This window comes from Amblyomma americanum, chromosome 10 (genome assembly GCF_052857255.1).
Source record: "Amblyomma americanum isolate KBUSLIRL-KWMA chromosome 10, ASM5285725v1, whole genome shotgun sequence".
Classification (NCBI taxonomy): Eukaryota; Metazoa; Arthropoda; class Arachnida; order Ixodida; family Ixodidae; genus Amblyomma; species Amblyomma americanum.
The window spans coordinates 115,328,518-115,400,606 of record NC_135506.1 but is presented as its reverse complement, the minus strand read 5'-3'; the positions used below and the strand labels follow the sequence as shown (position 1 = coordinate 115,400,606).

Sequence of the window (72,089 nt, the reverse complement as noted above, 5' to 3'; positions counted from 1 at the left end):
CCGCTATCGGCGCACGACGTGTTGATGCGCAGATTCCTGATGCCATGGACGGACGCACACGCACTTGCCGCTTGGTCGGCTTGCTTTTTTCCAGGAGCGTGGGGCTACGATGCACTGGACGATTCTGCAGAGATACAGAAGAATGGTCATGATGATGCTAGCCCAGCGTCGCCACTGCCAAGTGACAGCTCCCCGTTGGTGGCGGTTCTTTTATAGCCACTATCGGCCCACGATGTGTTGATGCGCAGATCCCAGGCGCAGAAGACGGACGCACACGCACTTTCCGCTTGGCCGGCTTGCTCCTTCCCAGGAGCGTGGGGATACGATACACTGTTGTCGCTTGGTTGGCTTGCTTCTTCCCAGGAGCGTGGGGCTACGATGCACTGGACGATTCTGCAGAGATACAGAAGAATGGTCATGATGATGCTAGCCCAGCGTCGCCACTGCCTAGTGACAGCTCCCGTTGGTGCCGGTTCTTTTATAGCCACTATCGGCCCACGACGTGTTGATGCGAAGATCCCAGGCGCAGGGGACGGACGCACACGCACTTGCTACTTGGTCGCCTTGCTTCTTCCCAGGAGCGTGGGGATACGATGCACGGTTGTCGCGTAGTTGGCTTGCTTCTTCCCAGGAGCGTGGGAATACGATGCACTGGACGATTGTGCAGAGATACAGAAGAATGTTCAGTGATGATGCTAGCCCAGCGTCGCCACTGCCAAGTGACAGCTCCCCGTTGGTGCCGGTTCTTTTACAGCCGCTATCGGCCCACGACGTGTTGATGCGCAGATCTCAGGCGCAGGAGACGGACGCACACGCACTTGCCGCTTGGTCGGATTGCTTCTCCCCAGGAGCGTGGGGATACGATACACGGTTGTCGCTTGGTTGGCTTGCTTCTTCCCAGGAGCGTGGGGCTACGATGCACTGAACGATTCTGCAGAGATACAGAAGAATGTTCAGTGATGATGCTAGCCCAGCGTCGCCACTGCCAAGTGACAGCTCCCCGTTGGCGCCGGTTCTTTTATAGCCGCTATCAGGCCCACGACGTGTTGATGCGCAGATTCCAGGCGCAGGGGACCGACGCACACGCACTTGCCGCTTGGTCGGCTTGCTTCATTCCATTAGCGTGGGGCTACGATGCACTGGACGATTCTGCAGAGATACAGAAGAATAGTCAGTGATGATGCTAGCCCAGCGTCGTCACTGCCAAGTGACAGCTCCCCGTTGGTGGCGTTTCTTTCATAGCCGCTATCGGCCCACGACGTGTTGATCCGCAGATCACAGGCGCAGGGGACGGACGCACACGCACTTGCCGCTTGGTCGGCTTGCTTCTTCCCAGGAGCGTGGGGCTACGATGCACTGGACGATTCTGCATAGATAGAGAAGAATGTTCAGTGATGATGCTAGCCCAGCGTCGCCACTGCCAAGTGACAGCTCCCCGTTGGTGGCGGTGCTTTTATAGCCGCTATAGGCCCACGGCGTGTTGATGCGCAGATCCCAGGAGCAGGGGACGGACGCACTTGCCGCTTGGTCGGCTTTCTTCTTCGCAGGAGCGTGGGGATACGATGCACGGTTGTCGCTTGGTTGGCTTGCTTCTTCCCAGGAGCGTGGGAATACGATGTACTGGACGATTGTGCAGAGATACAGAAGAATGCTCATTGATGATGCTAGCCCAGCGTCGCCACTGCCAAGTGACAGCTTCCTGTTGGTGCCGGTTCTTTTACAGCCGCTATCGGCCCACAACGTGTTGATGCGCAGATAACAGGCGCAGGGGACGGACGCGCACGCACTTGCCGCTTGGTCGGCTTGCTTTTTTCCAGGAGCGTGGGGCTACGATGCACTGAACGATTCTGCAGAGATACTGAAGAATGTTCAGTGATGATGCTAGCCCAGCGTCGCCACTGCCAAGTGACAGCTCCCCGTTGGTGCCGGTTCTTTTATAGCCGCCATCGGCCACGACGTGTTGATGCACAGATCCCAGGCGCAGAACACGGACGCACACACACTTGGCGCTTGGTCGACTTGCTTCTTCCCAGGAGCGTGGGGATACGATGCACTGTTGTCGCTTGGTTGGCTTGCTTCTTCCAAGGAGCGCGGGGATACGATGCACTGGACGATTCTGCAGAGATACAGAAGAATGTTCAGTGATGATGCTAGCCCAGCGTCGCCACTGCCAAGTGACAGCTCCCCGTTGGTGCCGGTTCTTTTATAGCCGCTATCGGCCCACGACGCGTTGATGCGCAGATCCCAGGCGCTGGGGACGGACGCACACGCACTTGCCGCATGGTCGGCTTGCTTCTTCCCAGGAGCGTGGGGATACGATGCACTAGACATTGCTGCAGAGATACAGAAGAATGGTCAGTGATGATGCTAGCCCAGCGTCGCCACTGCCAAGTGACTGCTCCCCATTGGTGGCGGTTCTTTTGTAGCCGCTATCGGCCCACGACGTGTTGATGCGCAGATCCCAGGCGCCGGGGACGGACGCATACGCACTTGCTGCTTGGTCGGCTTGCTTCTTTCCAGGAGCGTGGGGCTACGATGCACTGGACGATTCTGCAGAGATACAGAAGAATGGTCAGTGATGATGCTAGCCCAGCGTCGCCACTGCCAAGTGACAGCTCCCCGTTGGTGGCGGTGCTTTTATAGCCGCTATCGGCCCACGGCGTGTTGATGCGCAGATCCCAGGAGCAGGGGATGGACGCACTTGCCGCTTGGTCGGCTTTCTTCTTCCCAGGAGCGTGGGGATACGATGCACGGTTGTCGCTTGGTTGGCTTGCTTCTTCCCAGGAGCGTGGGAATACGATGTACTGGACGATTGTGCAGAGATACAGAAGAATGCTCATTGATGATGCTAGCCCAGCGTCGCCACTGCCAAGTGACAGCTTCCTGTTGGTGCCGGTTCTTTTACAGCCGCTATCGGCCCACAACTTGTTGATGCGCAGATAACAGGCGCAGGGAACGGACGCGCACGCACTTGCCGCTTGGTCGGCTTGCTTTTTTCCAGGAGCGTGGGGCTACGATGCACTGAACGATTCTGCAGAGATACTGAAGAATGTTCAGTGATGATGCTAGCCCAGCGTCGCCACTGCCAAGTGACAGCTCCCCGTTGGTGCCGGTTCTTTTATAGCCGCTATCGGCCACGACGTGTTGATGCGCAGATCCCAGGCGCAGAACACGGACGCACACACACTTGGCGCTTGGTCGGCTTGCTTCTTCCCAGGAGCGTGGGGATACGATGCACTGTTGTCGCTTGGTTGGCTTGCTTCTTCCAAGGAGCGTGGGGATACGATGCACTGGACGATTCTGCAGAGATACAGAAGAATGTTCAGTGATGATGCTAGCCCAGCGTCGCCACTGCCAAGTGACAGCTCCCCGTTGTGCCGGTTCTTTTATAGCCGCTATCGGCCCACGACGTGTTGATGCGCAGATCCCAGGCGCTGGGGACGGACGCACACGCACTTGCCGCATGGTCGGCTTGCTTCTTCCCAGGAGCGTGGGGATACGATGCACTAGACATTGCTGCAGAGATACAGAAGAATGGTCAGTGATGATGCTAGCCCAGCGTCGCCACTGCCAAGTGACAGCTCCCCGTTGGTGGCGTTTCTTTCAAAGCCGCTATCGGCCCACGACGTGTTGATGCGCAGATGCCAGGCGCAGGGGACATACGCACACGCACTTGCCCCTTGGTCGGCTTGCTTCTTTCCAGGAGCGTGGGTCTACGATGCACTGTTGTCGCTTGGATGGCTTGCTTCTTCCCAGGAGCGTGGGGATGCGATGCACTGGACGATTCTGCAGAGATACAGAAGAATGTTCAGTGATGATGCTAGCCCAGCGTCGCCACTGCCAAGTGACAGCTCACCGTTGATGGCGGTTCTTTTATAGCCGCTATCGGCCCACGACGTGTTGATGCGCAGATCCCAGGCGCAGGGGACGGACGCACACGCACTTGCCGCTTGGTCGGCTTGCTTCTTCCCAGGAGCGTGGGGATGCGATGCACTAGACATTGCTGCAGAGATACAGAAGATTGGTCAGTGATGATGCTAGCCAATCGTCGCCACTGCCAAGTGAAAGCTCCCAGTTGGTGGCCTTTCTTTCATAGCCGCTATCGGCCCACGACGTGTTGAAGCGCAGATCCAGGCGCAGGGGACGGACGCAGACGCACTTGCCGTTTGGTCGGCTTGCTTCTTCCCAGGAGCGTGGGGCTACGATGCACTGGACGATTCTGCAGAGATACAGAAGATTGTTCTGTGATGATGCTAGCCCAGCGTCGCCACTGCCAAGTGACAGCTCCCCGTTGGTGCCGGTTCTTTTACAGCCGCTATCGGCCCACGACGTGTTCATGCGCAGATCCCTGGCGCAGGGGACGGACGCACACTCACTTGCCGCTTGGTCGGCTTTCTTCTTCCCAGGAGCGTGGGATACGATGCACTGGACGATTCTGCAGAGATACAGAAGAATGTTCAGTGATGATGCTAGCCCAGCGTCGCCACTGCCAAGTGACAGCTCACCGTTGGTGGCGGTTCTTTTATAGCTGCTATCGGCCCACGACGTGTTGATGCGCAGATCCCAGGCGCAGGGGACGGACGCACACGCACTAGCCGCTTGGTCGGCTTGCTTCTTCCCAGGAGCGTGGGGCTACGATGCGCTGTACGATTCTGCAGAGATACAGAAGAATGTTCAGTGACGATGCTAGCCCAGCGTCGCCACTGCCAAGTGACAGCTCCCCGTTGGTGCCGGTTCTTTTACAGACGCTATCGACCCACGACGTGTTGATGCGCAGATCCCAGGCGCAGGGGACGGACGCACACTCACTTGCCGCTTGGTCGGCTTGCTTCTTCCCAGGAGCGTGGGGCTATGATGCACTGTTGTCGCTTGGTTGGCTTGCTTCTTCCCAGGAGCGTGGGATACGATGCACTGGACGATTCTGCAGAGATACAGAAGAATGTTCAGTGATGATGCTAGCCCAGCGTCGCCACTGCCAAGTGACAGCTCACCGTTGGTGGCGGTTCTTTTATAGCCGCTATCGGCCCACGACGTGTCGATGCGCAGATCCCAGGCGCAGGGGACGGACGCACACGCACTTGCCGCTTGGTCGGCTTGCTTCTTCCCAGGAGCGTGGGGCTACGATGCGCTGTACGATTCTGCAGAGATACAGAAGAATGTTCAGTGACGATGCTAGCCCAGCGTCGCCACTGCCAAGTGACAGCTCCCCGTTGGTGCCGGTTCTTTTATAGCCGCTATCGGCCCACGACGTGTTGATGCGCAGATCCCAGGCGCAGGGGACGGACGCACACGCACTTGCCGCTTGGTCGGCTTGCTTCTTCCCAGGAGCGTGGGATACGATGCACTGGGCGATTCTGCAGAGATACAGAAGAATGTTCAGTGATGATGCTAGCCCAGCGTTGCCACTGCCAAGTGACAGCTCACCGTTGGTGGCGGTTCTTTTATAGCCGCTATCGGCCCACGACATGTTGATGCGCAGATCCCAGGCGCAGGGGACGGACGCACACGCACTTGCCGCTTGGTCGGCTTGCTTCTTCCCAGGAGCGTGGGGCTACGATGCGCTGTACGATTCTGAAGAGATACAGAAGAATTTTCAGTGACGATGCTAGCCCAGCGTCGCCACTGCCAAGTGACAGCTCCCCGTTGGTGCCGGTTCTTTTACAGACGCTATCGGCCCACGAAGTGTTGATGCGCAGATCCCAGGCGCAGGGGACGGACGCACACTCACTTGCCGCTTGGTCGGCTTGCTTCTTCCCAGGAGCGTGGGGCTACGATGCACTGGACGATTCTGCAGAGATCCAGAAGAATGTTCAGTGTGTATGCTAGCCCAGCGTCGCCACTGCCAAGTGACAGCTCCCCGTTGGTGCCGGTTCTTTTATAGCCGCTATCGGCGCACGACGTGTTGATGCGCAGATTCCAGGTGCCGGGGACGGACGCACACGCACTTGCCGCTTGGTCGGCCTGCTTTTTTCCAGGAGCGTGGGGCTACGATGCACTGGACGATTCTGCAGAGATACAGAAGAATGGTCATGATGATGCTAGCCCAGCGTCGCCACTGCCAAGTGACAGCTCCCCGTTGGTGGCGGTTCTTTTATAGCCGCTATCGGCCCACGATGCGCAGATCCCAGGCGCAGAAGACGGACGCACACGCACTTGCCGCTTGGCCGGCTTGCTTCTTCCCAGGAGCGTGGGGATACGATGCACTGTTGTCGCTTGGTTGGCTTGCTTCTTCCCAGCAGCGTGGGGATACGATGCACTGGACAATTCTGCAGAGATACAGAATAATGTTCAGTGATGATGCTAGCCCAGCGTCGCCACTGCCTAGTGACAGCTCCCGTTGGTGCCGGTTCTTTTATAGCCGCTATCGGCCCACGACGTGTTGATGCGCAGATCCCAGGCGCAGGGGACGGACGCACACGCACTTGCCACTTGGTCGCCTTGCTTCTTCCCAGGAGCGTGGGGATACGATGCACGGTTGTCGCGTGGTTGGCTTGCTTCTTCCCAGGAGCGTGGGAATACGATGCACTGGGCGATTGTGCAGAGATACAGAAGAATGTTCAGTGATGATGCTAGCCCAGCGTCGCCACTGCCAAGTGACAGCTCCCCGTTGGTGCCGGTTCTTTTACAGCCGCTATCGGCCCACGACGTGTTGATGCGCAGATCTAAGGCGCAGGGGACGGACGCACACGCACTTGCCGCTTGGTCGGCTTGCTTCTCCCCAGGAGCGTGGGGATACGATGCACGGTTGTCGCTTGGTTGGCTTGCTTCTTCCCAGGAGCTTGGGGCTACGATGCACTGAACGATTCTGCAGAGATACAGAAGAATGTTCAGTGATGATGCTAGCCCAGCGTCGCCACTGCAAAGTGACAGCTCCCCGTTGGCGCCGGTTCTTTTATAGCCGCTATCGGCCCACGACGTGTTGATGCGCAGATTCCAGGCGCAGGGTACCGACGCACACGCACTTGCCGCTTGGTCGGCTTGCTTCTTTCCATTAGCGTGGGGCTACGATGGACTGGACGATTCTGCACAGATACAGAAGAATGGTCAGTGATGATGCTAGCCCAGCGTCGTCACTGCCAAGTGACAGCTCCCCGTTGGTGGCGATTCTTTCATAGCCGCTATCGGCCCACGACGTGTTGATCCGCAGATCACAGGCGCAGGGGACGAACGCACACGCACTTGCCGCTTGGTCGGCTTGCTTCTTCCCAGGAGCGTGGGGCTACGATGCACTGGACGATTCTGCAGAGATAGAGAAGAATGTTCAGTGATGATGCTAGCCCAGCGTCGCCACTGCCAAGTGACAGCTCCCCGTTGGTGGCGGTTCTTTTATAGCCGCTATCGGCCCACGGCGTGTTGATGCGCAGATCCCAGGAGCAGGGGACAGACGCACACGCACTTGCCGCTTGGTCGGCTTTCTTCTTCCCAGGAGCGTGGGGATACGATGCACGGTTGTCGCTTGCTTGGCTTGCTTCTTCCCAGGAGCGTGGGAATACGATGTACTGGACGATTGTGCAGAGATACAGAAGAATGCTCATTGATGATGCTAGCCCAGCGTCGCCACTGATAAGTGACAGCTCCCTGTTGGTGCCGGTTCTTTTACAGCCGCTATCGGCCCACAACGTGTTGATGCGCAGACCCCAGGCGCAGGGGACGGACGCACACGCACTTGCCGCTTGGTCAGCTTGCTTTTTTTCAGGAGCGTGGGGCTACGATGCACTGAACGATTCTGCAGAGATACTGAAGAATGTTCAGTGATGATGCTAGCCCAGCGTCGCCACTGCCAAGTGACAGCTCCCCGTTGGTGCCGGTTCTTTTATAGCCGCTATCGGCCACGACGTGTTGATGCGCAGATCCCAGGCGCAGAACACGGACGCACACACACTTGGCGCTTGGTCGGCTTGCTTCTTCCCAGGAGCGTGGGGATACGATGCACTGTTGTCGCTTGGTTGGCTTGCTTCTTCCAAGGAGCGTGGGGATACGATGCACTGGACGATTCTGCAGAGATACAGAAGAATGTTCAGTGATGATGCTAGCCCAGCGTCGCCATTGCCAAGTGACAGCTCCCCGTTGGTGCCGGTTCTTGTATAGCCGCTATTGGCCCACGACGTGTTGATGCGCAGATCCCAGGCGCTGGGGACGGACGCACACGCACTTTCCGCATGGTCGGCTTGCTTCTTCCCAGGAGCGTGGGGATATGATGCACTAGACATTGCTGCAGAGATACAGAAGAATGGTCAGTGATGATGCTAGTCGAGCGTCGCCACTGCCAAGTGACCGCTCGCCGTTGGTGGCCTTTCTTTCATAGCCGCTATTGGCCCACGACGTGTTGATGCGCAGATCCCAGGCGCAGGGGATGGACGCACACGCACTTGCCGCTTGGTCGGCTTGCTTCTTTCCAGGAGTGTGGGGCTACGATGCACTGGAAGTTTCTGTTGAGATACAAAAGAATGGTCAGTGATGATGCTAGCCCAGCGTCGCCACTGCCAAGTGACAGCTCACCGTTGATGGCGGTTCTTTTATAGCCGCTATCGGCCCACGACGTGTTGATGCGCAGATCCCAGGCGCAGGGGACGGACGCACACGCACTTGCCGCTTGGTCGGCTTGTTTCTTCCCAGGAGCTTGGGGATGCGATGCACTAGACATTGCTGCAGAGATACAGAAGATTGGTCAGTGATGATGCTAGCCAATCGTCGCCACTGCCAAGTGAAAGCTCCCAGTTGGTGGCCTTTCTTTCATAGCCGCTATCGGCCCACGACGTGTTGAAGCGCAGATCCAGGCGCAGGGGACGGACGCACACGCACTTGCCGCTTGGTCGGCTTGCTTCTTCCCAGGAGCGTGGGGCTACGATGCACTGACGATTCTGCAGAGATACAGAAGATTGTTCTGTGATGATGCTAGCCCAGCGTCGCCACTGCCAAGTGACAGCTCCCCGTTGGTGCCGGTTCTTTTACAGCCGCTATCGGCCCACGACGTGTTGATGCGCAGATCCCTGGCGCAGGGGACGGACGCACACTCACTTGCCGCTTGGCCGGCTTTCTTCCCAGGAGCGTGGGGCTACGAGGCACTGGACGATTCTGCAGAGATACAGAAGAATGTTCAGTGTGTATGCTAGCCCAGCGTCGCCACTGCCAAGTGACAGCTCCCCGTTGGTGCCGGTTCTTTTATAACCGCTATCGGCGCACGACGTGTTGATGCGCAGATTCCAGGCGCAGGGGACGGATGCATACGCACTTGCCGCTTGGTCGGCTTGCTTCTTTCCAGGAGCGTGGGGCTACGATGCACTGAACGATTCTGCAGAGATACAGAAGAATGTTCAGTGATGATGCTAGCCCAGCGTCGCCACTGCCAAGTGACAGCTCCCCGTTGGTGCCGGTTCTTGTATAGCCGCTATCGGCCCACGACGTGTTGATGCGCAGATTCCAGGCGCAGCGGACGGACGCACAGGCACTTGCCGCTTGGTCGGCTTGCTTTTTTCCAGGAGCGTGGGGCTACGATGCACTGGATGATTCTGCAGAGATACAGAAGAATGGTCATGATGATGCTAGCCCAGCGTCGCCACTGCCAAGTGACAGCTCCCCGTTGGTGCCGGTTTTTTTTACAGCCGCTATCGGCCCACGACGTGTTGATGCGCAGATCTCAGGCGCAGGGGACGGACGCACACGCACTTGCCGCTTGGTCGGCTTGCTTCTTCTCAGGAACGTGGGGATACGATGCACGGTTGTCGCTTGGTTGGCTTGCTTCTTCCCAGGAGCGTGGGAATACGATGCACTGGACGATTGTGCAGAGATACAGAAGAATGTTCAGTGATGATGCTAGCCCAGCGTCGCCACTGCCAAGTGACAGCTCCCCGTTGGCGCCGGTTTTTTTACAGCCGCTATCGGCCCACAACGTGTTGATGCGCAGATCTCAGGCGCAGGGGACGGACGCACACGCACTTGCCGCTTGGTCGGCTTGCTTCTTTCCATTAGCGTGGGGCTACGATGCACTGGACGATTCTGCAGAGGTACAGAAGAATGGTCAGTGATGATGCTAGCCCAGCGTCGCCACTGCCAAGTGACAGCTCCCCGTTGGTGGCGGTTCTTTTATAGCAGCTATCGGCCCACCACGTTTTGATGCGGAGATCTCAGGCGCAGGGGACGGACGCACACGCACTTGCCGCTTGGTCGGCTTACTTCTTTCCAGGAGCTTGGGGCTACGATGCACTGTTGTCGCTTGGTTGGCTTGCTTCTTCCCAGGAGCGTGGGGATACGACGCACTGGACGATTCTACAGAGATACAGAAGAATGTTCAGTGATGCTACTAGCCCAGCGTCGCCACTGCCAAGTCACTATTCGTATCTTAAACAAATCCTTAAAAATAACGATCAGTAAAACTTTTCATGGCTGGTTAAAGCTGCGCGCGTTTTGTTCATTGTAGAAGTGGATCGGAAATAGCTTATTCAGTTTTTTGTAATAAAATACTTATCTCGTGTATGATCTTTTTTGTAGCACTGAAAGAAAATTCACGAAATATTAAAAAAAACAATAAACAGTTGTCAACGCTCTTTTTAATTCGAAGACATGACATGTGGCATAAGAAGAGGCTGTCAAAAAAATAGAGTAGGTCGTGGAAACTTATTGTCCTCAAGAAACCTTAACAGGCTGCGGCTCAGCGCTGTCTGTCAGCGAGAAGTGCAGGTGTTCCTCCCTTGCAGCCGTAAGTCTAACTTCCTGTAATCAGCATATTTTGGAGTCCTGCGTTCACAGGCAAGCCCATAAAAGGTGGGTGGCAAAGGTCCGCTCATCGCCCAGCGTGGAACATTTGGTACATATGCTGGGAACTGCATCTTCGAGGGAGTGACATCGGTACGCCACCATATCCTTCAAAAGTATACCTTTTCCAATCTTGCTATCTTATGAGGGAAGGGGCATGTGCCCGAGGGATTCAAACAAATCACGTGTGCCTTTCCTTATAGAGGACAACATTATGAGAACAGCGGAGCGAAGATGAAAAGAGTCTAGTGAGCGACCTAGCCACCTTCTGTTTGTTCCGGCCCAAGCGCCCGGAATTGATCGCGAAAGCTGGATAAAAACTATTAGCTAATTTCGAAAGATAGAAGGTCTTCTGCGCCAAAGTGCAGACGCAGAGGTGGATGCTGTAGGCGGCGTCTGCTCCTCGTTGGCACGCGGTTAGCTCTTCGTTCGTTCGAAGAATGGTTGAAAGGGCTAACATACTCTGTCACAAGAGCGTGCTCACGTGTTTTTTTTAAATCGATTACCTTACTACTCCGGCTAAACGAAATTACGTCGGCTGCTGCCATCGTTGTTAAGGCCAAGAGATGGTCCCAAAAAGGTGGCGTATCGTCTAACCACCGAAGTGGTGATTTCGACGATATGGCATGCCCAACAGATACTATGAACATGCAACAGCCGAGATTTCCAGCCTCTCCGCCCACGAATCCGCGAAGATTTCGTTCGTCGTCAGTGATAAGCTTTCCGACCAACGCGACACTCCACGGAATGATCCCTTCTTGAGTTCCTCGCTAGCTTTTCTGCGATTGCACCATCGCGTACCCTTCGCTGCCAAGCTTCATATTTTGAGACTGACGACATCCTTTATTAGCGTAACTGTAATTGCGGTGGACAAAAATGGCTTCTCGTCATTCCGCGACAGCTACAAATCAAAATCTGCATATCTTTCCCCACCGACCTGCAATGCATTCACGCGGGGTTATTCAAGACTCACCATTCTGGACGAAACTCTCCTGGGCGCATACGCGGGAGCAAAAACCGATAACTTTGTTTTGAGGCAGTTGATTTAAGGCACACTTGTTGAAGTGATAGTCGGCAGGACACCTGTGGACCTAGGTCGCTCTTTGCGTGTCCTGGATACTCTGGCCTCCCATAATACATTCGAATCTGTCTCGCATACTACTGGCGCAGGATCTACAATTCGGTCTTCAAGAAAGTCTGCTTGTTCCGAGACTGTTAACGTCGCAAAGAACTCCCTCATCGCTCGAAAGCTGAGTTGCGGCCGCTACCTTGTCCGCTTTGCCCCTTCTACCGCGTTGAAATTGATTATACGACCCTCTTCCGTGCACTGCTATTGGCAACCGTTGGATTATTGTCGTCATTGACGAAGTACGCTGAAAACGCCGTGCTCCCGGCTGCTAGAGCTCGTGATGTGGAGTTGTTTTTTTTTTGCAGCGTTTCATTCTTCGCCACGGTGCTCCTCGTGAACTGCTCAGTGACAGAGGCCGCGTCTTCTTGCCATACGTCGCTAAAGCCCTTCCTGTCGAGCGCAAATAATTCATCGAACGTGCACCGCTTACCCCTCGCTGAAAAGTGGCCTAACAAGAAGCTTTACCCGCACTATAGGTGACATGCTCGGCAAGCCCGTCGTTGCCAACCACATGAACTGGAACCTCGTTCTCTCCTAAATTACGTGAGCCTGCAGAACTACTACCGATTACACAGCAGGTTTCTCTCCATAGTTTATGCCCTAAGGCCGGCCTCCATGCGCCCGTATTGGTAGAGTTTTCCCATATCACACTGTCACATCTGTGTGTACGACTTTGTCTGAAGCTGCCTAGAGCACTAAACACTGCTGCCAGAGCACACGGTCGCTTATGATAGACTCTCAGTGGCGCCAAAAACACTGCCATGGCGACGTTAAAACTGCAACCCTTTTCCGGCCCGGTTCACTCGTGTAGCTGTGAATAACATCCAGTACTCCCACGCCGTCCAAGAAACTTCTTGCCAAATACTCTGGCTTCTACCACGTATGGAGTGCACGCTGTCTTCCGATCTTCACCAGCTCGACCACGAAATTATGCATGCCAAATGCCTCAGGTCGCATTACGAGCCGGTTGTCTTGTCCCTATGAGTGGCCAGGAAGGTTCCTCCTTTTCCCGGGGACCATCGTAAAAACAGATGATGCGCACTCTCCTAGCAGCGTTGCCATCGTGGAGACTGAGAGCTGCCCGACCTGGTTGACGATGGACATTTCCCACCGCTGCTCCCGCCGAGCTAAGCGTAGCCAAATAATGTGCCTGTTGTAAATATTTTAATTCACTGCTTCCAGATACCAGCAAACATTCTAACAAAATTATTCGAACAGTTCTCATCAATTTTAATTTGGGCAGAAATCATCCGGGGTTTATCACCAATTTCCTGATTCCCGACCAAAGTGCCCATTACTCCTGTCATGCAGCGAGTGAAAAATCATCTGAAATCCAAATAGCTTACTGTGTTAGCTTGCGGAAGTTCTTTCATATGTTTTTAAATTCATGGTGGCCACTTAGCTTTGCACTTGCGGGGCTAAGCTTGTTTGCTTGTTTTAGGCGAATTCTAAGAATCCATTCGGCCGAGGAAACAGTCACTTTAGGGTGCTCTCAAAGTGATTGTAAAACAGTCTTTCCATCAAATCATCAGCCGTTTCATCACCTTCCTCCGGTGCATCAGCAAAAATAACGTTGTTTCGTCTGGACCGACCCTCGATTTCAGTTCGTTTTCATTCTCTGAACGCTTATTTCAAGGTTAAAATTTTCAGTTCCGAATTCATTCATTGTTAATGGGGCTGCCTCAAAAGGTTCAAGCTTGAATTCTATTTCTTCCAGCCTTTTCTGGTTAAGTTTTTGCCTGTCACGTGACTCAGTGAGCTATTCCTCTCGCACAAGTATATGAAAGCCAACAGTGCCGACGACGTGTGGTTAGCCAAAGCCGGAGAGTGAAAGCGGCTTGGTGAGAAAAAGGACTTCATAGGAGCGCTCTATGAGTCCCTTCCGCGCCGGCTAGAAGCTGCGATGCGCGCGGGAGGTGCACTCACGAGCTACTGAAGGCCAACATGGCCCATGCCAACAACGTTCGAGACAACGCGGAGTTTCTTTTCTTCTCCTCTGGAGAAATTTAAACCCAGCGTGATTCCTGATATGTGGCTGCACAGTGCTCTTCATGCTGTTTTTGATGGATTTAAGTCATAGCGCCTACTCTTGATTGACATCGTATAGTCATGCCAAGAAATACAGACGCGCTATCAAATATAAGAATACTCGCCACAAGGGGAACAGCGAAGCGACCACATGGCGCAAGTGATCAGTGCAGAAATATCTGCGAACAGTATTGCGATTCTCGAGCCTTGAAAACTATTTTAATACAGTGCTGAATGAACTAAAAAACTTCGTGTGGATGAAACAGGCACTGGTAAATGCGCCACTTAAAATAATTTTTAAACCATTTTATTGCCGCTTGTAATTTAATTCCTGTCAACGGATCCGTCAAGTCTTGCTCAAAGTGTTAGTTCACGGTATAAAGTGAAAGTCAAGCATTGCGCAGAAATAAAAATACCTCGCACACCCAGCTAACGAGTTTTAATAAAAGGAGCGAGCAATGAGATGGTAGCCAATCCCAGGAGCTGGTACACAATGACGAAAAGCTCGGCTGTATCACAGAATGGATTCAGACACCGACGACAAAGCGCTGCAAGCAATCCACATGCGATTGGAGGTTAAGGTGGGCAGCGCACGGAAACAACATGTCATAGACACTGCACCGCCCAGCCCACCTGTCACTGAGCTGAGAGGCTCTAGCACTTGCTTCCTGGAGAGCAGGCAGCAATAATCTAGGTTCACTAGGGAACTAGTCCCGCTTGTTAGGAGGCCAGCGCATGCGAAATCCGCGGCTTTAATCTTCCGCCACCGAGCTGTGCCCGCGCTGTGCCGGCGCCCGGCTGCCTTCGCGCAGTTCTGAATAATTCTGAGAGGACCTGGACTTCAAGGTCACATTGTATACTAGCCCTAGTGAACAGGAATAATCAGCTCATCCATGTTTTTCTTTCTCTCGACACATACAAAAAGAAGCTTTTCACCCTAGCCGAACACGCCTCGTGTTTTTGTTGTTGTTGTTGACCTCATGAAATGGCACACACCCAGAAGGGGGATTGGCCATAACCAAAACTGCACCACGCTCTCGCACTGTGCATTGAAGAGCGTCGTCTTCACCAACTTCCATCTGCTCCGTCCGGCGGCCCTACCCGCTCATGCTCGTCTACCACCTACCACCTAGCACGAATCCGTGCTTTCGCATTGACTCCCCCCCCCCAAGCCAAATTATACCATTCCCCGAAATATGACCTTGGCCAATTTGGGATTAGGGATAAAAAGCGGATGAAAGGGGATAAATGTGGGTCCCGTGCCGCATGGGCCAATGCGCTCTGGGGAGCTCCAGTCTCCCAGGTGCCGCTCTCGCTACGGCACGCGCAACGCATAATCACCGTCCTATGGGTGTGAGCGCATTGTGAACACCCCGGGAATACAGCCGCCCATGAACACGGCCGAGCACTCGTCAACCGGGCAGCGGACAGTCTACCTTCCTTTCACAGCGCGCGTGAATGCCTACTCGATCACCACGAAATTACTTTATACTACTGCAATCCCTGCCTGAACCCCCCCCTTCCCCATAAATCCCGGTCCCTGGTGGACAAGCAAGTTGTTTGACGTCGATAAAAAACGAGCACTATGCAGTCGCATTTCCTTAATTCCCTAATTTATACAGGTGGCACTTCACCCTATTGTCGTCTCTGCTCGAGCCCGCAAGAAAACTTCATACATATCGCGGGAAGCGTTCCGGACGCTGCGGAAGGTTACCGGCTTGGCGTGTGCTCCGGAAACTGTTCCTTTTTTCAATGGTTCAGTGTGCACCTAGATAGTGAGGATGACTGGATACTCTTCTTATTGGTTCTAGTGTGTGCTGAGCAGCGTTTCGAGCCTCGGCTCCGTTTTTAGTGTACTTTTACTGGAGTTCATAGTGGCGGTGACCTAGGCCTAACTCTGGACTACAGTCTGCGCGCCAGTGCCTGGAACGTCAGTGCTCGGTGTTGAGCATGGCACAGTGTTGTGCTTGCGCTTCCTTCCTGCTGTTGAGTTCGGCGAATTTGGACATGAGAAGGATTCTCTAAGGACCACCGCGAGGGTGGGTGAGCCCTCTTGGGGAGACGCGGCTGGGATGCCGGAAGCAGCGAAGATAATAGCGTCCCCACGTGTTCGTTCCGGTCCTCAGACGACGAAGTACAAGATCAGTGTTGCCCTCTTCAGTCACGCTGGGGTTGAACAATTGCCCGAGTGCCGCGCCTTCGACAGAGGTTCCGGTCATCAGTACAAGATCTTTCAACCCCTGCTGGGAGACAACCTGCATTCCTGTGTCACGCAGGCGCCTTCCGGGTCCACATAGACGCGGTCCGGACACACGTGTGCGCCCACCTGGAGGCCGCGTGGAAGACAACGTGACCGGGTCCTGTTCCCTTTTCCTCGACCGAGCTGCGAGAAAACATCAGGACCGCCCTGCCATGGGTGGTACCATCAGTGACATCGTGTGATTGGACATCACTCTTCGAACTGTATTCCCCAGTTAGGGATCTGAGGAATACTAAGAGTATTTAAGGAGCTGCTGGTTTGGTACCAGAAGAGAGCCCCCTCTTGAGAGATATCCTTTGCTGGGAGAGACTCCCGACTGCTAAGAAGCTCCCTTTACTGACAGGAACTCTCAGTTGCCCTTACTTGTACATGATGTAAATAGTCTTTGTATAAAGTTTTCTAAGTTTTCTTCCTCCTATCGTCCTCGTCTTTTCTCCGGCCCAGTCACGCTACCTGAATCTCAACAACTGGTGACAGCGGTGGGATGCTGCTACCTGAATCCAAACAACAGTCAGACGCTTTCGCCAGCTCCCAGTGTGAATACAGCTACTTGAGACCGGTGAACGCCATGTTACAGGCGCAAGTTATGTTTCAATCCAGCGTCCCGGGGAACGAGTTGGGTCAACCAGCCAAATACGACCAGAGCATGGGTGACGAAGACGGCATATTTACAACTTGGGAGCGTCGACGCCCCAGCAAGCGCCACAAGATAAGCCGTGCTGACAGGGGGAGTCGGCCTCGCTTTGCACTGATAATGAGGCCCACACAAAAGTTTGAGGTTAGAAATATTCCTCGCAACGCAATAGACCAAGCTATAGGAATGATGGCACCGAAAGATTAGTTACCTGAGCTGCCAACGGCGCACTGTGACAACGTCGCCAACAGCATCGTTGTCACAGTTTATGATGAAGAGCGTGCAGATAGGATGATGAGTCTAACTAGTCTCGCTTACAAAGATGGAAACGATATCATCGCCGTTCCAGTTGAGGTAGAAAGTGTAAATGCTAAGAACACCGTGTGCGGTGTCATCCGCATCAACCCACAAGACGACAATGAAACGATATTTCAATGGCTCCGCTGCGAACAAGCAGAAATCATCAAAGTACAGAAGATGGGCAAAACTGATAAAGCTATCATCACATGTAATGCAGCTGCACTGCCAAGAGTAGTCAAGTACTATATGGAGATTACAAGAATAGAGGAATATCGGCTGAAACGTATGGTTTGCTATAACTAGCAAAACATTGGTCATATGGCAAAGTACTGGCCCGAGGACAGTGTGCGCAAACACTGCGGCCGCAGTCACAAACTCGAGGAGGAATGCGATGATGAGCCATTTTGCGTCTCGTGCAAAATATGGGGGCACATTGCGGTGAGCCACGCTTTCCCCAGCATAGTGCCGCCAACTCTTTCTCAGACGGCGGCAACTGCTCCAGAGACGCCTGCGTCCGGAGCGGCACCGCAAAAAGCAAGCGTTCTATGGGCTGACATAGCAGCTCGGGAACACTGAAAATTGGATCGTAGTAGTCAAGTTAATGTTGTACAAGAGAGTAACCTCGGCAACGCTCTTCGGCAGGACATAGCGCAGCTGCGCGCAGAAATTCAGTCTCAAAAACCCCAGTCAACCAGGAAAACTGATCGATCGCTCTAATCGTGCAGCTCCGTCACAAGACCGAATCGATCTAGAAGCGCGCGTAGCAACATCAACGACAACAAAAAAAAAACGCGGCAAGCAAAGCACCATTCGATACTGCGACTCAGCTGTCACAAATAGTAGCGCAAATCAAATAAGAGGCTGCACGTGAGATTCAAAAAGAAATCAAGGTCATCTAACAAGGCTTCAAGTCTCTGTTTGCGTCACTCGAGCAAACCATGAAGGTTTTGGCATCGCACGTTGAAATTCTCCTCAATAACGAGCAGTGCGAAGCCCCACGCAAAAAGAAGGCGCAGTCTCAACAACCGGCCCAAGCTCAACAACCCTCTTCGCAATCGGGTTCGGGGAGAATACCGTTCTACAGCGGAATTGCTAGAGCTTTCGCCTAAACGGCCTTATCCTCAAATCTCGCTTTAAAATGTGCAAAGATTTAGCCATCCTGCTTCAAGAAACGCGAGGGCCATGTACCCTTTCAGGGTACAGGATGTTCACATATCCTGCTATAGAACATAAGGCAAAGGACACGTGTGAAGTTGTAGTAACTAGTCAGGCTGCTGTCCTCATACGCACAAATTTGCGAGGCGACACAGGTCCGCCTTTCTGGAGCCAGTAATGAATATAGGGAGGTCGTAATTTTAAAAATGAGGTCTCCGGGCCGTATACTCCTAATTTTGGTGTCTGTTTACTACAGGGCTCTTACCACTTAGCTCAGGGTGGACAAATATGAATGGCTTCAACAACTTGTTCGCACCGATTACCACAGTCCATTTATTGTCGGCGGTGACTGCAATGCCAAAAACGTTCTTTGTGGTTACTCCACGACCGACTGCAGGGGGCATCATCTCGACAAAAATTTAAAACGTGCTCTGCATTAAGATCGCAGACTATTTTATCCAAGTCTGACATTGTACCCACAACCAACAAAGTATGATTCGAATTATTAATGACAGACTCGTAGCTGCCAACAAATATATTGCATGGCTTGCGACTATTAGGAGTTTAATATTTACAGCATGCCCATTTTGTGTCACCCGAATGTTGCTGGCTATTCATTGCTATATTTTACAGCCCTCACTGCAAGGGGCAGGATGAGATGATTATATTTGAGAACGCGATGACGTTCCCAACGACGTGTTCCACGACGCACGCAGACAAAGATGCAAAACGGAAGGTCGCAATAAAGGCTAAGGTGTGTTGCCCTTTGAGCGACCTCGTTAGGGCCACGCGGCAAGCTCGGAGGAATGTGAACCGCGCATCGTTTACCAAGCCCAATTCCAGCATTTGACGAGGGCTCAGTGGGATCGCCTAGAAGCTGTTAATCGAGAAGCAATGAGGGTCATCACTTGCCTTCCCCGCATTACCCCGATCGTGGCGCTCCAAGAACATGCGCAGCTGAATACATTAGATGAGCTGGTGCAGCAACGACGCGATGCTCGCCGCCTAAAGTCAAGCCTTACACACACCACGTGTGCACTCAAGGGCCATATGCTTCATCGCACTCCATTATACAGCCGCCCCCGCCAGTTCTTCCTCCCTGCCGTTTTGTGCAGCTAAGCGACAACAAGCCAACGGCTCTACGTCGGCCATTATCTACCCGCGCGGCATCGTCGTTTCGCGACCGAATTATAGAGCAAGACGCCAATCTGCCGCATGGCTCCATCGTTATATACGTTGACGCAAGCATCCAGGCCTGCGAAACAACAACGGCAGTTTACTGTCCTTGCAAGCCTGCTCTGAACAAAACGTCAAGGCTTCGCCTCTCAGAACCTCCTTCCTCCTCCTGTGCGGAGATGCTTGCGGTTCAAGAGGCACTTTGCTCTGTGGCCGCCGTTCCCATGCTACCCACGGCCCGCATTGTCATTCGCACCGACGCCCTTCACGTCACACGCCTACTACGACGAGTCAGTCGCTCCCCAGAAATCTGCGAAGACATCCATCGTCTAGCGGCACGCATCTCGCCGCAAATCCGTATTGAGTGGACCCGCGTGACCTCCTGAGCGCAGAAAGCCGCGCAGATACTGCGATCCGCCTTTCGACCCCAACCTCGTCTTTGCCTCGAGTCCTCACTCTGGATGACACCACCCTCCGTTTAATAAGAAAGGAACACCTCCGGCGCCGCACACGTGCTCTAATCCCTCCGTGTGCGGTAATCCTCCCCCGTGGTCTTACCCGTGCAGAGGAGGCTGAGCTTCGGAGGATACGGGTCGGTGTTGCCCTAACTCCAGCTGTGACACTCAAGCGGCCGCATTTCAAAGATTTATATTCCCGCCCCGGGTGTCCAGTCTGCAAGAACAGAGACTCTGAGGCGGATATCCACCACCTGTTGTGGGACTGCCCGGCGCTGAAGCCGACGAGGATTCGGCACCTGGCGGCAGTGGGGCTCTCACCGGACAATCCGGATTGCTATAGTGCCTGGACACAGGGCCGATATCATCTTTCACTTCTTGATTTCATCAAATCAGCCCACCTTTTATCATTTATTTAAGCATCTTACTCATCTCTCACTTCATTTTTTATGTCCTGAGGCAATAAACACCGCTTCAAAAAAAAAAAAGAAAGGATGTACTCGAATTAAAAGAGTTGAGAACGCCACTGTAGGCACGCCCTTTACAGGCAAGCTTCGACGACGGGAAGACCACGAGCCACACCCCGCGTAGCAGATCGGAGAGGTTACCGGAAAAACGATCCTCAAAAGTGATCTCGTAATGCCGTCAAAAAGAAACGTCAGAGAAAAATATGCAGGAGGACATAAGGTCTGCAGAGAATAAGCTCTGCACAATTTAAGTGTCCCCTCCAATTTTGTTTTAAGGTTATGATGCGATAGCGCTAATTTGCTAGTGCCTGCATATGCGGATTTGGCAATTCTCGATTTTACATTTATAGATCCCTGGGAGTCCTCATACCAATCCTGGCACAGTGGTGCAGCGGTTAAGCGATACGCCACTGCCTACAATGGCAGGTGCTCCAAGTGGTGGGGCTTGTGCGACCCAGATTGCTTTTCCCGAGCAACCTCCTGTGGCCAATCACTGATTTAACTGCCATTTGCAATGCTCAGTTTGCTCACAGTCCATTGTGCAGGTTGCGATGACGCCACAAGGTCACGTAACCTAGGTGGCCCACGTAGGTTGCTTCTCTGTGGATTTTTCGCTCACAACGCAGACGACGACGACGCCAGATTTTCTGCAGAATGATATCTTCAAAACTATCGCGTCACACCCTAAGAGTTGTGTCCCTGCAAAACGGAGCCACGAGGCTCAGGTGACAAGCGATTCACCACCGCTGCAGAGCCACTTCCCGGCGTATATTCAACAGCTCGCTTGGTTTCCCGTGCCCGTTCGTGGGAAAATGCGGTTTTACTAGGACCTGGTACAGCGCGCCAGTGCCGCCTTATATAGTTTAGCATAACTCGGTTCAGCAAGACGCAAGATACAGGAAAACCACGCTGGGGGAACTCGGACGTTTGAATCTGAATGCAACTCCAAGTAGTTAGGATTTCCATTTTCGGTTTTCAACACACTTTATTGATGCTGCAGTCACAGCGGTACACCTGATAACTTAACCGCCTTTATCATTAAGGCGCCATCATGCAGCCGGAGTTAAGAGCCAAAATGACGCTGAAACTCGCAGCATCTTTGATGGTCACCTGACACTTTTCTATTAAAGCCAACGGTGTAGTTCGACGCGACAGAAGCCTTATGTTTGAATAGTTAAAAGCTTACAGTAGCAAAGTAGCATATCGCGCGTGACTGAAGCTACTGATAATTTTGTGTTTGTTGTAGAGGCTTTCGAAACGCTCCTCTTGCAGTGTGAGGCGACGAAGTTGTCAATGTCATTTCCGTACAATACAAGTATTTATTGATGAAGTGCCAAATAAATAGTCTCCGAAGTGTTTTATTTTTTGACGGGCAATCGACCAGACGCTAGAAGCAAGAAAGCACGAAGCGGCAGCTCTGGGAAAACTGTGGCTGAGTTTGAATTCCTCAGAACTCGCATAAAAGGATAGGAGAAGGTTTCTGTTTGGTCGCAAGAAGGGCTGCGTCCTAGTAAGGATATTTCGTTAGCGGATCAGAGTCGAAGTGCGTAGAACTATGAACAGGGGCGTTGATCAGGGTTTTTCTTCATGCCTGGTCACTCGATGTCTAGGGGTTGGCTAACATCTCTCTTGAATAATAATAATAATAATAATAATAATAATAATAATAATGGCTTATTTTACCATTTTTAACAGAACAAATTTCAATCCGCACTGCTTAAGCGCTGTTGTGTTTGTCTGCGGCACACGAAAGCCTTCAAAATGCTCCTGTTCTCAATGTACCTTCAGTACAGCGAAATTCTAGGCATCGTTTTTTTATGAACAATATACGAAATGCTCCGGTTCTGACGGCACCTCGAGTGCAGCCAAATTCTTAGCATCATATTGTTATGAGCAATATATTTTGCTATATAGATAATATCTGCGCCGTTGGTCGCATTAACAACTGGTTGCAGAAATTCGCGAGATGTATCCCTGCGTCATATCGAAAGGTTATGACATGATTGTTTAATGCTTGCCAGGAAGTGTGGTATCAATGCAAACAGCCACGCCGACGAGGCTGCCCGATCTGCCCACAATGAAAGACTTCAAAGCTGTGTTCCTACTGATAGAAATGTACAGCGCAAATAAAGACGAGGACATAAGGAAGACACATGGAACACGTGAGCGCCTGTCTTGATTGGCACTGTACGTTTCCACCATGAATCATCAACATGTCCAGACTGCCACCTTGGTGAACTATATTTCTGCTACGTTGGGCTCCTTTATATGTGCATCGTCTTTATTTGCGCTGTACATTTCCATCATGAATCACCGACTTGCCAAGACTGCCACATTAGTGAAATATATCTCTTCTACATTGGGCTCCTTCTATGTAATCGTCTTTATTTGCGCTGTACATTTCCATCATGAATCACCAACATACCCAGACTGCATCTTGGTAAATAATACATTAGGTTTGCATAAATTTTAACGACGTTATTTATGCACAGCATGAACACAAAAGGCCCCACTATGCTACAATGCACTAGCTCAGTAGATTTTTACTGAAATGACGAGAGACAGGACCCTAATTGCACTTTTTTAAAAACGAGGTTGAAAGTAAGATTAGACAAGGTGCAGCGGCGTTCTGGGTACTCCGCATAATTCCAGTTTCTGAAACAGAAAAGCATGATTGGAAAGATTGAAAGACTTTGAGTTTTTGATACGTGTTTGCGAGACATGTTTCTTTATTGTCAATCGCATCTATATATGATTTATTTCCATGTTAACGAGGTTTAGTTTGATTTTCAGTGAATAAAGCTTTGCTTTGATAATAAAGATGCATCCACTTGTTTTGCAGGTGGTTCTTTCTAATCCTTTTTTAAAGGCTGTTAATATTGAAACGGGTCGATAATTAAAAGCGCATTATTAACAAGAAAAAATACGTTTTTTTATCCGGCACACGAAAAAAAATTGAAAGCAGTGGCAGAAATATTTCGAAGCTAAAGTATGACAATTCAAGTTTTCAAAGCTAACCGTTCATTTTTGTCCTCTGCACTATCTGACGTGCTACGCACAAACCTCCTACTATAGGGGAAATGCAGAAGTCCTAACTCGAACAGAAAGCTAGCATTTTGCGGCTATGCTAACGACTCAATTGAGGAACATGACGTGCCTAAAGTTTTGCACTTAAATGGACGCTGCGGAGAAATTGAAGTTGACATCTATCAACAGACTATGAAATTCTAACAAAAATGACATCAATCTCGCCGAAAAGAGGCCTTTTGTATCAAGGAGAGACTGAGAACTGAATTACAGTGGTCGCCACCCCAACCGATTTCGCAAGTAAAGTGCGTGCTTTGGCACTGAATTTTTTTTGCGGATCTCAGAGGCTATGCTAAACGACCTTCGCTTCAAAACGGCGGCAACCAGACCTTATCGGTATGGACGTCAAGAGTTGGAATCTAAAGGCATGATAATCTTTACATTCAATTTCCACAGCCATGATAGGCCAAACGTTGCCGTATCTAACAATAAGAGAGACATAATTTATTTTCACAAAGAAGAGTAATTGCTTGCTGTTCTCCTGTGTTTCCCTTGAACCTTTAGTCCCTTTAGTTCTTTTTTCACTCGTGAACAAGATGGAGATCTTCCTGCTTGAACTTCCTTTAAATTATCGGCAACGCCTTTTACTATGTTTGAGTATAACAGCACTGTAAAAATATTACATACTTAACTAACCTCCTCCGAAGATGCCTACGGCATCAACGCAAAAGTAGTAAAAGTACTTTTCCGCTTGGAGATGCCCCGAACGATAAGTTTTAAATAAAATCAATGTCTATGCCTATCTATGTATTTTTCCTTTGGACAGCAAAGAGTGAGCCCTGAAAAGCCTGCGGACAAAGACAAGCTTCCTTCTCTTTTGAGGTTTCAGAACCCGCAGAAGCTGGTATCAATGTTGCTTTTCAGTGGGCTGTGTCCAACGTTACTATAGAAGGGAACAAGAGAGGAAACAGTCCCGCCAGTTTAGTCCATAATTACGAGCCATCTCTGGCACCACCGAATGATCACAGGAAGCACAGCGCCACTGTTCGCAACGATTTTGTGTCCCTCTACCCTGCTTTCAGCACAAGACGTTCGTTGAGTCACGGGAGTTTCTTGCCGTTTGGAAACTCCCACGCTGCTCCACCTATACAACGCTGGCGACGCACGCCAGCCTGTCTGATCAAGGTCAGCCACTTTACGTGATGTCTACGTGCCGTCCTTGTGTTACCAGGGCTACATTTGCCGCCATAAGCAATAAACTCGCCCAGACAGCTACCCTGACCACATTCCGTCCACACACACCACCTTGTGCAAGTTATAGAAGGGGCTTAATATGCCAAGTAGTACTTTACGGAGATATACCAAATGAAATGAACGTGCATCTGCGTCACCTAGACCTGCCTTTCCAGGACGTCAGGGAGGTCCTTTTCTCGCACTGAGGCTTCAGAAAACGCAGAGTAGTAAAACGTATCATCCTGGACTGTCTGGGATCAGCCTGACTCCTCGGGATATTAGAACACCTACGGAAAGTATATTGACTCCGTGGCATATTTTTATTTCTCATCACCATGATGAAATGAAAGATTTTGTTGTTGTGGGCCTCTTGTGGAGTGTCACATACCCAGAGTGGGGTATTGGCCGTGGTGCCGTGCACATTCAAATGTTACGAGCACATCGACGCATTTGTTGTTGCCTCAAAAACTATGGCACATACCCACGGTGAAGGATTGGCCAGTGTTTAGTGCAGATCCAAACAGGAGAAAAAGCCGACGCATTTAAGATTGACGATGATGATGATGATGTTTGTTGTGGGCGAGGTTTTCCTTTTTCACCGAGCAGTGTATGCGTCTGTGTAGGCGTTGTGGTACTTTTTGCTTAATTTTAAATATCCGCCAAAGGTACCTGACATTCTGATAAGCTAACCTTGTCGTCTTTTTTTTTTCTCTTAAGGCTAAAGCAATGTACTAAACAGCAGAAAATAACGTAAACCTGTTTTCTACTTGTAGTCGTTTCAGCACTGGGAGTCGGGACACCTGAATGTGAGTGAAAAACTTTTATTGAACATTTGCGTAGTTCGGCGGCAGCAGGATCCGCGTCGTCTTCATATCAGGCGATCCGGGATCCCGTCTTCGCAAGGTCGGGCCCTCATTTCAGGGCTCCGCTGAGCCGCGCTGCCTCGTAAGCGTGCTGCACCAGGGTCCTTTGGACCGTGAGCTCGCTGCTGACGAGCCAGCTATCCCATTGCTCCGCACTTGTGTGTTTGTGTTGGTGGAATTTTATGTTTCGCTCACACTCCCATGTGATGTGGTACAGCGTTGGTACCGCCCCGCACCACGGGCATGTGTCTCTGTATTGTGTCGGAAACATCTTGTTTAGTATGAGTAGATTTGGAAAAATACCCGTCTGCAGTCTGCGCCACCAGGTAGCCTCTTCCTTTGTTAGTGCCTTGTGTGGTGGAGGATATTTATACCTTAAGCCCCTGTATAGGGCGAGGTGCCCTGCATACCCTCCGTCGCAGGCTCGGGTGCAAAAGTCGTCCGGTAATCCCGCTCGGAAACTCATCGCTCGAGCATGGCCGTCCGCTCTTTCATTTCCCTTAATACCTGCATGTCCGGGTATCCAAACCAGGCTGTGTATGTGTTTTGTGTCTGAGACACGCGCCTCGTACACTGCCTGGTTTGGGACACCTGAAAAAACGTTGCATCATTTTTGCCTGCCAAAAACTAAACGTAGAAGACGCAGAAGAAGACGACCAGCTGCCATATTCACAAGCCTTTAGCAGTAAGTCTGTATTCTCTTCATATGCGTCATGCACCGAGAGAGCATTACCCCGTTGATATTTCTTACATTGTTTTTTGGCTGGATCCCGTCCTTTGCGACAATAATATTTTGGTCTTCATTGCCAATATCACCTGCATTATGCCCAGCGCACCGCAGTGTGGAAGTGCTGAAAAGCGATATGCAACTTTAAGGTCTTAACAACATATGGCTGCTTTAGTGCTCGTATTGCCGACTGCCGAATCGAGGCTTTCTGAGAGCGAAGAATTATGGAGGTATTCAAGTACTGAGTAACCGAGTGTAATATTCTTTTCTTCATGTCGGCGAGATATACTGCGAGTTGCTGAAGAGTTGCTGATTCTCGCTCTCAACTTGTTGGCGTCCAAGTGGAGTCTAAACCACGAGCTGTTTTACGATCTGTTAACGCCTCAAACCAGCAGGCCAGTACAGCGTGTCAGAGCGGGAAGCTGTTGGCCTGTTACAGGGCAGCTTGGCGCAAATTTTACGCAAGCCATTCCTATGTGCAAGATGCCGGATACGTCACGCCCTGATTTGCTAGTGCGAGCGTTAGCGTTCATTTCAGCGTCACCGTACTTTGAGCCCGACCATAGTTCTCACATAGCTCAAACCACGCTTTCAGTCGAAGCTTCGTGGCGTTTGTTCAGGGCCTAGGCAGCAGCTGCCGTTGCGCTCCGCAAGATAACTCTGCATTTTGTGCTATCTTATTGGAAATACAAGCAAATTTTTGTTTTTGCCGTCTAGTCTGCCCCGTACGCAAATGTAAGCGGGCTAACCATAGCGTAAAATTGAGTGCACAGTAAAAACCGGTAAAATGTGTGCGCTGCAATAGCGCACAAATCAGTGTGCGATTTATGAAGAGCGCTAGACGGGTGCATGCTATAGCCAGTGGCATCTTCGCCTCGATGAGGCGTAGTATTTCCGTTTTCATTTAGCGTTTTATAGGTATGAATCTACATTTCCACTTGCAGTTCGCTTGCCTTAACGTGACGGCTTCTTTACGCGTTTTGTGAAGGCGTGTTATCACTCTGACGTAGTGCGAACGCGTACTGCATAGTGACGTCACGTTTGCCGTCGATAAACGCGTACACTCCTGCGGCGCTAAACTGCCACCCTATTATGCGGCTTCCGGCGGCCAACGACAGCGGCCGGTGCCGAACAGAATTTCCAAGGGGGCATAGTTTCGCGGAAGCCGTGCCGACCCGGTCTACACTGTCGTCATTGGCTCACTGCCTCGGGTGTTCCAAGACAGATGGCGCGCCAGACGTTCTCTTATGTATACCAGGAGTCAAAAAAGACAGAGTAATTTTCAAAAATAGGCTTTTTAGCGTAAAAATATGGCTTTGGCGGCGTAGTATCACCAGTGTTGGCGGACACCGCAAAGCCGGTGAATTGTCTTAAGTACTAAGCTGTTTAAGTTCTGTAAATTAGGCCGCCGCGGTGGCTTAGTGGTTATGGCGCTCGGCTACTGCCCCGTAAGATGCGGGTTCGATCACGGCCGCGGCGGTCGAATTTCGATGGAGGCGAAATTCTAGAGGCCCGCGTGTAGTGCGATGTCAGTGCACGTTAAAGAACACCAGGTGGTCGAAATCTCCGGAGCCCTTCACTACGGCGTCTCTCATAGCCTGAGTCGCTTTGGGACGTTCAACCACCATAAACCAAACTAGTTTCTGAAAATTAACTTTTCAACCATTATAGCCAGGTAACTGGTTGCAATTAGAGATTTATAGCCGTATCAGTTTTTAGAATTCCGGAAACGCGACGACCCTCGGCGCAGTGGCTCGACAAAATTCGGTTACATCGTGCGGAAATACTTGAGCTTTCGGAAAGCCTGCAGGCGAAGCAACCTTTGCAATGTACGTAACTAGTCAAAAAAAGCCAAATACCAACATAACCACTTAGCCGAGACACATAACCACTTAGCCGTCGCGACGGCTTCGCATCCTATGATGAAGAGTCAACATGTAGTGCGTCTGGATGTGCCAGCGCCGCGTTCCAAGGTGGGACTGGAGACACCAGTGGACAGCGCCATTTTGGTATTACCTTCCCGTTTGGTTCCAATAAGCTCAGTTCGGCTGTGCCCCGTTTGAAAGCAAAATTTGTGTTTTTTCTTGTTCCACACTTTTTGTACTCTAAAAAATTAGAGTTGTACAAGAGAATAATTAAATAGTGAATTTTAGTCACTTGCACAAAAGGCGCGCAATACTTGACTACTTGTCATCCAAGAAACTTGACGTTTTGTGAAGAGTCGGACAACGAATGTAGCCTTTCTACGCAATGTGTCGGCTTTCATGCTATGAATTACGAATACTTTTCCATCAACCATGAGGCCTCTACAATTAGCTGCAGTGCAGTCGCACCCCCCCCCCCCCCCAGTATAGTTGAAATCCCCCCAGCATAGTTGAAACACAGCATAGTTGAAATCCTTCGCGAATGTGCCGTCATGTTCCACATTCTTTTCTTTCTTCACCTCTCGCTCACAGCTGCGGGGATGAGCGATTCTGTTGCCGTGGGCGGCGACTGCTGAAGCTCAGGGGACAAACCAGCGTCTCTGGACGGCCGAAGCATATGTTTCCGTGGAAGAACGCGAACTTATTTCCACCGACTCCCATGTGATATCTTAGCCCGGAATGCAAGCGGAACCTGAGCGGATGCAAATCCATGGATGAGTCTTCCGAGCGGGGTTGCCAGGTGACGGCATCTTGGGTGTCGGTAATGAGTTGGCCTCGTGAAGGGCTTGTCTTTCAGGCTGTAAACACAATGGATATATAAGCCGTGTCAGGAAATATTTTGGCCACGTTCGATGAGGGCTCTTGTATAAATGCGACAGCCATTTTAAAAGCATCAAGAAGAAATAATAGAGGCTCACCGGTTTCGAGCAAGTTTTTTTCATATAGTCATTGATCGGCTGACTTCTAAACCGTATGAGTTCGAAGTCGCTGTTAGCCAGTTCCGGAGGCAGGAACCCTGAGATTGAAAGAGGCAGTTATCATTTTCTCAGGTTTCAGGGAATCATTCAGTTTAAATAATTTCTCCTTGATTGCTACTTTGTCTGTTGTAAATAAACAGCTAACCTACTGATGAAATTTGTCCTTGACTAATTTGACTTAGCAACCAGAGGAACACGACCTGTCGACATATCATCAGGCACTTCCACTGAACATCATCCAGAAGGAAACGCGAGTGATTGCAGGATTTTAGCGTTGAACGTGCCACCAAACACAAACAAGCTGGAAGAGGTCACCTTTGATTTTGAGACGCGTCCTCCGCTGTGACAACGGCCTGTTTCGAGCAGAAATTTGCGGTTAATGCGCGAACTCACGCCCATTTGGCGCTATAATACGGGAGAGAGATCTCAGAGAATGTTGGAAAAGCGGATGGTAACTGCGCAAAAATAGTTATTTGGCGATTCATCGCCCGTACTTCCCGTGAAAATAGGGGCCTATTGAGTAGCCGTTGCGTTCGAACAACTAATACAACATTATCCTTCTCAGTTCTGTCACCTGCGTACTCTAAACCACGGCTAACAAAAACGAGATACTCATTGTCCCTTTCCAGAGCAGCAAGTGCACTGAAGACAGCAACAGCCCGTCATAACTTGTCCATCGCCGTGCAGTCGCAGCGCCTGCCTCACGCGTAAAACGCTGCAATTAGACAAACGGTTACTGCTACGAGCGAAACAAGTATACAGTGCCTCTTTCTAGTTCAATCACGTTATTTCATTGGCCACGCTACCATCCAGGGGCCGCACCACACGCATAGCCCCAGTACGCGACCGGTGACGGTGAAACTAAGAGGACACCGCAGGAGAAAAGGGCGGCGCAGGGCGCATCAAAGGCTGGCTGCACCCTGAAAGCGGAGGGCTTCGAGGCAGCTTGTCACGTCCGAGCCGCTGCGGCGATTTTGATGAAGCTTTCATGAATGTTGTGTCTGACGCGGTAATAAGCTAGGGTGCCTGTCAGTTTATGAAAACTGTCGCGTTGTTAAAATATCTTGCTCATTTTTTCTGTCTTTCCGGGTCGATGACCCAAAGAAGCCCCTTGTGAAGGAAAAGTGAAAGAAATTGCTGTTTAATGACCAGTTTTTTTAATTGCATCAATCAGTTTTTTTTTTCATGTGACCACAGCGTCTAAAAAATTTAACCATTTCCGCTATCAAAACCCGAGAAGTAAGGATGATAACCACTAAGTCTTCTTAATCCGCCAAAACATTGGCCCAGACAGCTCTTCTAAAAGAAATTTCAAGGATACTGTTAGAAAACAAAACTTTTGCAAACTGTGTACTTTAGAGGTCCCAGTACAGTCGCTGACTACGGGACCACCTTCTGTATACATTTATCGAGGTTGTACTTCCTTCTCGGATAAATAAACATGATTCTGATTCTGAGAATGAATGATAAGCAACACCGTACGTTAAAAGATTCAAACAGGTCTTATTTTATATCACTTACTTTTCCTTCCCATTGAAAAGCTACTGCTAGGCAGGCGACATCTCGATTCGACACTGCTCACTAGAATATTCTTGTAACTCGTGTTCCTCTTTTTTTTTTGCTTTCGCATTACAGGGCAACTTTGTTCGTGCTCAGAAACTCTTGAACCTAAGCTGAAGAGCAGAGAAAATTGGCGTAGACAATTGTAAAACGAAGGTCATATTAGAAAAGGATCGAATCCGCGAAAAGTAACCTTTCTACTAATCACAGCATAGTTTCGTTCTTGCAATGCGTGTTTATTTTTGCTCGCGTTTCTTTTGTCCTATGCATATTGCTGGATAATGTCGCTTGGCTTTGTACTTTCCGTCCGTTCACGCCCAAAGCTGCCGGCACGCGGGTTTATCGCTTTGGGACGTGATTAGTATGCGATCAGGCTTATCTCGAATGAGCGCAGCCTCACGCAATTGCTTCAACGTTCTTAGATTGGTGTAGCTGCTTTCGGCGCCTTATCTCGAACGTTCTTAGCTTTAAACTGAAAGCAGCCGGCAGAGGAAGTTTGGTTTGGTTTATGAGGGTTTAACATCCCAAAGCGACTCAGGCTATGAGAGACGCCGTAGTTAAGGGCTCCGGAAATTTCGACTACCTGGGGTTGTTTAACGTGCACTGACATCGCGCAGTACACGGACATGTAGAATTTCGCCTCCATCGAAATTCGGCCTCCGCGGCCGGAATCAAACCCGCGTAGAGGAAGTTATTCTGTTCTCAACGTCCTCCGAGCACGCTTACTCCTATCGCCGCCTTCGAGTTGTTGAGTTTATTGTGCGCGCACCAGTTGAATAAAGAGTGAGTCTGAGTGACACCAGTCCGCTAGTCTCTTTTCCCAGGCGCTGTCACCGTCACGTGAAAACATTGTTGATTTTTCGTCTAGTGGGGCGAACATCCTCCTCGCATGCAGCAGGTGCGGTCATCGGTCGCCAGTGCCGCCAGGTACCCACCGGCGATAGAGTGGGCACAAGCTTTCTCATTGGCAGGTGCTCGGCTCTTTCAAGACGAAATGCTTGCAGAATGAATACTGACCCCTCCATACATTGTGCCGTCGTGCTCTTTGGCCGAAGATGCATTAGCGCTAAATAAAACAATCTTCATTACCTTATTATTATTAATATTGATTTCTTTTCAAAATCGTATTATTTGGATGAAGTGGATGCGTCTCTTATACTAACCACTCGCTTCTGAATTCTAAAGCTATGAGCTTCGTCTTCAGTCTCTGAATTTATACATTTCAGAACAAATTGTTTCAGGCCAAACATTATTTCACCTTACATCCATTCCCACATATTGCTGATGAAGGCCCCATTTTACACCTGCTTGTGATGTTTCGGCTCCTGTCTGTATTCGCCTTCATTTTTGTTTCATTTTCTCGAAGTATTTGCCATACTTCGTGAGGCAACTGCGGTGTACACAACAAAACATACTTGGCAGCAGTGAACACCAACTACAGGAATCAAAAACACGTGAAGTACATTCTGTGTAGCCTCCAACTTGTGAGAGGGGAGCAATGCGCTGAGCGTCGCTCAAGAAGATCGTCGCCACTGGGCATCTGCTTTTGATCGCCTGAAGCACGCATTATGTTCAGCATTTGTGGGCGAGCCATAGTTGTGGTGCTCAATTGAATTTGTACGTTCAAGATATTCCGCAAGATATCACCTACTGCTTCCGTTCTCACGAAACTAAGATGAAAACAGTGATTGGAATACATGCAATCCCATTGCTGTTGCGCTTGTTCACAATAAATGTGCAATACCAGAAACAAGAGCCTCTGAACTCGTCCTCTTTCAGTCTACAGAGCCCGATGAAAGAGGCTGCAGTAAGCGATCCCCCCTTGGAAATGCGGGATGACGGCGCTGCAGCAGACCCTGCTCTGGGGTCAGCCCCAACTGCAGGTACCACAGCGCCCATAGCTGCGTCTTTGGGTGGGGATGCAACTTCTTCGGGAATGGCCGTCGTAGACACAACCGTGGGGTTGGAGCCTGACGTGGAGCGAGAGGAACCAGCACCATCGGAACAGCGGCGGCCAGTGCGCACAAGTCCACTTAGTCCGGGCAGCGAAAACGAGACGACAGTGGTGATGCCTTGCAACTGCGGAGGTACGCCGCGCTATTTGCGTTGTCTATGTGACACGGTTAATGCGCCGCTGAGAATAACTTGACCACCAGAGCAAACGCTCCTACTTTGTGGTCACCGTCTCTGTTTTCGTCTGAGAAATTGTTTCTACACGAAACTGGACCGGTGTAACAATACGACGCGGCTGAACAAGCCATCGAATGATCGAAGTTCTTGACTAAAAACGGAAAAAGGGCATCAAAACTGGTCTAGCAGCATATCCAACGCATAAAACTTGTTTGTTTAAATTGAGAAGTCTTGCTACTTAAAGAACAATAGCTTCTAAATATAAGAAAGTAAATTAATAATAGATTTTTTTGTAAATTTTGGGCTGCACAAGCCCTGAATGGGAATAAATGAGTTAGTCTAACCCTGTACGATAAATTCGCGCATGTCAATCCTGTAGAGAGGGCAATCCATATGGGCCAAATGTGCAATAAAAATTTGGGTGCCGGCCAAACGAACTGTCTAGATATTCACTCCTATAGCCAACGAACAAAAATTCAGTGGCGAAGGCGAGTTGGCTTCCATGCCGAAGCACGTAATATTGTCTGCGGCGTAAAATTTGTCGTAAACGCTTCGCCCATATGTCTTGACGAGAAGGCTGACTGCACGCGCGGACATTAGCGATATTTAGGCACTTCCAAAACCAGGGCTGTGAGCGCCGGCATTGTAAGCATATACTGAGAGGCTTCTTTCAACGGCGGAAAACTATGAAGCGGCTCACCAAGCTCCGCACGGCCGACGCCTACGACAACCAACTCGGCCCAACGCATCGTTTCGTCATTGCGAGGGTGGCAAAATTGTTGTTGCAAATTAACGCGTCCATTGTGTCTCACGTCATGTCACAGCAGAACCGAGGAAAAGTTTTTTAACGGTAACACAGAACAGGGGATCTGCTATGTAGACCATTTTTTGCGCCCGGGCCAAAAAAACGTGTGCTTCTCATACTTTTAGTGTATTTTTGGATGATTAGTTCGAGCCAGCGTAATAAGAAATGTACAGATAGATCATTTACTTTTTTAACACGCTGAAAAACCCTTGAAGCTACCCTATGTTAAGGTTGCTTTTGATCGACGGGTGGCACCTAAGATAAGCATCAACGCTGCGCTTTTAGCATCCATCTGCTAGATGGAACAAGGCTCTGGCGGCCGAGCCTGGGTTAAACATGGTGAGCCTTCTGATGAACAAAGCTTCAAGGATGGTCAAACAGATCATTAGCCGTCGCTTCAACTCGTTTTCGAATTAAAAAGGAAAAATTAGATTAAATACAAAAGATACGTCACCCAAATGGCTGCAGAAACGTGTCGCCAACATCGTGCCGCAGTCGCGTTGTAAGAACATCAGCTGCAGTAAAACGCTTAGCATCGTTCGTATCGTGAGAAGGTGCTTGTGTAAACACTACTCGTTCCCTTCCCAGGGGACTGCACGAAGGTGAAAGCACGAAAAACGAACACATACTTGCTTTATCACTCATGCATTTGCTTCGTCGTGAAAAAACAAATTCGCGGCGTGCCTTTCAACTTTTATCTCACTCCAACATTTCCCCGTTCGTCGTGTCACGCAGAAAGCAGCGGCAATGCCCGGCCCGGCTGCGTTCATCTCCAGATATACCGCATCCGCGTCGACGCCATCCGTGTTGACCCTGGCGACACCGAGACACAGCGCCATCAGAACAAGGTACGCAAACCGGCACAAAAGGAGATTTCACAAGTTGCATTCTGCGCCGATTGAGTTCTCAATGTACACGTGGTATTCACAGTAAAGGCACACAGTTATCATCATCGTCCCTAAAATGGCACCCTCCTGTGTCATTGTTGTGCAGTATATGGAAACGAAAGAACCGCGCTCAGCTAAATCGAGCGAAAGAGGGTCAAATAGTAATAATAATTGGTTTTGGGGGGGGGGAAGGAAATGGCGCAGTATCTGTCTCATATATCGTAGGACCCCTGAACCGCGCCGTAAGGGAAGGGTAAAGGAGGGAGTGAAAAAAGAAAGGAAGATAGAGGTGCCGTAGTGGAGGGCTCCGGAATAATTTTGACCACCTGGGGATCTTTAACGTGCACTTACATCGCACAGTACACGGGCGCCTTAGCGTTTTTCCTCCATAAAAACGCAGCCGCCGCGGTCGGGTTCGAACCCGGGAACTCCGGATCAGTAGTCGAGCGCCCTAACCACTGAGCCACCGCGGCGGGGCAGAGGGTCAAACGACGTTCTCGGAATCAGTTCTTCGTTCGTCCTTCCTTTCTCTCCTGCACTTACGCGCTTCCCTTGTATACCTGTGCCATGCCGACCCACGGATCCGATCATCAGTTGTGGAAAGTGTGTTTTCTCTCATTTTAATTCCCAAAAACTCTCTCCCATGAACATTTGTAAACACACACGCAAAAACAATTGCCTGTGCTATGTCTTGCAGTGAAGCTGTAAATGCAAGGAGAATGTATGGAGGACAGCTACCGCTTCCGCTTAGACCTCACCGTATCCAGTAGTTGTCGCTCTCCTAGATTCGCTACAGGACTGTAGATTCTGCATGAACGCATTTTTTTCATGCAAGATTTATCTCTAGTCGGTGATTTCTCTGCTTATCGGTTCCTTTAGCCTGTGTCCAGTCTCGCTGTCGGGTCATTTACTGTGATCAATTTCTTCTCTGGTGCCATGGGCGCCACAGTGCACGCTGCTCGTATGCCTAGTGCGCAGTGGAATAGTCACACCTCAGTGTGCGATCTTGAGCATGACATCGTGCTGTCTCGGCAGGATCTTTCATCGTTTCAACGTTTCCAGGTGCGGTACTTTGCATGATGCGTTCGTCTGTTATTAATTATTAATTGGTTTTTGGGGAAAGGAAATGGCGCAGTATCTGTCTCATATATCGTTGGACACCTGAACCGCGCCGTAAGGGAAGGGACATGGGAGGGAGTGAAAGAAGAAAGGAAGAAGGAGGTGCCGTAGTGGAGGGCTCCGGAATAATTTCGACCACCTGGGGATCTTTAACGTGCACTGACATCGCACAGCACACAGGCGCCTTAGCGTTTTTCCTCCATAAAAACGCAGCCGCCGCGGTTGGGTCCGAATCCGGGAACTCCGGATCAGTAGTCGAGCGCTCTAACCACTGAGCCACCGCGGAGGGTCGTTCGTCTAATTTTTTCTAATGTCATTTTTCTAATTTTCTAATGTCATTTTTTTTCGTTCGTCTGGAAAAAATGACAGAAAATTGGCTTTAAGGAAAGGAAACGACGCAGTAATTGCCTCACATATATCGGTGGACACCCGAACCGCGCCGCAAAGGAAGGGATAAAAGAGGGAGTGAAAGAAGACAGGAAGAAAGAGGTGCCGCAGTAGAGGTCTCCGGAATAATTTCCACCGCACGGAAGTATTTAACGTGCACTGACATCACACAGCACAAGGACGCCTTTCACGTTTCGCCTTCTTCGAAACGCAGCCGCCACGCTCGGGTTCTAACCCGGGCACTCCGGATCAGTAGCCGAGCGCCCTAACCACTGAGCCACCGCGGCGGGTTTTCGTCTGGCTTTCTTCCCTGGTTTCTACGCTTGCTGACACCACGAGCGCCTTGCCACGTACCCAAGACCTCCTCTGAGCTATACTTCGAGGTTGTTTCTTTTATATAATTTACTCGTTTTTGTAGCGAGAGCTACACTGGGCTACCAGTTGAGCATTTCGCGGTAAATGGGAGAGGAGAGTTGTGCGCATGCGCCATTACCATGGCAACTGAAGGGGAACAAAAGTGCGAAGCCGTCGCCGCGGCCGCGCGCCCGCTCCACCGTCAAAGCCGAGCGTGACGTCACGCGAATGGGCAGTTGTGCGCATGCGCCGATACCATGGTAACCAGAGGGACCCCACAGCTGCGCCGCGTTTTTCGTCGCCACCTCGCCTCACGCCGCTCTATCTCCGAACCCCGCGTCGCATGCGCAGGATTGCTTACAAAAGGCGGAGATGTAGTGGGCGTCTATATCGCAACGTTTGAGATGCATGCAGAGGAGAGCCCAGCCGCTGCTAAACGGCGGTATAGACAAGAGAAGATTAACTATTTCGATCCTGAGGTTGTCGCCTGGCAGTTCGCTTGAACCAAATAACGCCGGAGTCTGTGTGTGCGTGAAACAAGGCATCACCGCTGTCAGACGATCGCAGTGAATAATGGTGAAGCCTGCTGCGTTCGGCTTCTGGAAAGCGGCATTATCATTCAAGGAATCTACGTGCAACCGGGAACATCTGTCAAGCAGACGATTTATGTGGTTGCCACGTGTATACCAGCCCACGGCACGGTTTCACAGTTGTGTGTGACTTTGGGTGATTTCAGCAGGAAGCAGGACTCTCTTAGCGTATGAAAGAAAAGTTAGACTTTAATTAAGCTTCGGACCCTCACGTCCAGACAAGACAATGGGGAACTACTATAGAGCTTGTATACTAAAGCAGCTCTACCAAATCGAAATACTGCACCGACAAAATTACTTCTCCCCCTATCCTCTCTTCCTGTCCCCTCGCCTCTTTTATTTCATTTCTCCATTCTGCCTGCTATCCTTTATTTCCGCTGCCCCAGCTCAGGTGCTTCAGTATCGATGGCAGATGCCGGGGCTAGCAAAAATCTTTTCCTTCCTTTTTACTACTATTTTTAATAAAACCGCTACCACCACCACCGGCAAAATTGAGACCGCTGTATGCTACTTCACTGATCGTCGGGCAGCCTTCGTCTCTGTCATGCAAAATGAATAAAAGATGTGTATACCCAATGTCTCTCATTGCTAAGCATACGGTGACCACAAGCTTAGCCACGAAAACGTACCTCTCGCTACGTATACCCTGGCATAGCCTAGCTAAGCCACCGACAATTTTTTTATGCCTCCGAAGCACCTATATAAAGAATGCTAAAGTGGTATCGGCGGCTACAGAATCCTGCTTTTAAAATAAAATATTTTTTAACACCATGCTGCGTGAGAGACGCATCAGTTAGCTTTCACAGGTTAGCTTTCACAGCAGGTGAAAGGTGAAAACAAGTGAAAGCTTTCATTACATGCTTTAACGACAGGTTAGCTTTTTGCAATCCACGCTAAAGTCTAAACTCTGCAAGCCAAAAGAGAAGACAGTGAGAGGTTGGTTGAGACGACGTGACCACTACGAACTCTCAGTTTTCGGACACCAGGGGGATTTTGACCAGGTAGTCTGGCGCTTGTAATGTGCGAAAAAGCTGGTAAAGTGAGTGTAAGGCAAAGTGCGATGTTCTGCACGTCGGAGGGTAGAAGCCTTTTTGCGTGTAAAAGACAACGACGTCAGTTTAATGTGGTTCCTTAATGCGGAAGGGAAAGCTGATGAGCCTGTCGTTATTGGTAAAGAAGTTTGATCTGTATGATAGGAGTGTAAACTTGGGGCCAACAGATCGCATGGCCCATAAAGGACGCAACACGGAAGAGCAAGTTTGACCTGTCATAACCTGCGTTCTGAACATTGAGGACTCCAAAGGGATAATCGATATTAAGGGAGGAAGTAATAGAAAAGGTGGAGTAAAAAATTTATCCCATTTTAAGGTACAAGGAATTCAATGTGCCAAAGCTGCACTTGGTGATTCATGCATGAATCACACATGTATCTTCTACCCGACCAGACAAGTTTTCGTCAGACTTTAGATTACACTTGGTGATTCGAGACGCCGTACTGGAGGACCAAGGCATCAGAGCATTTGGGGTACTTCAAAGTACCATATTTTCACACAAAAAACAAGCCTTCCTGCGTTTCGACTTCGTGGAAATGTGTTCGCTTCTAATGAGATTCGATTTCGCATCCTTGGGCTGAGTAGCTGAACGCGATAGCTCCTAAGTAACCACGCAGGTAAAGAAAATTATGATGGAGCGGGAGCACTGAAATCGCCAGAGAGCACGTTTCGAAACCACAGATAGAGACTTGATGTTGATTATGCTTTATAAATGAGGAAGTCGTGCGGGAAATTGGTGAGCCGGTCATCCCCAACAATTCAGGACAAGAGCATTTTTCAGCTGGAAACCGTGAATGATCGCATTTTTTTCATATAATGTACGATTTCGCTATAACAATAGATACATGCGCAGATCACCCGACGGCATTCTTGAATTTATTTTTTCTATTACTGTTATTGCTGTCGTGAAAAGCGCTGCCCGTTTGTTTTCTATGCCAGCCGTAAATTTTCGATGCGATCGATGGAAACACACTAAAAGAAAAATTTTGCTCCATATCAGTATGAACCAGTAGTTTCAATATTTCTATAAGAGCATGTTACAATTCTCTAATTTTCAAAATTTTTTTGCGAGAATGTTGGACATGCTGACCCTCGATGTCTTCCAAGTTAAGGGCATGCGTATAGATATTTGACTAACGGTGTGGAACGGAATGGGAGCGGAAAGCTTTGTATCCTAGGAAAGTGTGAGCGTCGTGGTTGGCGTTCGTGTAGCTAATAAGATATTGTTTTTCAGTTAGCGTCGTAATGAGTTTGTTGTGCAGTCGTGCCTGGAGTTTGCGGCTCGTGTCAGTATTCATGTTTTCTTAGACAGTGGATTTTGTAGATTAGCTAGCATAGTCTAACGTATTAGAATAGCAAGCATTGGAGAGGGTTCAGGTGTTCTCAACACTGAAGCACAGATATATCTGGCCTGTTCGATAAGCGCGGGCGGCTATTGGGTGAACAAATTCACGCTGCAAGTGCGTTACGGGGTCTACGGTGGTGAGGACGCCGGGAAAGAGACGGGCATCTTTATGAAGAGGGTGTTGGAGGTTTTTTGTTGTGATAGAATAAGATTCTAGTTCAGAACCTAACAGGAAACGAGGGGAGTTGAGAACCACAAGTGCAATCAACAGAGCTGCTTCTGTGGTACCACAATGTCATCTGATGACATGACTGAGCATGGAGTTTCGACAGGCGACCTGGGAACTACAAGTAGTCGTGAGCGAACAGCGACAGTACCGTAATTGTGAATACATTAAGACAGCCAAAGTCACAGAAACTAAGGAGCATAGGGTGTTTTTGTTATTTGTGGTGTTCATCATTGGGCGAATAAAAGGCCAATTATTGAAAGATAATTGATTGGATGGTTGTGCCAAGGATACGAGCAGGTGGAACTTGGATGTTGCGGCCTCATGTTAGAACAGAAGTGAGATCACGATCGGAGGTGCTAGCTTTTTTTTTTTGCTGCAGACGACAAAGATATTGCATTTTGCTGCATGCAAGACATTTGCGGAGGAAAGACCAACTTCCAGAGGTCGAAAACCCACTGTGAAGTTCTCACGGCGAAAATTCTCGGGTGACGCGCTATCGCGACGGTAGTTATATGGGAAACAGGCGGTACTACCGGATTTATGAAGTGGCACCACCTTCCCAACTCGCCAGTCGTCAGGACTTTCACCTGTATCAATGCACTGTTGAAAAATTATTAACAAACACAGTGGAGAGTAAACGTTTCTACCCCTCCGAAACATGGCATTAATGGGGCGAAAACTGGACTTCTAGACACCTTCAAAGACACAATTATTTTCTTGATACCACCACTATCAATAAACGTTCCACCTTATGATAATAAATGCAGGAGGGCGGATTCGGTAAGAATGACCCATCGTGAAACGCAAAATTCTTTCAAAATATTTCAAAATGGTTCGACAGTCGGCGATAGAAACTTCGCTAGAGTCGGTTAGTGCTACCGAGGTCTCTGGCGAAGCGTTAACAACGCGCCAGAATTTTTATGCGTTGCATATTGCAATCACTCAGTTCAGCCCTTGGCGCGACCGGGCAGCCACCATTGACCTTTAGCGCAACCACGTGACGTGACGTCACGACAGCCGGAGGAAAAGCTGAGCCCCAACTCGCGCGGTCGCGCGCGGCCGCAGCCACCACCTGACTCCCTCTCCTCCCGCTAGGGGCGCTGCGCCGGCGCGTGACGTCACGGAGGAAAAGCTGGGCCCCAACTGGGGCGGTCGCACGCGGCCGCAGCCACCACCTGACTCCCGCTCCTCCCACTAGGGGCGCTGCGCTATAATTGAAGTCACGGCATATGTATAAAAGAGCTGCGCTCTTTCGCCGGGACAGTCTTACAGTAAGCCAGATGCCGCCCACGGGTAAAGCAGTTCGACAGAGCGCAAAGCGAAAGCTTCAGCGGGCCGAGAAAATCGAGTGCCGCCAAGCAATACCTCGCCCTCAAAAAAAAAAAAGACCGCGCAATATGCAACGCATTCTTGGCTTAACCAAGCTAAGCCTGGCCATTCTTTTTTAAAGTTATCACGGAGCATGCATGGTAGTTTTGTTGTGCGTGAAGTAATTTTTGCTTATTTCAGTGGCAGAATGTAAGTTTTGTTACCTTCTTTATGCGCTGCCCAACGGTCGTCTGAAGGAGCCAATTTTGCAGCTCGATAAAATCGCTTCATTATAAAAACAAGAACTGCGCAAAAAAGTACCGGACAAGAGAGGAGAAGCACAAGTAACGAGCGCAGGTTAAAAAATGGTTTATTTCACTAACGCCTTATTCCTTCAACAACAAACCGCATGAGCACCAACCACACAAAGCAAAAAACTCACAGGACGGTTGCGATTTTGTAAAGCGACGTTCAGCGATAGCTGTTTAGGCCTTTAGTCTTAGGGATATATTCCTGGCGCACTGGTGTACTGGACAAGTGATGCACCCCTGCACTGGCAGGTGGCTGTGCCAAACAGAGCCACCGGGATGCTTATGCTAACCATGGAGGACCCGTGACATATGGTCACGTGACAATGTAATGGGCTCGTGGCCGGGTGGTAGACCATCCTTGCATTCCGGAGGCTCTGGGTTCGATCCCCAGTGCCGCTGGGTACCCACTGGTCTTTTTAATGGGTACACGATTTCCCCCGGCCTGGTGCTCGGCTCTTCTAGGGCGAGAGGCTGCGGAAAAGGATCTTGCCCCAAACCGTTGCGTTGACGGATGAGTGATTCGTTCCACCGTCAAGCAAATCTAAATCCGCCTCATGCGACGAAATCCCACCTCTAACACAAGTGACATTAAGGTCACGTGACCGTGATATTACCGCAACCACCGGTTACGCCGACGGCGACGGCGATCAGAAAGCGAGGGAGGGGAGCTTAACAGCCATCGCTGTAAAAAAGGCGTAATCATACGTCCACCTTAGACGGTGCCTCGGCGAGCGCATCTTTTCTTCTCATTTGCTTTCATTTTCATTTCTTTTCAAGGGGAAATTACTGCTCCGCTCCTCTCCAACACCGCGCTTGTAGTATTGTGGTTTGTTGAAAGAAAAATGCAAAAAATGGCGGTGGTTTAGCTCTGGTTAAACCTGGGGTGACGCAATAGCTACATCTGGCCGAGTGGAACTCGCTCAGTCCAACTGCAAAGTGAGTCTTTCGGCACTACGTTTAGCTTGGCGTTCCTTCATTTTCGTCCCACTTGACACGGCGGATGCGCACAGCTGTGGCAGCTCGGTTTCGCCGGTGCGCCGCGCCGCCAGCAGTAGCAGCTGATCCGTACCACGTGGCTGGTCACGTGACCAACTCCGTGACCACGCCGTGGCCGCGCCTCCACTGTCACGTGCCGCCGCCACGCTGAAGGCTCGAAATGCTACCGCAATGCAGCTATCGCTACAAAAGGCAGGAAAGAATGTTGCCGGACGGGGCAGTTGCGATATCTGAAGCACCACTGCGCGCGTGGCACATTGCACGAGCGGCCGGGGTGAGGCGCCCAGCCGTATATCGTCGTCCAGGGCTACCGCACGGACGTCGCTTGGAGGAAGAAACTGATGTGCGGCGGTGGCGAGATTGTATACCTCGGCCTCCTCGTTGCCGAGGATGCCGCAGGGACTGGGCTCCCACATCACACGGATACTGAATACATGCTCTGCGAGGCACAGAACCTGGGACTAGCGGTTTCGAGTGTGCGCCGATCGTCCCGAAAGCCACGCTCTCCGTCTGCGCATTTCGTTTCTTCATGATAGTGTTTGCTTCACAGTCACCTCATTCTTTCAGAACCGCTCGTGGTGCAAGCTGTATCCTTGCTTTAGTGTGTGGTTTAAAAGCTGACTCGACGACGCAAGCACATTATGTCACATTATGGGCCTGCTTGCCATAGCAGCACGTAGCGAGGGGGGGGGCGGCGGACCCGCCCCGCTCCCCTCGAAATTTAGGGTCGAAAGCACTCCGTCACTAGGTGCATAAAATTTTTCGTCGCCATCACTTAAACGAGTGGCAGAAGCTGCAAACTCGGACTACCAACATTGAAATAGGAATCGAACCCACCGGGAACCGGATTTAGCAGATGTGGGTCTGAAGCTTCCTGGAAGAAATTGGCCGGGGCTGGGAACTCGGGCTACCAACACTGAGATGGGAACCAAATCCACCAGGACTCGAGTCAGAGGCGCTCCTTCTATAGTCCATGCAGGAACGTCCATGCGGCTTGGTTATAAAGCGGGGCTTGACATCTGTGTCGCTCCTGGCAACTTGGACAGCATACATCATGGTCTTCCTCATAGGCATGCCTCTGGCAGGCGGTAGAGGGTGGTGACATGGAAGGGTAGGCCATGAGATGAGTCAAAGCCGACTTGGCCCACCCCCGAAGTTTCGGTGGCCCACCCCCAAAATCCCGACATTTGACAGCTATCTGCAGGTGTTCGCCAATGCTTGGAAGCGATCGCTAATCGGACCGCTAGCTCCCAGAAAACAACAGTGTTAATGATAATACTGAATTAACTCACTTCGAACTTTTGGGTTTGAATAGCAGCGGATAAATCCCATGTGGACAGGACTGAAGAACGATGACAAAAACAGTGGGTATATTCAATAGACAAGATTACAAACGCCTTCTTTCGACGACTTTTCGTTGCGCGCTGGCCGATCCGGGTGGAAGTGGGAAGCTCCGGGTTCCACCCAGTTTTGGTGGAGGTGGGTGTAACGGCACGAGGCGCTCTTTAGTGAGTAATTGCCTCAAATAGTCGCCGCACTAGAAGATCTCATGGAACCCTGCCCCGATGCAACAAGCGCTTCCTCCGCGCCTGCTCTCTTTCATAGAGTATGCTCGTTTAGCTTCCTCATTTGTCTGTTTGCGACACTTTCTTAGGCCTAACGCATCACTTGTCCTTGTATTTGCAGAGCACATCGATTGACATGAACACCGCTTTAGACTTTTGGACTGCCTGGCTGCAGGTGATGAAGGTTCGAGCCACGTTGGCCGTGACACAACCTTTAGCAGGAACTGAGCTCTTCCGACACTGGGGCTTCGTTCGCCCCTCGCCATTCGCCTGTGAGGGGCGCCGCGGGGTTTACGGAGCTTCTCCCAAGCGAACACCTCTAATGAAAGCCGGGCGCCAAGCCGGGGGCCGCTTGTACCCATTTTTACCGGTGGGTGTCCGGCGGTGGGTTTCGAACCAACCGCCTCCCGCAGCCGAGACGGGCGCCCAAACCACTAGTCCATTTTGTGCAGCCTGGAAAGAATGGCTGCTAATACTGAGGACAAGTTTCACAAAATATTATTGGTATGTAAAAAGACAGCGAGTGATTTTGGCGTCAGCTCGGAAATGCCGTGAGTGGGGGGGGCACTCGGAAGTATCGGGCTAATTATTCTTCGACTTCAGCTGAGGAATGCTATAGGCGAACGACGTTTATTTCTTACATGGACGATCTCAGAGCTTCTCTTGAGCGCCGCTTTTGAACCCACAGGTCAACCTTAAGTGGTTTGCAGTTTGTTCTGCCAACATGGGTCTCTAAAGCAAAATGTGAGTCCGCGCCGCCGGCTCTTGAATTTTCCATACAGGACATGCAGGCAACGCACATGTCTGCGCTAAGTGGACCGTGGCAGATATAGAAAGCAAAATGGGAAGCAACAGGAGTAGAGCAGACACCGCGATACGCCACAGACGCTTTAATTAACTGCGACAAGGTCTTATTTCCAAATGTTCATACAGTCATCAAGATTTTAGCAACGCTGATATTTACTACCGCCGTTCCAGTACGCAGTTTCTTTACATTGAAAAGGATTAAATCATACCTTCTGAGCCGAACAGGTGAAGAGCGCCTTAACGGGTTAGCCTTGTCTTCAATACATATGGCTCCAGATAGCGTTGACGAAATTATTTCGACATTAATGGCGAAACAGAGGCGACTTGGCATTACAGCATGACAAAAATGATATTGCAATTCAAACCAAAAATAGAAATGTCTGAATAAAAAAGAAATACCGTCATATGTATATAGGGTTTTTTGTGATTTATATTATGCTGCTCACATAAAGATGTGGTAGTGCTGATGCTAATGCTTATTTTTAGCAGTGCGTACATCACTAAGGTGTCCCTTCTGTGTGGCGAATATCTGCGGTTATGTGTGCGATGCTGCGTATTGTTTTCGTCGTTTAAATTGTAAGCTGTGTGTTTAGTTTTCATCGTGCGTATGTGCTTCGTACTAGCTGCTTCAATGTAACTAGTATTGGTAGTGAATGTCACATATATTAAGGAGCCTAAGTTAAATTTTATAGGAAAAAGGTGTGAAGAAGACGACGCGAATGAACCGAAGACTAAAGAAGAGGAAGAAGAAGCATTCGTTGAGGTGGAGAGAGATGATTGGTGGCGAAGAATTCGGTGAGGTGTAGAGAGATGATTGGTGGAGAAGAGAAGAAGACGACGATAAGGCTTACGGGGACTAACACCGAGGCTATAAAAGGGCGAGTGAGAGCGAGGCATGGGGGGGGGAACAGCAGAGAAGCGGAGGCACCGGCGGGTCAGAGACACATCGGCTGGAAGAGAGCGACGCCGGCTACTGCTCCGGTGAGCTCGCGTTCTACGACTCCGCGTCGTGGACTTCCTGCCGTGCCTGAGCCCGTTCCGGGGAGTCAACAGAGGACGCTACCACCTGCTACAGCCAGGGGTGTTTCCAGCGCTGTTGCCACCCATCCGGGTGGTGCCCCAACGCCAACAACACCGGCATCACCTCCACGGGCGCTTGGACTTGGAGCTTGTACAACGCAGCCAGCGACGCCAGCCCAAGCGCGTCGAACGCCGCCAGCAACGCCAGCCCAAGCACGCCGAACGCCGCCTCGACGCCGGATACTGGATCCATACAACGCCGCAGCTGCACCGAACCAACCGTGAGCACGAACGCAGACCAGGAATAGTAGAACGCTATAGTAGTAGACGCTGGTAGCAGTGTGCCCGTGTCGTGTGTGTTTATGTCTTTGTGTGTTGTGTTTTGGTAGTTTTGTGTTCTAGTGTGTTTGTGTCACGTAGGATGTATTAAATGTGCGTTTGTGTGGGTCGCATAGTCCATTCTTTCAGTCCGAGTGTTCTCCGGAGAGATCCGTGACAAAGATAAGTGGCGAGCCTGTGCCAGGATACATTTCCTTTTTTATTTTTGCTTTGTCTCGGATCTTTCCGATCTCTCGACGGCAGAAAATATGGATTTGGCACAAACGTTAGAACTGGCGCTCAAGCTAGGGTTAAGCAAGGAAGAGGCGTTGCGTCTCTATGACGAGGAGGGAAAGAGGAAGAAAGAGGAAGCAAAGAGGCAGAGAGAGGAGGCAGATAGGCAGAGAGAGTAAAGGGCGCAAGCACGCGCAGACGCTCTCGAGGCAGAAGAGCGAGAAGCTAGAAGAGCCCGCGAGGCAGAAGAACAGGAGAAAAGAAGGATAGAACGGGAGGAGTTTATTTTGTGGAAACCGGCGCATGTCGCTGGAGGATATGGGGAGATCACGGACAATCATCAGCGTTCCTTAGCGGGTACAGAATCTCCTAGACCGGCCAGAGTTTGTCCAAGAAAGCTGATAGCTCCTTTCCATGACAAGAGAGATGATTTGGATGCATATCTGCAATGCTTCGAGCGGATAGCTTTGAGGCAAGGCTGGGAGCGCAGTGAATGGGCCACGGCATTGAGCATGTGTTTAGTTGGAGAGGCATTGAATGTTTTTGGAAGGATGCCTGCTGCTGATTCCATGGACTATGAGAAAGTCAAAAAGGCATTCCTCCAAAGATTCAGGCTTACGGCAGAGGGTTTTCGTGAGAGATTTCGCACCGCGAAACCTGAGGATTCGGAAACCGCTAAGCAGTTTTCCTGCAGGCTATCCAACTATTTTGATAGGTGGCTTGATATGTCAAACACAGAAACGAGTTTTGAAGGAATGCGCGACAAGCTGGTCACACAGCAATTTTAGTGTGCTGCAGCGCAAAGCTAGCGCTATTCCTGAAAGAAAGTTGTGTTCATTGGAAGAGTTCGCAGACACTGCAGACCAATCCCTCGAGGCTCAAGGGCTAAGAAATTTGAGTAAGGCAAAGGAGGAAACCCAAAAGACCCTAGAGACAGATGCGGCAAAACCAAGAGTATATGGCGGTGCATCTAAGGCGCCAGTAAGGTGTTTTCTCTGCGGCAAGGTGGGACACCGTGCAGCTGACTGTCGGACTAGTAGTGCTGCCCAAAAACCACAGGTTGTGTGTCAAGTTTGTAAGAGGAGGGGTCATACTCCGGACGAGTGCCGATACAGAACGCAGGACCGAGCTGCATGCGTAGTCGACTCAAGGGTAGAACTGGTCACGCCATCCGAAGTTCTACAGCTGAAAGGAGAGCAAACGCCGCTGGAAAATGAGGCAGTGAATGGAACACCCAAGTCGAAAGCAGCAATGCCAGTGGTGGTTGGGCATGTAGGAGACCGTCCTATATTGGCGCTTAGGGACAGCGGAGCCAACACAGTCTTGGTTCGTAGAAGCCTGGTGAAGGAAGAGGATCTTACAGGGGAAGCGTCGGCCATCACTCTTGTAGATGGCACAGTGAGGTACCTTCCTGAAGCAAGGATTCTAGTGTACACGCCATATTATACTGGACAGGTAGTGGCAAAGTGTGTAGACCAACCCATCTACGATCTCATCTTGGGGAACATTACGGGTGCAAGAGGTGTCGAAGACCCCGATCCCGAGTGGAGGATGCTCGACGGTGAAGAACATCCAAAAGAGGGAAGGCCTGCGACAGCTCAGAAGGGTGCAGTCAGTTTCTCGTCGGCAGTGGCGAAGAGAGCTCAAGTGACAGCCCGAGCAACGCAGTGTCCGCTCTCCACTCCTGTTACGATGTGCCTGAGCGTAACACCGGGTGAAATTGCAATTAGGCAAAAAGAAGACCCGAGCCTGAAGATTTGCTTCGAAAGAGTCGGGGAAAAAGTGAAAAGAAAGAAGAGTCGTACGTCCTTCGAATATCAATTGGTAAATGGCATTCTGCACAGTTAGTGCATATTTATTTCAGGAAGGCGGGTCCAACAGCTGGTGTTACCGAGAGATATGCGAGAGACCATGCTACGCTTAGGACATGACGCCATTATGGCCGGACGCCAGGGTGTTCAAAAAACGGTGTCTATGATCACCGAGCAGTTCTTTTGGCCGGGTGTTCAGAGTGACGTTAAGCGCTTTGTGAGTTGGTCCCGTACCTCTGGGCAAGATGCCAGCCATCGACCTACCGTTTCAGCGAGTGGCGATTAACATTGTGGGGCCAATCTCCAGTATCCGCCAAAGGCAATAGATATGTGCTTACTCTGGTTGACGTGGCCACTCGTTATCCTGACGCTATTCCACTGAGAACTATTGACAGTATCCAAGTGGCGGAGGGTCTCGTGGAAATGTTTTCGCGTTATGGGTTCCCGACGGAAGTTTTGAGTGACAGGGGCTCGAATTTAACGTCGGAACTAATGAAGGAGATTAACCGCCTTGTATCAGTGAGGCAGTTACTGACAACGCCTTACCATTCCGTGTGTAATGGGCTTGTAGAGCGGTTCAACGGCACCCTCAAAAATATGATCAAGAAAATGTGCCAGGAGAGACCTACTGATTGGGATAGATATTTTCCAGCTCTTTTGTTCGCTTACCGCGAAGTGCCACAAACGAGTCTTGGTTTCTCGCCCTTCTAGATGTTATATGGGAGAGTCTTTAGAAGTCCACTTACAATACTCAAGGAGCTGTGGGCTAATAAAGAGATTGCATCAGATCTGAAGACCACACACATATACGTGTTTGAGGTGCGGGATAGGTTGAAGGAAACATGCAGGCTTGCACATCAAAGCCTGGCAAAGGCGCGTGAACGTCACAAGGGATGTTATGAAAAGAAAGCCATTCACAGAAATCTGAATCCGCGCGACAGGGTTCTTGTGTTGCTACCTATCGATCATGATAAGTTAATGTTGCGATGGAAGGGCCCATACCTTGTGACACGGAAGAAAAAGGATATCAATTATGAGGTATTGACAGATGGCATTAAGATGGTTTTACATGTAAATATATTGAAGAAATATCAAGAAAGAGGTCCCGTACGGCAGTACGCCCCCAGGGCAACTTGTTCGGTAGTGGCCGAGGAGACAGGTGATGCTGCCAAGGTGTCCACGTTCAGTGGGAAGAAAAACGCAGGAGGGGATGAGGTACTGAAGAAGCCCAATTTGAATGCAGAAGGAGGATTACAGCTTTACTCCAAATCAAGGGGGATACGTTTTGGGATGGGCCAAGCAAAACTGAGGTCATATGTTACAAATTAGACTTGTATGAGATAGAGCTAACTGGTCAGCTCTGGGTGTCTCTGGTATATATCTTTTTGTTGCTGTGTTAATGTATCTCTGGGATTTACCTTGTTGTTGTTGCTATTGTTGGTATTATGTGAGTATCCAAGGGAGTGTGTTGTGGACACGAACATGTTTATTAAGGACTCTGTACGGACAACGGCAGTGGTGTGTTAGTGTTCTGGAAACGCAGTTTGGTGTGCTATGTTAGTGGTGTGCGTTTGGTGTGTGCTGGACATCTTCGGTGTGGTGTGTGCTGAGTCCAGAATCGCCACAGAAGATAGTGGCTGGCTGGATGGCTTGAAGATGAGGATGACGTGAGCAGTTTTTGATGGAAAACTCTTGAGAGAGGTGCCCTTGTCACATATATTAAGGAGCCTAAATTAAATTTTAAAGGAAAAAGGTGTGAAGAAGATGACGCGAATAAACCGAAGAATAAAGAAGAGGAAGAAGAAGCATTCGTTGAGGTGGAGAGAGATGATTGGTGGAGAAGCATTCGGTGAGGTGGAGAGAGATGATTGGTGAAGAGGAGAAGAAGACGCCGACAAATCTTACGTGGACTAACACCGAGGCTATAAAAGGGCGAGTGAGAGCGAGGCATGGGGGGGGGAACAGCAGAGAAGCGGAGGCACCGGCGGGTCAGAGACACATCGGCTGGAAGAGAGCGACGCCGGCTACTGCTCCGGTGAGCTCGCGTTCTACGACTCCGCATCGTGGACTTCCTGCCGTGCCTGAGCCCGTTCCGGGGAGTCAACAGAGGACGTTACCACCTGCTACGGCCAGGGGTGTCTCCAGCGTTGTTGCCACCCATCCGGGTGGTGCCCCAACGCCAAGAACACCGGCATCACCTCCACAGGCGCCTGGACCTGGAGCTTGTACGATGCAGCCAGCGACGCCAGGCCAAGCGCGTCGAACGCCGCCAGCAACGCCATCCCAAGCGCGCCGAACGCCGCCTCGACGCCGGATACTGGATCCATACAACGCCGCAGCTGCACCGAACCAACCGTGAGCACGACACGAACGCAGACCACGAATAGTAGAACGCTATAGTAGTAGACGCTGGTAGCAGTGTGCCCGGGTCGTGTGTATTTATGTCTGTGTGTTGTGTTAGTTTTAGTAGTTTTGTGTTCTATTGTGTGTATCACGTAGGGTGTATTAAATGTGCGTTTGTGTGGGTACACCCGTCGCCTAGTCCATTCTTTCAGTCCGAGTGTTCTCCGGAGAGATCCGTGACAGTGAAGAAGGTACATAGAATGCCACACTGAAATGAAGCTCTGTTTCTTGTTTCTTTCCTGTATCATTATAAGTTTAACGAAGCCAGGTTAAACATTTTAGTCACGATTATGTGTGGAATAGAATAGTATGGTATCTGTTTTGTAGTTGACGTTCTCGTATTTTCTTGAGCGCTTTTTTCTTCACATTGTATATACGACCAAGTTGTATTAAACGGCTGCCGAGTATGAAATTTTGTCTTTGTGAGTCATTATAGTGAGGGGCGCACCACACAAGCGCACCAGACAAACTTTATTTTATTCACGACAGTGTTAGCAAACATTCTTTCCTCCCTCAGTAGAAAAAAAATTGTTCATTTGGATCCCCTGCCCCTGAACAAAATCCTGGCTACGTGCCTGATGTCAAGGGACGTGCAGCCGTGATAACATGCATGCACGAACCTTGCTCAGTTCGTAAGGTTAAGTTCATAGAGGCGAGTCGCGTTCAACGTGCGCAAACGCCTCGTGAGATGATGCATATCCTGCCTACATGCTTCCTTGTTTCTTCCAGGAAAGTCCAACAAATGTCTTCTAAGAATTTATTCCCCAGTTGCCGTTAACGCGACGTCAGCAAAGACGAGGCGCAGTACTGGTTACGGACGAAGCTTGCAACACTACAGTCGTACCGCCGTCGTGCTCGGACTTGCTGCACATGCTTGCACCGCGAGCGGCTTTGTGGGTCGCGGCGCAATGAGATGCAGACGACGAGCCTAGTCGCGTCTCCATCGCTATAGCTACGCTTCGCATGCGCGGGGAGGGGCGGCGATGAGATTAAATGATAAAAACATGGTCATTCTGATTCTGGCTGAGTACAGCATGATACCAGCGAAAGTAGTGTCCACATAGTGAATATGTAGTGAATCTCACCAAGCGCCAGTGTTTTAATTGAACCTCAGTGCGGGGAACAACGCTTTTGTATTGGGAGACGCCTGGGAAACTGGATCTTGTGCTAGAATGTGATACTACGGTTAAAACAATAGATTGTGATGAAGTATACGGCTGCAGAAAGTTGCGGCCACAATGCATGTAGTTATTACTCGTATGCTTATATTGTGACAAACGCTGCTGCGGTGGCTCAGTGGTTATGGAGATCGGTTGCTGACCCGAAAGACGTGGGTCAAGCCCGGCCGCGGAGGTCGAATTTCACTGGAGGCGAAATTCAAGAGCTCCGCGTACTGTGCGATGTAAGTGCGCCTGAAAGAAACCCAGGTGGTTGAAATTTCTGAAGCCCTTCACTACTGCATCCCTCTTAGACTGAGTCTCTTTGGGACGTTAAACCCAATAAACCAACCAACCTTACACTGCAACAGTGCGCCGCGGATATCATGGCAGTAAACAACTGCTTTCCGAAACGTCGACCCTGTTCTCTCGTCGGCGCAGACGTTCCTCATGTGGCTGATGGACGAGGACCACCTGGAAGACCACGCCATGTTTGTGACCAGCCTGCTGTTCAGCGCCAGCCTCATCATGATGCTCACGTTCGCTTGGCTCGAGGCTGATCTGGCGCTGGCCGGTATCTCGAGGGTGTGGGCGGCGCTTCTGTCTCTACTGCTCATGGTACAGACCTGCACCTGGGTGTCATTTGCGCTGTACAGCCTATGGTGAGGATATAGCGCAATGCTCAAGCACTCTGCGCCAACATGACATCGATTTATAGCCACAGATGCATGTATCATGATCAGGGAGACAACGGCCTCGTTGTCGCCGTCCACTCTCTTTCCGATTCCCTCCGATCTCGAATGACACGCCGTGTGTGACCCATGCCTATAGCCTACACCGCTGCAGCCGCAACCTACAAGCCCACTCCACACCCACACCCCTGCAGCCAGATGTCACAACGTTCTCAGAAAAAGTCATTCACTAGAACTGACCCGTGGCGCTAACGTGAATGCAGAAGGATAAATGCAACTTACACTCCACACCCCCCGCAAGAGTCCCTAGACGTCCAGACTGTCATGAGCTCGTTTCACCGCACCAGGTGTCGCTGATATTCGCATTACCTCACGGTATACGCGTTTTGAATTTCTGAGTGCCTGAGCAAAGAAACACTGATCTCAGATTTCCCTGATATATGTCCGAAGTCTCTCTCCATGACCTTAATATTGCTTAAGAACAGCAACCTGGGTCCCACAATCCCCACCGGTGACAGCAGCTGCCTTCGCGAGCAGTGGCGCATTGCTAAACCTCTGCCTCACTGGGCCACGAACGGCAGGAGGACTGCTCGCGATTCCGCAACTATGGGCATTACCCATAGTTGCGACTTAAGCTGAAGCCTGACAGACCTTAAAAACCGAGCTTTGAACCGAACCCGCCGTTAAAACAGACGTGCTAGTACGCCTAATTCGCATTTGTCCAAACTACGGTAAATCATCTGATATTTTTATTTTTCCTTCATGGCGCGCTCGTTATGTAGCAGCGAACACCGTCGCCGGCCATTTGAGCACCCTAGAGTAGACTGCCCGACGGTGATCAGAAATAGGAGCGGCCGTCCTTGGTTGCACAACTTCAGATGATGCACTGACATCACAAAGCACTTCGCATCGCACAACTCCTCTGGAACATACTGTTGAAAATGGAACAGTCATTTATTGGCTCAATAAACGCGGTAATCTCTCCTACATTCGTTTGTCTCGTTCTAGGTGCAGTTTCAGAAATGGCCGGCCAAACTAGCAGCCAGAGCGCAGTGCAAAGTATGCTGAAGCTAGCTCACCACTGATCGTTGGTAGGTGCGTCTACGTCATTGTCATGATAGATTTTTCGTAATGGTGTGTGTTAATGTAATGGCGGCAGAGTAGCACGTTGCGCACGCTTCTTGGAAAGGGATAAATTGCATGGTTGTCAATGCGGCGCCGTTTTCATTTAGTACATACAGCAGAAACGCCCAGGAACCAAAGGAACGGTTTGATGCCTCCAATTGCTCTTTTTCACAAAAATATATACGCTTGAGAATGAAGGAAAGCACGCGTGGTCATATACTGCGAAGAGTCGGCACTTGGTATCGGAATTTAGTTATTTATTTGCAACGTACTGCTAGCCTCATTGTGGAGGCTTTCACACTCCTGGGATAAATTACATACACACATAAAAAAACGGTTACGGTCAGGTTAGTGCAGGAATGAAAATAGTAATAATTGCTTACAAAATAACGATTGTGCGATGTCTGAGTTCGTTATACTTATTGACCTTTACGGCCGTCAGCACGCTTAACAAGAACGCTCAATTGCGTGCCATGCACTGATATTACAGCCCGTCAGCGCTGGGTGCTGAGTCTGAGACCATGCTGCATGGTGTGTTTGCTGCGGTTGGAGATAGCTCGTGCTCTGCTTCCACACTAATGTCTCAGACCCAGCGGCCGACACGCAGCCGCCCTAATGTCAATAGAAAACACGCGCTCGAGCGTTTGTGTTAAGCGGGCTGACGGTGGTACAGCTGACGCAGTGGCTTTGAGGTTATGGCGCTCCGCTGCTGACCCGAAAGACGCGGGTTCCATCCCGCCCACTGTGGTAGAATTTCGATGAGCCTAAGTTCCAGAGGCCCGTGTACTATGCGATGCGAGTGCAAGTTGAACCCCAGGTGGTCGAAATTTCCCGAGCCGTTCACTACGGCGTCCCTCATAGCCTGAGTCGCTTTGGGACATTAAACTCCATACCATAAACCATTTATTGACAATGACCTAAATTTTAAAAGGTTGTAAAATTCTAATCACGCTTAAAAAGTAATGGTTGATTGCGCATCTAATTATATCGGCGGGACAGTTTTACACAGGTGTGATTTGGACCTGAACGCCATAGACATTGCTTTATTAAGTTTTGAGGGTAACTTGAGCTTTTCCCATCCCGTGTACCGTCTTTTCCAAAAGTGACCGAGAGACCTCATAAGCGGCATCAATGGGCTTACAGGCGAGCGGCGGCGTTTCTCTCTCCGGTGTTGTTTGATGCTCCCCGGCTGCGAGTGCAAACTGGCTGACGTAAGCTTGCGCCCTCGCACAGTATGACAGTATGTCGAAAAATGCTACCCAATTACTTATCATCCAAGGAAGTATAGCGAGGGCAAAGGCTTACGTCAGCCAGTCTACGCTCGCAGCCGGGGAGCAACAGACGTCGCCGGAGACCCCAGCGCCACCGGTGCGGCTGCTCGGTTGCTTTTGGCAAAGGCGGTACATGTTGTCAGAATATCTAAGTTAAGAATCGCGGCTAGGTGATCCACGTAGTGATAAAAGGATAACATGGCACGGTCATTAAATTGTATGAAACCCTATCTGTACATCTACACTCTAAGGCCTTACTATAAATAAAAATAAAAGCTTCCTTCGGATATAACCTTGAGAAACTCGCTTGCTATTTTATGCAGCTACACGTTCCATTCAATCAAGCGTCTATCCTGTGCTGCGTACTCCATGCTTTCTTTCGCCTTGGAAATGCTGTTCGAGAAGCTTTTGTACAGAAAGAATAGTGCCTTGCTGCCTTTTCTCTATCTGAAGAAGGCATACGACACAACCTGGAGGTGCGGGATTCTTCGCCACCTAGCAGAGCTTGACATTCGTGGCAGGATGTTAAACCGCCTAAACGATTTCCTGTCCAACCATTCTTCTCATGCACGTCTGGCCTCAATCCTGTCAAGGAACTTCATTCAGGGAAATGGATTTCCTCAGGGGTGTATTTTAGGCACAACACTCTTTGTTGTAAAAATCTGTTCCGTAACGAAAATAATTCCAAAGTCCATCATGTTTGCGGTATTGCATGCGCATCCTTCAGGTTATTAACGTACTCGAGAGACACAACTCACATTCAACAAACTATTCATTTGCGCAGTACAAAATGAATTTAAGTTCTTTTCATAAAAAACAGTTTTTATATTCTTTTCACACCCAAAAGACGCTTGCACATTGATCCCACTCTCCACTTAAAATGAAATTGTACTTCCACTAAAAAAGAATACAAATCTTTAGGAATAAATTTTGATACAATGTTCGCATTCTTACCTCGCATTACCTCCCTCAAAAAGAAAGCTTTGCGATCCTGGAACATACTCAAAGTACTCTCACGAAAACACAGGGCATCGGATAGAACTTGCCTTTTCCAAATATACTGCCCTGTAGTGCGGCCTACCTTAGATTATAGATCCGTAGCGTTTGGACTAGCGAGACCTTCCTACCTTAAACAATTGAATCCGGTACAAAAATTAGGTTTGCTTCTCTCATGTGGCGCATACAGAACATCCCCCGTAAATAGTCATTACCTCGAAACAAATGAGCCACCTCTCACATATAGGCGAGCAATGCTTATGTGCGCATATGTACTGAAAATAACGTCCCTACCGAAACACCGTTGTCACACCAAAGTTACAAAGTGCGTTTCCGGGACATTCTTCAATAATAAACCTCAGTCAATCAGACCTTCCTTGTTCTGGTTTGAATATCGTTGTGAAGAGTAAGGATTGCTAGATGCCCTACCTGAAATTGCTCGTGCACACGATCCACTGCACCCGTGGTACACCCTTCCCACACTCCTCTACTTCACATTAGCACCTTAAAACATAAGACGCCACATGAACACATACTGCAAGAATATTTTGATCTTTTAGAGAAATATGCAAACTACACAGAATTTTACATAGATGTCTCAAAATCTAGAAAATGTGTTGGTAATGCTGCAGTACAAGGAAAATGGAAAAAAATAGACCGCCGAATTGTGCATAAATTTTCACTGCTGAATGACATATTGTGTAGGTAGCTATAGGCGGGAAAACGAATTAACAAAATTGAAAACCGAATGATCTACACTTATTCACTGAGTCTACTTCATGCCATCCATTTTAGAAATGCAGTATAGAACACCTAGTCCGAAGCATCACACATGGTGTAGAAAAAATCACAACAAAAGGTCACATGATATGATTCTGCTGGGTCCCGAGCCGCGTGTGGATAGAGAGATGAGAGCAGACACGTGCTTAGCGAGCTTGCAGCTGCCAAATAAAGCATGTGAACATGCCCCTCAGAGATTGCATGAAGTTAATGCGCATTAGGTTGAAGGATAAATGGCAAGCGGCTTGGGAAAGCAGAAGTTAACAACAAACTAAACTTTGTAAAGCCCATCTTGGGAGTATGAAAATCATGCAGGCATCAGGAATGTTTCATAGAAGTCTTCATGCCGCTTTCGGATTGGACACACACATCCGACAAATAATTTTCTGTTGAGGAAACAAGAAAATCCGCTATGTGAAATGTTTGGAGATGCACACACCGTAAACAGGTCCTATTCTCGTGCACAAAATTTGAAGCACTAAGAAAAGAAATATTTTGCTCCATTTTACAATGAACACATTCCTCTACTCCTAATGTTCCTCTTGGGCGAAGATGTACTTGCCGACTCATGTGTTTTTAAGTTTTTAGGAAGGGATACAGGCATAATGTACAGCCTTCCTGATTTTTAATAATACAGCGCGAGCGTCGACCAAACTACTGGTCCGCGCCCTATAACGGCGATAAGCGTGCAACATGTCGAGAGTTCGCGCACGCGCACGAAGGAAGAGCGTTGTCTGCTACGCTGTTCCGATCACGAAGACACACGCCCTGCCACAATATCTGTTCGGAAAAGAACCGACGGCAGTAGAACATGTGCATGACTAAGATAGGACACACTGAAAGGTTTGTAAGCTGCGATGCTTTTTTTTTATGTTGTCTAGACACTGAAATACTGGTTAAAGAGCTTGTTGGTCCCCTTTTTATCATGTTCCCACCTCGCAGAAGGCTGCTCAAATCAGAAGGTTTGCGTTCCAGGCAATGGTTTCCACATGCTGCTGTATTTCGTTCCTTTTATTTTTCCAATCTTAACTCTGCTTCGCCAGCGCGACCTCCCGTAATAGGAAAAAAAAAGAGAAAGCATATCTCAGTGTCGCACCTTAGTCATGCACATATGCTGTACTGCCCGCCGGTTTTTTGCGAACAGATATCGTGGCAGGTCGTGTGTCCTCGTGATCGGAACAGCATAGCACACGACTCTCTCCCTTCGTGCCCGTGCGCTAACTCTCGCCGTGTTGCACGTTTATCGCCGTTATAAGGCGCTGACCAGCAGTTTGGTCGACCTTCGCGCTATATCATGTGTAAGACAGACCATTGGGGTTTCATGCCCCAGCGGCCAGTGCCGACGGAGGAGAAAAGGCAGACGAAAGACGAAGCTGACGAAGTTCTGGTCTGCGCTCACGAACGCTGGACTACTAAGCTGCGCTGCGCTAACAAAGATTGTGGCAGTCCACATTTATCGTTTTATTTGCCTCTTTACGTATGTATTAAAATCAGAAAGGCTGTACGTGCTAGTGCACTGCCGGTTCTTTTCATTTCCTTCTTGGTTCTTACACCTTAGGAGACTGAGGGCCGGTCAAGCTGGCTAGCTCAGCTTTCTTCCGAGTGTCCCCTACCTGTGCAGATGTTCTTTTTGTACTTGACAGCCAGAATAAAGTCTGGTAGCAGATGTTTTAAACATACTGTAGATGTGATAAAACAGTAGATTTATTACAACAAACGATTTTCTAACCGCACCTTATCTACTTTCTCATTCTTTAGAAGAGCGCTTAGGTTTTTATTTGGTTTGTTGTGAGCCAACAGATCCTTGCTCGGCCATGGATGGTCGCTGAGGTCACCCGGCCTTCTTTAAAGCTTTTAATATTAATGATTTAAAATTGTTCTTTCATTTTTTAAATAAATATTATAAACAAACGTTTAGGCTCTCTCCACCAGCACTGTTTGTTCGCATTTTTGTAAAATTCTTCACGAAGCAATTTTTCTACACCTTGAGCTTGGCTCATGATAGCCTTAGATGCTTATGCGCCACTGAACCGACCTAAACTAAACATCTTTTATGAGTAAGCTAAATGTTTCGTTTCAAAACGAGGTGCTGACCATAAAGCGACTGCATTCTTTACTCACTAACCTAATAACCAATGGAGGTTGGGCGTCATGCACTACTAATACATGCATTTTCTCGGCAAGGGACCACGATCGAAAAATCCCGTTTCGCTTTCTTTTCTCGTTTTCTAATACGGAGAGCCCGCAAATGAAACACTGCGTGGTCCGAACTTGTTTCCATTAGTAATAGTAATACTTTTTGCACACTTGAACTGTCTAATAGGTGGTCATGTAAAATTCTGCAATTTTTTGTTTCGGTGTTTTATTGTGACTTCCTTTTTATACTTAGGGTGCACCTTGCTTTAAAGGTGGAATTCGATCCTGGTATTCAATTAGAGACAAAGAATTCGCATAACTGTAACTTGAAGCCGTCCTCTACGTACTCTAGTGGAGCAAGCTCTGAAGGGCCTATAAAAACCACGCACATCCGTGAAACCCGCGCCAGTATAAAAAAAGAGGAGGGGACACTTAATCTCCGCCTTAAAGGTATGACGCGATAGTTTTAATGGTGTAACGCCCCTACATGCGGAATTAGTCATTCTCGACCTTACTTTCATAGATCTCATGCCACTCCTGGCACAGTGGTGCAGCAGTTTAATGATGGTCCTGCCATCGGTGGGGCTTATGCGACTAAGGTTGCTCCTCCTGGGCAACTTCTCGCGACCAATCGTTAGTTTAACTGCCACCTGTACCGGTGGTCAGTTTGCTTACAATAAGGTGGGCAGGTTGTGATAACGCCACAAGGTCACCTACCTAGGTTGCCCCCTAGGCTGCTTCTGCGTGGATTTTTCGCTCACAACGACGCACGATTTTCTGCACAACAGAAGCCTGAACGCTATCGCGTTCTTGGCGCCATTTACCGCTCTTGGCGCAGTGGCGCAGCGGTTAAACGATGCGTCACTGCCCTATGATGGCAGGTGCTGCCTCCGGTGGGGCTTCGCGACTCAGGTTGCTCTTCCCGAGCGGCCAATCAATCATTAATGTATCAGCCACCTGCCGCTGTGGCCGCCAGTATGCTCACAAGCCCGGTGGGCAAGTTGTGATGACGCCTCACGGTCCCGCGACCTAGGTGGCCCCGCTGGTTCCGTCTCCGTAGATTTTTCGCCCAGACTGCCGACGGCGCCGGGTTTTCTACGCACCGGGAGCTTTAACGCTATCGTGTTATACCGCAACAGCTTTCGCAGAGAGGATATCTGTAAGAGGTATCAAAACTTCCGAGTCAGAGCGTTTTGCATCGTAACGCGCTAAACTCAGCAAACGCTGTTATTAACACCGCTTCTCATGCTTCTCGGGCAGTGCAGTAGATGGTTCCCATTAAAACCAACCGGTTCCCGCAAGCGCCATAGACACAGCTGGCGCAGCTGTGAGCAACTGTGAGCAGCTGTGCGCAATGTTGGGTTGGAGTCCAGATATAATAGCTTTCGCTGTAAACCACTTCTGGCGAAGCGAGCACAGCGGAACCGACACAAATTATGATGTTCGTTAACGCTGAATCATCGCACCAACAGCCTCAACCCTAGGCTCTTTGTGCGCAGGATGTACCCGAAGGCGTACATCAGATGGAAGACTGAGCCGCATGTGCCGCTGCGTCGGCCGCGGTCAGCGTCGAGGCGCCGTCACAGGCGGAGCAGGAGCCGCGGCAGTCGTCACAGCAGCAGCGCCGCCACGCAGACGCAGCTGGTGCTTGACGCCGACCAGAGGACCTAGAACCGATCGTCGCCAGGGGGCTGTGGAAGGATTCCGTTCGTAGCAGGGCCCGAGCGGTTCTCTCACAACATAGCTATGAGATTAGGTGCTAACAATAGTTTCTTAAAGCACATTCACCGGCGTCGATGTACATACGCTGTAAAAGCTCTTCGTTTCTTTGTTCGTGCTAGCCGAAAAGATAAAGAAGCGTCATATCACAGATCCTACACGGTGCAACTTCACTGGCCATGCAGGAAGCGAGATCATCGCCGCTGTAATCACTGAGTGGCGTCGGTGCCGATGGTCACCAGTCAGGCTCATGCGAACCTGGTGCTGCGTCGGTTGTGGTGCGCTTTCGTTTGGCACTGCGAAGGGGTTCGAAACAGACTGAGCCTTATCGCAGTCGTAGGATTGCATCATATGACGGAGAGTGTGGCGAAAAAAACGCCCCTGCTCAACCCTGAAGGCACCTGGAGGGAAACTTGCAATGTGTTTCTTCGTTGTACTTCTCACCCTATTCATTCAAGCACTCTTGCACAAACTTTTTTCTTTGTAGGCAGAACTGCAGTATTTGCTGTTATAAAAATTACTGCTGATTTTTCCTACTGCTAGAATATTGCCCGAATGACCGTTATGCTGTAAATGCTAATGACAGCTGCGAAAACAAAGAACAAGCTAAGACATCATCTATTATTACATAACACAATCACAGGAATCCCGACGAAAAATGCCCGATTTGTCAAGCAATACAACCGTTATGCTATATTTTTATGTTATGTAGGCATCTCCGATTTCTGGAGTACAAAAAAAGGCGGTGGTTGTGATACGTTTTTTTTTTTTTCAGCGACCATTCCATACGCATGTTTGGTATTTTTTTTTGTCCCGAATGTGCGCTGTTTTACCAGATTGTACCGGTGCTAGCCTTCCAATGTTATCTTCCTTGCATCGGCTGGGCATAAAACTCGGCTCGCCCTCTGTTTTCTCTGTCCATTACACCCATTGCAATGCTGCCTACATTCTAGGCTGCTTAACACCAGCTACCTCATTTTAATGCGTTGGCATTAGAAGCCATATCCTTAAGAAAAGTCGGCGTCCGCCGTAGTGTTGTGTACATTTGTCACCTGCCACGGGATAGGCGGGATTGCTTCCTGCCTTTCCCTGCCGCGGTTTGCAGGTGGCCGTGTCTAGAGAGGAAAGTCTGCCTCGCAATTTGTAGGGGAAAGAAGGGTGAGACCGGAGATGCCTGCTGTGGAAAGAAACCACAAAATAAAATTGCAAATTGATGACTTTGCATCAAAAGATAAAGAAGTATAAGCAATTAAATGCAAGAAGGCCTAACACTAAAGCATGATCATCGCATAATTAAGCGTTCCCGTAATTTTCTAACGAGATAGCGTTAAAGGCCCCGTTACGCACAAAATCTGGCGTCGGCGTTGTCCGCGCTGTGACCAAAAAATAGGGTGGCATAGGGTCGGCCAGATGCCCACCCCCTGCAGAAGCAACCTACACCTTTGCCCGTAACGTTCCGAGACTGAATCCATTAAAAATTCGTTTAACATTGAAATCATTTGTGCAGCATCCCTTCGAAATAGTTTCACTTGCAGTCTATAAACAGCTTCCAACGCTTCTTGAAGTATTGCAGTTGGAAAACGCTTCTTTTGGCAGGGATATCAGCTCCTTTGTCGTGGCGTCTTAAATGGCCTCCACGCTGTCCATACAGCGACCTTTTAGGGCTCAATTCACACGAGGAAACAGGAAAAAAATCTCATGGGGAGAGGTCAGGCGAGTATGGCGGAAGGGGGAGTACAGTAATGCTGCGCTTGGCGAGAAGTTTTGTCACGCTGAGAGCAGTGTGCGGCCTTGTGTTATCGTGGCTCCATTGTTATCGTGGCTCCATTGTCCAGATGCCCATAAGACAGGGCGACGGCGTCGCAGTGCATCACGCATGTGTTGGAGCACGCGGATATAAAACTGCTGATTCACCGTCTGCCCTTGTGGGAAGGACTCGTGGTGTGTGACACCTCCGGCATCGAAAAAAAAAACTGTCAGCATCCTTCTCTGCCTCGGACAACAAATAAGCGCTCACTGATGCCCGCGTGTCCTTCTGGTCCTGTGTGAGGGAGTGCGGCACAACTTTGGCATTCAGCTTTCGTTTCCCCAACTTCTCACGCAATATTTGGTGGCATGTTGTCTTACTAATGTCGAGAGCATCTGATAAAATGCGGACTGTAATGGTGCGGTCTAGCTGTACGATTTCCCTGATCCGAGCCACGCTGTTTTCATTCCGTGTGGTTGAAGGGGACCCTGCCTTGTGCAGTCTTCTATCGACGTTCTCCCCGTAATTAACCTCTTGTGCCACTCTAAAACTCGCGTCCGCGGTATTGTCTGATTGCCGTAAGCGTCACGAAGGAGCTCATACGCCTGTGTGGCTGTCTTGCCAAGCTTCACACAGAATTTTAAGTTTACACGCTGTTCGAGGTTGACGTCCATCTGTCCACATTCACTCACAGTAGAATGCGCAGATGACTACTGACAACGTATTTTTCTACATTTAGGGCCATCTAGCGGCTTCCACATCAATTAACATAATAGCTCAGGTTAGCCCGAAAATATGGCGCTGCACATACGCACCAACATTCGTTTTGAAGAATCATTTCTAGAGAAGAAAATAAAGCAGTCTCGAAACTTTGTCCTTATTGTATGTGGGCCACCAAGGTCACGTGATCTTGTGGCGTCACCGCAACCTGCCCACCGGACTGTGAACAAAATTACCACCGTGGCAGGTGGCTGTTAGATTAATGATAGATCGCGTGAGGTTGCTCGGGAAGAGCAAAGTGGGTCGCATAAGCCTTACCGGTGGCAGCGCATTCCATCGCAGGGCACCACCATTGCGGAAGGAATGTTTTGAGTACTCCCAGGGAATTATGAACGGAACGTTGAGATTGACCAATTCCGCATATAAGGGCATGAACTCATTAACGCTATCGCATCATATCCTTAAGGCGGAGCGTAAGTGCCCCTCAAACCATCTTAGCAACACGGCAAGATGCTATCGCGTTACGCCAGTGGGACGACCATGCAATAGGCACTGCCCCAGGAGCAGGAATACCTGGCGTATTCCTGGCAGGCGATAGCTGTGACGCTCGCCAACATTGTGTCATTGTGAAAAATAAAATTTCCGAACGCTCGTCGCTGATATGAACTGCATGATCACTGTATTGTTATTTCTTCGTCACGATCTCAAATGGCCACGAACGCCATTATCTGCTGCTATTCACCTAGAATATTGGACATATTTAGCACCCACCGTACGCTAAACACTAACTAGGTAACTTCTACCGCACGGCAAACATGACTTCTTGAGCAAGTTCCTAACCTCTCAAAGATAAACCAACTCGCCCAAACAAGAGTATTACTTAAACAAACCTGGCAACGGTCGCAACTGCGACGCGTTATCGTACTTACCGTACAGCTGTCCGGCGATGCTGAAACTGTTAATACATTCTTCAGCGACTGTCTTGTGTCAGCGGGTGCCCTGTAGCACCTCAATAAAGCATGTTTATAAAGTTGCGGCATTGGAATCGCATTCAGTGTTCGAAAAATAGTTACCATAGGAGCGTGACGGGAAACTGACTATTATTCTGAGCGCTCAGTATGTAGTATTTTCACAAGTCTTATGTGAAAATACTAGAAGATATCTGTGACTGCACAGCTATAACATAGTCGTCCATAAAATCAGGAATAAAGTTCTAATAATGAAGGATACCAAGCAGAGAGAGAGAGAGCAAACTTTTATTTAGAATAGATCAAATCGCAAGAGCCGGATGGTCGAGGTCACTAGTCCACTGCCGCTGGCGGCAGCTTACTTGCAGTCTCGCCAGTGCTATTCACCGCTTGTAGGAGGTATTTCGAGGCATGAGTTGGGAGCAGTCGGGAATATGAGTAAATAGAGAATACCTAAATAATCTGCGATTCACTGATGACATTGGCTTGCTGAGTCACTGAGGAGGTGAACTGCAAATCATGATCAATGAGTTAGGGAAGCAGAGCAGAACGGTGGGTCTAAAATTAAGTTGAAAACCAAAATAATGTTCAACCAGCTCGCAAGGAAACAGCAGCTCACAATTGGTATCGGCGTGTTGGAAGTGGCAAGGAAATACGTCTGCTTAGGGTAGGTAGTGACAACTGATCCGGATCATAAGAGGGAAGTAACTAGAATAAAAATGAGGTGGAGCGCATATGCCTTGATCTCTCAGATCAAGAATGGCATTTTACCAATATCCCACAAGATAAAAGTGTAGAACCGCTGAATCTTACCAGTACTCACCTGTAGAGCAAAACGGGGAGGCTAACGAAAAGGGTTCAGCTTTAGTTAAGGACAGCGCAGCTAGACCTGAAAAGGAAAAGCATATTGTCACGAAGCTGGCAGTGGCGCGGGACAGCGCTCACGCCAGGCCAGCCGCCATTAAAATAATCTCACCACCCATCGTTTATCGCGCCTCATTCTTAGACTGGTTGCCACATAACAATATGTGCAACGTTAAGAGACCGGAATTAAGCGGGCAGGGCGGTTGAGGGAACAAACGCGGTTCAATGACATCCAGGTCGAAATCAAGAGGAAGAAATGGACTTGGGCAGGGCATGCAATGCGAAGGCAAGATAACCGCTGGTCCTAGAGGGTAACAGAGTGGATTTCAAAAAAATGCAAGCGTAGCAGGGGGCTACGCTTAGAAGGAGGTTGAGTGGGCGACTGAAATTAAGAAGTTTGTGGGCGTACGATGTGCGCAGCTCGCAAAGGACAAGGTTAATTGGAGAGGTTTGGGAGAGGCCTTTGCATGAAGTGGGCATAGTCGGGATGATGATGACGATGATGAATTGTTGAAAAGGTAGTCTTTCCTCGAGCAAAAAAAATTAACCTGGGATGGAAGAGTATAAAGTTTTGTAAATAATTTTCTTCACACATTATGGGGAAAAAAAATAGAATAAAATAACGACGACCTTAGTTATTGTTCACCGTAGACTCTATGCGTTTATTTTAAAACAAAAGCTCATTGAAGTATAGTCTCAGGCTGTTAACTTCAGAAACAAGTTCAATCTTCGTTGAACCCAGACAGAGCGAAAAGTTCGGGAGTTTAGAAAGCATATTGGCGCCGTAAAAGTGCTGCTTTGCTTTTATTAGTATTGATTACTTTAGAATAATCGCTTTCCATTCATAAAGAGAAAGCAAACACTGATTCGCTTGCGCAACGAAATCAGTACACTAAAAAAATAGTCGGGTGTTCTCGTCATATGTTATAAATGTGCATTTCTTGTCTAGACTAATAATATCATTTATGTATAAGTTAAACAACAGTGGACCCAAAATGCTGACTTGAGGGATACCTTCTAGTGCAGATTTGACATCGAAAAACTCTATCTATACCTGCTGACTACGGTAGAATAAGTAAGATACGGCTTGAAGAAGAACGCCCCGGAAACCATAGATGTGGAGTTTGTCTTTCTATAGGTGTATAAATATGCCCATAATAAGGTCTCTGTTTGCAAATGATACTGAATTTTTTTATCTAAAAGGAAGGCGCTCTCTGACGATCTAAATTAAATGAAACAATGCTGGCATGGCGTTATTAGGCTGCGTTATTTAAAAATTCCGAGATTCGTAGAAATGTTAGCTTTTCTAAGGATATGATTAGACAAAGAATGGACATGGGGCGACAATTTGCAGTCATTTCTGTCGCCCCATTTATGAATAATCGGTACTCTCGCTATCTGCACGTGCTTCGAAAGTACTCCTTTCTCAAGGCAAATGTTTAATATGTTTTCTAATACGGGGCTGATTGGATGAATAAAATATTTAAAGGGTATGTGAAAATCATCAACATCACGGGACTTGCTATTGCGAAGGGTTGTGAAGCAACTTTGAATTTTATACTTACCTGCTGGCGAAAGATACGCACATTTAGGGGATGAAACTCAGAAACGATTATCACGAGTACTGCCCCCACAGAAGCAGACTACTCGCTAAAACAGCCATATTTTTTCTATATAATGGCTCACTGCCTAGAGTAATCATAATACAGTTTTGTGCGTCTTTTTAAGGGTTTAAAATGTTGTTAATGTGGTTTCACACGAAGTCACTTCTTTTTTTATTGTATTGGAGCCAAAATTTTGTTCATGAAGTCATTTTTGGCAAGACGCCGAAATCAGGTTACCCGATTTCTACACGTTTTAAAAGCCGCGAGATCATCTGGAGCCCGAGATAACAAGAAAGGGGTTTTCTATCTTCACCAAGATCACATCAAGATCAAATCGAAATTCTGGACTGAAAAACGAAAACGTATTCACTTGACAAACAACAGTTCTGACGTTAAAGCGCTGCAACCATTTATTTCAAGGGGTTTACGGTTTATGTTGAAGCACCTAGTTGGGATCACCGTCAGTAGGCCTGACCCCAGAAGAAAATAGGTTTAGACGCACATTCCGCAGAATTTTTGAGCAAACGAGATGATAACGCTCTCTTTAACAAAGTGGAAATTTTTGCCTCTTGGTGCACAGCGACGAAGTGATAACACAGCAACACATGGACGGGACAGCGAGGAGCCACAAACGAACAGAGCGCTTCGTTTGTGTATGCTCCCTCGCTGTCCCGTATTCTGTTCGCAGTTCAACCCCTCTGTTTAAGTTAGCACATTATCGAGATATTTCCAAGATCGATCGCTGTTAACACGTCCTTTGTCATAGCTCGCGCTGCCGCTATATCACGGGCTCTAACACTAGCGCCTAAAAGTGATAGGTTTGGTTTATTGCTTTACTGAGGCTTTCTGTGTGGTTTGTGTAAAATTAGCGCTGTTTTTGCTTTTGTCGCACAATGTTGCACCAACTAGCCGTGCAAGAGGGATCGCCACCCATCACGACCCACTTTCTTTTCCTTTTCCCCCTCCCCACTTCAGAGTAGCAGGCCAGATATCTACCTTCCGGGCAACCTCTTTGCCTTTTGTTTATTAAACTTCTCTCTCTCTCTCTCTCTAAGGTTGATGTATAGCTTGCCCGACAGTTCACATACAACAACTATTTCAGGTTAGCCTCGGCCTCCACTACAATAAAAACAGGATTATCAGTGTCCATCAAAAGAGAATTATTGAATATATAGAAAATTTTCCACATTCACAACATAGAGGGATAGGGAGAACTGGTTTGGTTTGGTTTGATTCATGGGGATTTAACGTCACAAAGTGACTCAGGCTATGAGAAACGTCGTAGTGCAGGGCTCCGGAGCCGAGCGCCATAACCACTGAGCCAACGCGGCGGCTCAGGAAAGGCTGAACTGGTGGAGTAAAGTTACGTTACGGAGGACAGATCCCAGAGCCAGCCTAGGTAGAATCGCGCTCGCTTTATAACTTCCCGGCGAAATCGCGCTCGTTTTGTGAAGGTGGCAACTCGCGCGAGCCAAACAAAATCTTTTCTCAATGCGCTAAAAGAAATTAGCAACAAATAAGAAAAAGCAGCTGTCTGTCGTTTGAAATTAGATGGCCGTTGTAAAAGGGAGCGCAAGGTGGTTGACGCGCTGTTTGGAAATAATTTGAAGTGACACTGGGGATGAAGACTTGTTCAAAGGTTGAATGACGAAACTATATGGTCGAGTAAGCAAGACCCAGGGATTGTCAATTCTCTCCAATGCTTCACTGAAAACAAGATAGAAAAGTTTCCAGTCATTGTGGAATATTGTAGCTTTTAAAGTTGTATCCTTATCAGCTTTTGTGTGGTAATAAAGTTTAATATCTACGCGTAGTTTCAAATAGGAGTGACGATTTCTTATCGTGTGCACAGGCGGAAAGCGAGAACAATGAAGCATCATTTTTCTGCACGCTGTTTTCCCGGAGACATTCATACCCAGAAATTCAGGACAAGTGCATTTCTCATTGGGAATTTTTTGATGAACGCTTTTTTTATATATATTTTAAGAAACACTCTAACAATCAGTATATTCGCAGATCTCTCCTCAGCAGGCTTGCATTTTTTTGCTATTAACGTTTCTGCTATCCTGAAAATCATTCCCCACTGGTTTTGTAAGGCAGTCTTAACTACTCTGCGTAAGCGATGTACAAAGTTTGAAAGACAGGTTGTGCTGCGAATCGAAGAATGGATCATTAACTTCAATATTTGCGTAAGGCTACTTTACAATATTTCACAATCGCCTCACAATTACATTTGACGCCCAAGAATCTTGGAACTGAGCCGCGCCTTATGCTCTCAGTTTCTTCGCAAGAAATGGACGGAAGGTATGGAAATAAATGTAAGGCCGCTTTGGGCACAATGCTTGCGTTCAATTGTATTTGATTCTTATAATGGGATCGCGCAATGACGAAGTGCGATTAGAATAAGAATGAAAAGCAAATCAATTGAAATTACTATAGCACCCTCCACTAGGTGCATGCCGTAATAAGGCCCGCAGTTACATAGACAGTCATGAGCACTGCTTCTTGCGCTTGAAATATGCCCGTTACTCATGTGTTCTCATGAATACTTCATTACAAACACCGCGTATTTGTATACAAGAGCTGCGCTGCAATGGTTTTGCCATCATCTAAGTACTGCATGAAAACTTTCTGTTCTGCTGGCACAAAAGAAGTTACCCGATGGCGCTTAGTGGCTCTTCATCGCGTTGACGTGTAAACGTCGCTCTATGTATTATATTTTCCATATAATAACGCATTTAACATATTTCCGCAGGAAAGGAGGAGTAATAAACTTTATTAGGCCTTTTTTGTCGTCTTTAGGCCACTTTCGCTCCACGTGACCTCAATGAAGTGGTGACCTCGAGGATCCAATCTGCGATGTTAGCTTGTACTTCCTTGTTTTCGTTGTGTATAATCTTCTCCCAGCTGTCAGCTGAGGAATATAGCAGGAGTATTTTTTTTTGGGGGGGGGGGGGGGGTGGAGGGGAGGATTTTTCTCGCATCGCCAGAGACTATGGTCATCATCTGCGTTAAGGTTTTTGTCACAAATTTCAGACAGGATTAACTTCACCATTCGTAATTAAGGCTAATCGATATGGGTGCATAACACTTCTTGTCTGAGCTGATCAAAGAGCCGTGGCTTATGCCCTGGTAAGCTCTGGGTGTAGGTGGGGGTAAAGGCGTCTGCTTTCTCTACGTATGTAGAGCCCCCCACCCCTGGTACCGCCATTTGCATTAAATTTGAGGGCCACCCGTTCGACGCAGAATGTTCGATGTGGATTCAAATGACTTTGACTGTTCCGGAGGATAATAATAATAATAATAATAATAATAATAATAATAATAATAATAATAATAATAATTGGTTTTGGGGGAAAGGAAATGGCGCAGTATCTGTCTCATATATCGGGGGACACCTGAACCGCGCCGTAAGGGAAGGGACAAGGGAGGGAGTGAAAGAAGAAAGGAAGAAGGAGGTGCCGTAGTGGAGGGCTCCGGAATAATTTCGACCACCTGGGGATCTTTAACGTGCACTGACATCGCACAGCACACGGGCGCCTTAGCGTTTTTCGTCCATAAAAACGCAGCCGCCGTGGTCGGGTTCGAACCCGGGAACTCCGGATCAGTAGCCGAATGCCCTAACTACTGAGCCACCGCGGCGGGTGAAACTACTAATTGAGATGAAGCCCAAAATATGTGTGGGACTCCCACAGACGATGGCCAAACGGTGCATTGCGAGGACCTTCAGACGGCCATTACGGCCGAACCGTTTGTCGCAGGGGGTTACAGATGGTGTCAAACGATTCGTCGTGCTGTGGTGCATACGCTTATAAAATTTTTTAACTGATTTAACTAGGAAATATACCGCATACAGCGAAGGTCGCTGTAAATCGCAATAGTAGTGCGAAATCCACGAGGTAGATGGCGCTGCATGTGTCTTAGACAGGAGTAAAATTTCACAAGACATGGCTAGGTGGCTTGAGCCACCGCCCGATGTAAAGGGTTCAGCCGTATCCATCCATCCATCCATCCATCCAAAGGATGTTTCCGGGAAGAAAACATCCGCGGATGTTTGGTCTAATAATAATAATAATAATAATTGGTTTTTATTAGACCAAACATTCGCTGAAGTTTTCTTCCCGGAAACACCGCTTCTAAGACACAAGCAGCGCCATCTACCTCGTGGATTTCGCACTACTATTGGATGTTTGGTCTTGTCCACGTTTTCTGAGCACACCGATGTAATCCCCTGAAGCTCCCTTAGCTAAGGTTTTGAAACCGAAAACTGAGCCAGTGTTGTGGAGAATTTTTTCTTTAATGAGCCAAATGTGAGGTGATGGTGCATCCATGTGGTACATCCCAGTTATTTTTAGCGCATGGAAAAGCATATTAGCCTTTCCACTGCGCAGAAAACATGGAAGACCACGGGCTCGCATAGCACATCACACGTTGACGACGCTCATGAATGTGCGGGTCTGCATGAGCGCGTACTAAAAATAAGCAAACACATCGAATTTGGTAACGCCCGCCGCCTGCCCAAAGACGCCAATTCTACGGCTGAAGTGAGAACGAAATGGCCTCGCCGGCTGCGTAGAGAGCGCACACACCGTGAATGCCGGTGAGGGCTTGCGGTCTTGAACTTGCTGCGTGCAACAGCGACACGCCGGCTGAATGCACAAAAAGTGAGGCGAAAGCTGCGGGGATCGCCTTTGCGACTAGCCTTTCTGTCTGTCGTCTGTTTTGCGTTGTTTTAATAAGTAGGCGCTTGGCATTGACGGCTATGCTCGCTGTGCTGCTTTCCCCGTATTTCGATGGTGACGCGCCATCGAGACGGCGAAATAATGCTCGGTCCTGAATACGTCACTCGCGGCCGCTGTATGAATCTTCCAGCGGTGGTACCACGTGAACCTCCCTTTTGCGCTACTTACTGCATGGCTTATGAAAGCATTGTAAAGCTGATACTGGCTTATAAAAGCACAATTCCTTCAGGGTGAAGACCTTTAGGCCAAAAGCCTATGTGGTAAAGGCCTTCATGGTAGATGCCTTCAGTGTACAGAAATTTATACCCGTGCCACACGGGCAACTTTAATGCCATTAAGTGCTTACTGTCTTGAGCTTTAATGGCATACGGGCGGTGCCATACGCCTAACTTTGATGGTATTAGCCTCACTGCCATTGGCAACCTACTGAGTTTGCCCCAACTCATTCGCCCGGGCAATGCGTACTCTCGTCTACATTCCACACGCAGAAAATTATGCAACTTTGTTAGGAACATCTTCCCAACCAGTAGTAAATATGTAATTTGTAGCAATTAATTTACATAAGGCATATCTACAGCATTTTCGAAGCGAAGGGCGTCATTTTTACCAGCACTTCTGAGATACTCTCGGCTTATGTGCTGACACGCAAGTTTATGGCTACTTCTAATCCGTAAGCATTGTATGGCTATGTTTGCGATTTTGTGTCATCACTAGCTTATCACGATAACGTTCGAATGAATTGAGTTACAAGAAAAAGAATGGTTGCATTAGATAGAGCATCAAAAAATCTCGCATTGAAAATCTCGAGGTGCATGTGGGGTAATTAATTTAATCGAGCCAAGAAATGTCCGAAAAGTAGGCGGGGCCGGAGCAAAGGTGCCGCCAAATTTGAAAACACCGGAAGTGGCCGGAGTTAAAGGGACAGTGAGGGGAGCTCTATCCAATTGTTTTTTGTCAGCAAAATTTGATAGTTCCGCATTTCATGGCTTTGTTGCCGCTGGTCCGGGAGCGAAAGAGGCATTTGTTTCAAAGAAATTTGGATTCGAATTTGAAGAAGTTTTATGACGTCATAGGACGGAGTGACGTGAAACGTGACGTATACGCAGAGTCCGTGATTTCTGTCCGCAAGCGGTGCGGTCTAGCAGCAGCCGAAATAAAAGCTACCGCCGCCGCACGTTGAAGGCTGGCGTCTATTTGGGGGTCGCTACCATCGCTTCATTTACGTTTGC

General features: G+C 49.1%; 1 protein-coding gene across 1 annotated transcript; it reads left to right on the top strand.

Annotated features, from left to right (window-relative positions):
- Window positions 1–32,455: 32,455 nt before the first annotated feature.
- Window positions 32,456–60,245, top strand: LOC144107711 (uncharacterized). Its single transcript, XM_077640843.1, has 4 exons — window positions 32,456–32,755; window positions 34,339–34,451; window positions 51,938–52,158; window positions 59,996–60,245. Exons 1-4 carry the CDS (start codon window positions 32,461–32,463, stop codon window positions 60,165–60,167), a joined length of 801 nt encoding a protein of 266 aa, XP_077496969.1. The 5' UTR covers window positions 32,456–32,460; the 3' UTR covers window positions 60,168–60,245.
- Window positions 60,246–72,089: the final 11,844 nt, after the last annotated feature.

Excerpts from the sequence above, each read along its gene's own strand:
- LOC144107711 (XM_077640843.1), top strand. The coding sequence starts at position 32,461 with ATGAAAGAGGCTGCAGTAAGCGATCCCCCCTTGGAAATGCGGGATGAC. Across the intron at positions 32,756-34,338 it reads GATGCCTTGCAACTGCGGAG|AAAGCAGCGGCAATGCCCGG; the intron begins GTACGCCGCGCT and ends CGTGTCACGCAG. Across the intron at positions 34,452-51,937 it reads CACAGCGCCATCAGAACAAG|ACGTTCCTCATGTGGCTGAT; the intron begins GTACGCAAACCG and ends TCGTCGGCGCAG.